At 36.9% G+C, this 72,089-nt stretch overlaps 2 protein-coding genes across 3 annotated transcripts in view; one reads left to right on the top strand and one right to left on the bottom strand.

Moving 5' to 3' along the window:
• CHCHD7 (coiled-coil-helix-coiled-coil-helix domain containing 7) overlaps positions 1-5,647 on the bottom strand; it is an 8,696-nt gene extending 3,049 nt beyond the window's left edge. The window contains exons 1-4 of the mRNA XM_036737631.1: positions 5,569-5,647; positions 4,839-5,029; positions 1,998-2,070; positions 556-654 (exon numbers count right to left, since the gene is read on the bottom strand). Coding sequence (XP_036593526.1) covers positions 556-654; positions 1,998-2,051 — 153 coding nt within the window. The 5' untranslated portion in view covers positions 2,052-2,070; positions 4,839-5,029; positions 5,569-5,647. The remainder of the gene's footprint in view (positions 1-555; positions 655-1,997; positions 2,071-4,838; positions 5,030-5,568) is intronic.
• A 58,932-nt stretch (positions 5,648-64,579) lies between these two features.
• On the top strand, positions 64,580-69,890 carry PLAG1 (PLAG1 zinc finger). Of its 2 annotated transcripts, none has more exons than XM_036750144.1 (2): positions 64,580-64,637; positions 68,032-69,890. In XM_036750144.1, exon 2 carries the CDS (start codon positions 68,036-68,038, stop codon positions 69,293-69,295), a length of 1,260 nt encoding a protein of 419 aa, XP_036606039.1. In that variant the 5' UTR covers positions 64,580-64,637; positions 68,032-68,035; the 3' UTR covers positions 69,296-69,890. The 2 variants fall into 2 exon arrangements, with proteins under 2 accessions (XP_036606039.1, XP_036606034.1); XM_036750139.1 differs by lacking the exon at positions 64,580-64,637 and adding an exon at positions 67,183-67,487.
• Positions 69,891-72,089: the final 2,199 nt, after the last annotated feature.

Genomic DNA, 72,089 nt, shown 5'->3' with positions numbered 1-72,089 from the left:
ATCCAAATTTCAAAGGTCAAGTTTAAAACAAAAACAAAAACAACAACAAAAAAAAAACAAGCCAGGAAAAAATGCACCCCTTAAGAATAAAAAAAATTTGTCAAATGAAGTTGGCAGTTATCAGTGGTGGGATGGGAGGAGGAAGTAGAGGTCTTTCCCTTCAGTTCTAAACATGGGAAAAGCTAAAGAACAAAGGAAGCCTCTAAGAGAAACTAGCTATTTTAGAGGTACTTCTAGATTAAGGAAGTCTTTCATAAAAATATGTCTATTAGTAGGAAACTATATTGTACCTTTGTGCAACACAACAAAGCTATTAAATTTCAATAGGGAAAATAAGTTAACCTATCATGATTCTATGCCAGATATGGAAATGGCAAAGTTGAAAATAGTTGTTAAGCATCTGCAAACTTTTGGGGCTCTCTTTGCTCTGAAAGTCACAATTAACAGTAGATTTGGGTTGTTATTTCCCTACATCTTTCAAATTGGTGTTGGGGCCATAGCTAATCTAATGCTTAAGTGACCATTTCAAATATAATTTGGTTTAATTCTACTTACCCAAAATTTCCTGCAGTTTTTGTACTTCAAGAAGCAAGTGGTACACATTTCCCTGTCATAATTATTTTCATCCATACATCTGGTAGAAGCATCTGATTCCTTTAACATGTAAAATATGCAATATTTAATGATGGAAAGATAAAACTAGTTCATTTTGGAAGCCATTTCGGAACACTCACGGACAAAATTTCACTTTAACATTTTCCAATTCAACGTGTCTGAGAAAAAAATTTGGCCTCACACTTTCTTTCTCCCCCATACAGTCTTGACACTCTGTAAGGGTTAGGAAATTCTAACCCAGGCAGACCTAAGAGATAAAACCAGGATACAGATGATCCTTGAGCCATATTAACTTCAAGAAAGCCTAGATTACACCTAATTCATCAGTGTCTTAAAGGCTATTTCCATCAGACTAGTAAATGCCATATGCTAAGCAAGCAATTTTTGAAAAAGATATTAAATTCCACTTCAAATATAAGCCAGGAAAAAAAGAGCTATGTGAATTTAAAGGAGTATACCTAACACTTGGGAACTAAGTTTAAGTAGTCTCAACTGAACCAGAAGTAGACTGGATAACTCAAAACATCAAAGTGAAAATGTGTGAATTTCAGTTAGTCAACTGTAAAACTATATAAGTAGCAAGATTATCTGCTTTCATAAGCGTAAGAAAACACGTTCCTTCCAAACAGGCTCTTTTAATTATAACAAAGCTATTAGGAACTATTTTAACACATGAAAGGATCTAAGTTTACATGCAATCAATTTTTAAAAGTGAATATACATACATACATACATACATACAAGAGAATGCATACAGGATTGAGTGATACAGTTTTCATTGGCATAAATTTCAGATGACTGCATTACTCAGGGAGGGCAAAGCCTCAAGTAAGTGTTTCTGGTCATACCCAACAAATGCCAATAAAAACTTTGTAATACAGCATTACATTTTGTTTATATCTTTTAGAAAATACTTCAGTTTTATGAGATTAGTTCTATTATAATAGGTCTCTCTATTGTTAGGTTGCCTCTAGGACAGCACACAATTGGGAAACAGAAACAGAACCTAAATTCCAAGGTCAGTTTTTAAAATGCCACACCTTCCAACTTTCCATATAAGTAATAAAAACTACAGTTGGTCTAAGATTTTTCTCTGACATTATATATGCTTGTCTAGGTGTCAAGTGACAACAAAATATTTTGATGTACAAATGTGTATACATCATAAAAAAGTGTAAGAACAAAAGTGGGTGCTCAATAAATATTTTGATAGGCTAAATTGTGAATATTTAAAATATTCTATGAAATAAGGATACGATGGTTGAGAATTTTTTAAAAGTTTATTCAATAATTACAAAAATACAGAAATTCTAAATCACAAAATTGGGGTTTATTCTTCCAACTCAAAATCTAAGAAAGTTAAACAAAAAAAGCCATCCTACCGACAAACAAGGATTTACATCAGGGTCTCTAAGTCTCTTCGTAACAATAGGCATCTTAATCTTCTTACTGCAGCTAAAAGTTAGAAAGAAAGATTATTCATATAGGTTTTTTAAAAGCCTATTGGCACAATTGCCTGAAACATTTAAAATTATATTATTCTGAAAAACTTCACGGTTACTGTGACCTTCAATTAAGTTTTACAATTAGAAACAAGTACTTTACATGTTTTGCCCCACACTCATAGTAGCTAACAGTCATTTAAATTTTGTCCAAATCTACTTTTAGAAGTAGCAAGATTGCTCAAGTGTGTGCATGTTTATCTTTACACCACATAGTTACATATAACTATATATTCTATATCTAACTATAATTTTACATACATAGTAAACCTATACCTATATATAGATACATAACTGATTAGTTCATATTAAGCAATTAGGGTAGCTCTGTCTTTTAATGAAGTATGAACTAGATAAAACCCAATTAAGGTCAATTCAAGTGTGTGTAAATTGGGGGGAGGGGAAGAAAAGGTGGTAAGAAGATCAAAGAATGATACAGAATGTTAGAGCTGCTATATGACCTTAGTGATGTAGGCTAATTCCCTCACCTTATAGTTTTAGAAGTTAGAAGTATGGAAATAAAAAAGGGATGTAAGCTAATCACTATCTTCAAAAATACTGTGTCACATAATTCCTACTTCATCACAAATCATACTCATTAATTGATGCTGTCCTTAGATAAAAGGCTTCCATTCCAGGGAATGATATTGAGGTATATTTGCCAACATGTGTGTGTGTGTGTATACATATACATACACAGACACAGACACACACACACACACACAGTACTTTAAAGTTGAAAAGTACTTTATGCATGTTCTCATTTGAGCCTCACAATAGCCCTAGGAGATAGGTATTCAGTTACCATTCTGTTTTATAGTTGAGAACACTGAGGTTTAAAGAAATTAAAATAACTTGCCCATGGTTGCATATATCTGTTAAGTATTAAAGGCAGAATTTGAAACCAGGTCATCTTGACTTCTAAGTCCAACACTATATATATATATAAAAATATATATATATATATCCACTATACTTGCCCTACTCTGGTACAATAACTCAGGCCTGCTTCAGAAAGAGTCATTACAAAAGGAGAAGGTACTGCGGATACCTTCACTAATGCTGCCTCTGACACATAATGTCTGTGATGCTGGGCAAAGCACTTAATCTCTCAGTGTTCTAGGCAACCGCCGAGCTTTAATTTGCAGAGAAGTTGGTAACTTGCATTGATAGTTTTGTTTTTCAATGAAGTTACAGGTCCAGTCCTTTTCCCTATAGGTATACTAGGCAGTGAGCTTCTAAACCACCCCAAAGTAGCAGTTTCCATTGGAATTAATTTTCTCCCATGATTAGATTCTTATGAAATATTTTTTCAGAAGACTTTCATAAAATTTGAGCATATTCTACCGCTGATTTCTATTCTTATTTATCAAATACTACCTAAAGGAGATGGAGAGAAATTCACTAAAGGTGGCAGCACAACCTACTAAATTGAGATGATTATGAAGCTAATTGTGAATTTAAAAATTATAGTTGTAACTGTTATGATTCCACTTTCACATCCCAAAAGAGAAATACTTGCCTTTGTTTTGACAAATAGTACAACAAAGCTTTTTTTTTGGGGGGGGGGGCGCAAGTAGGGGGGAAGAAGAGAAAATTGATTCTGGACGATGGTATATCAAGATTGTATGAGATCAAGGGGGTACCCAGACTAAGTTTCTTATGTGAGCACAGGAGATGTCTGAAGAATTATTTGACATGTGATCATCTTTCAAGGATTAAGAAAAAAGTTTAGTCCCTCCAGCTTTAGTGAGTGTCAACGGGGCTATTCAATAAAAGTAGAGTAATTCATTTTAAACATTTAGAAAATGCAGGTGAGGATGCTCTAAAGGTGTGAAAAATGCCACTTGAACAAGATTAAAATGTAATTGGGAAATATTTAATAAAATAAATAAAAATATAATAAAAGGTATATAACACTAAAACTAAGACAATATGTGGCCTGCAGGGGTGCTTGTGTATGACTCCATGGCTCTGGTTCTTGTTGAGTTTGACACCACTGCTCTAGACGGCAGTCCTAAGCAGAAGTCAACAGTCATTCAAGTTGCTAACAATCAACAACTCTCAGTTTTTTCTTTCTAAGCATATTTTTACATCACCCTATTTTTCCTTGTACAAGGACAGTCAATGTTCTATGAAATGATTTTTTTCCTAGTCACTCAAAACATTGGTGCTTATCTTTAGGAAATAAATACCTTATTTTCAGTTTACTATTTAATCGGACACCTACTGTGTAAGAACTCAAGTGATTAATATGACTTCAAAGTAGGCAACTTCTTCAAAGAAGGATTTAATGGTTTATTAATAAGATTGTGAGACAGGACTGGTTTATTAATAACAAGACCCTTTCCCCTTCAATATTTATACTTTGTGACCCTATTACCAAAAATGCTAAAGTTTCTCAAGGTTACTATATCTCAAACACAAATTATCTTCCAATAAAAATCAGTCAAGTTCAAATCAAAGTCCATTTAGACTAAGGAAGTACTTAAGTGAAAGACAGAGTTAACGTGACAAAGGTCTGGAGGTATGTGGTCCACTTTCTGAAGGTGAAAGGAAGCTTTCTGCAGTGGTCTGGATGGTGTCTGTTCCTTGCACACTGAAGGGTCAGCAAGGACACTCTGGTAAGGGGACAGTGAGGAGGGGGGAGCAGCAGACAGCCTGCTGGGAGCTTTCCCTCTCCTCCCTCCCATCCCCTTGAGGAAAAACTCAGGAACCTACCCAGGCAGCTCTCAAATTATTATTCCTTGGTACTACTCCCCCAATAGCTGCTGTCTTCAGGGCTCCTGATTTGCTCTGGAATGGGAAGGGGCCGGCATATCAGGCGTACACGTTTGCACCCATCACCGGCCTGACCGCAGCCAGGGTTCGGGTTCCCCCGAGGACAGACGGCTCCAGCCACTAACCGAAGCCTGAAAGACAAAATCAAGGCATTCCACACCTGGGTCACGCGAGGGGGGCTGCAGCTTCAGGTTAGGCAGGGGTAGGGAGAGAAACTGGGGCGGGGGGGGTGTAGGGGGTGACCTCTGATCCCTGGGGAAGGCTAGGCTCATCTCACCCCTGGGGGCCAGCAAAGCTCCCCTCTCTACCCTCCCCCCTTAAGAAGGGCTGAGGGAGAGGGCGCTGAATGGAGAATAGTGGAAACAAGGAGTTGGGGTCTCCAAAGATAGCACTTGAAGGGGGAGGGTAAAGAAGGGGAAGGGGGTTTGTCTCCACACCTCCCCGGTGAGGAGGAGAGGTCACCTTCCCCGTCCCTGCACAAATGGTGAAGCTGCTTCCTCGAGCAAGAAGAAAGAGACTGAGCCATAACTAGGCCTAGAACACACCGTTCCGGCCCGAGGAGACCGCGAGGATCCCGGCTCAAGATGCAGGACCGAGGGGCAAGGCTGGGGTAAAGGACCAAGTACAACTTCGCTCCAGTTAGCCCGGAGGAAGAAGGGAACCCACTCACCTCTCACCGCAGCTACCCAAGCAGCCAGGCCGTCTCCTGCTCCAAACACGTCAATAGCTCACGCAGCAGCGCCTTATGTAGCACGCAGCCTAACTCGCTGCCCCTTCTCCCCCCGGTGGCCTCTTTGTCCAATCGGCTCTCACTCTCATTTGACTGACAACCTGGCCGACCACTCCAAGACTTCCATCCAGTCATCCCCTCCCCACCCCCAGCTCGCGAGGAGGCGGGAGCGAGGGGGTAGAAGGGAGGGGGGAGAAGCCCGCGAGGTATCCGCCTCCCTTTCTATTTCCCCCTCCCCCACGCTCCCCCTCAACCCTAGCTCTGCGCCCACCCCTTAACACCAGCTTCATGACTGACGTCAGTATTCACCAATCGCCTGGCCAGAGCTGGGTCCGAGGCCGGCAGCGGTGCCCAATGGCCAGGCCCGGCGGTGGAGGGTGGTGGTGATGGGGTGGAGGGGAGGAGGGAGGATGAAGAGGAGGGGGGGGGAGATGAGGGCGGGCGCGAAGGGGGGAGGCCGGAGAGGGGCGGGCCATCAGGGAGGCGGCGGCCCGAGCGGGCCGGGGGAGGCGGTGGCGGCGGCGGCGGTGGCGGCGGCGGCAGCGGCGGCGGCGGCGGTGGGCGCGACGTCGGCTGCGGCTGCGGCTGCTGCAAGTTGGGCTGCAGGGGCAGCGCATACACTACAATGGCTGCTGGAAAGAGGCGAAAGGAAACAATTTCCAGGCCCGCCGCGTCCAGCCCGAAATATGAGAAAAAAATTATTAGAAATTCGGCGGGCGGTGTAAAGGCGGCGGACGGGCCGGAGGGAGGATGTTAAAGCCCCGCGGTGAGTTCTCCCGGGGTCCGGGGCGGGCGGAGAGGCGTTTAGCGGGGGAAATATCAGGGTTATTTAAATTATGGGACGAGCTGAGGGGGCAGAGGAGCAGCAGCAGCAGCCGCCGCCGGAGCAGGAGCAGCCGCCGCAGCAGCAGCAGCAGGAGGAGCAGGAGGAGGAGGAGGAGGAGGAGGAAAAGTTTGTGCTCCTCGCAGCCCCTGCTCGGGACCCCAGAGAGAGCAAAATAAAATGAAAAAAATAAAATAAAATAAAATCATTGGAAAGGGCAGCGAAGAGCCCCAGCTCCCGCTCCTGCCGGGGCCGGAGGCGACGCGTCCCGGGGACCAAAAGGTGAAGTCGGTGGGAAAAAAAAAAAAGAAACTTTTTTTTCCCCCTTTTCTGAAGGGTTTGGAAAGTTTGAAAAGTTTTTTTTTCTTCGCCTCCTCCTCCTCCTCTCCTCCTCCTCCTCTCCTCCTCCTCCTCCTCCTCTTCTCTGGTGCTGTGAATATTGTGACAGCAGCAGCGGCAGCAGCGAGAGCGGAAGACATTAGAGACCCGAAAAATCAGGGAAAAATTAATATAAATTCAGTTTTGAGAGTAAACACTCCGCATTTTCCACCAAAACATCCCCGGGGAAAGTCGCTTCCCTAGGGCCCCGGCGGAAACCCGCAGTCGGCAATATTTGGGGGGCACTTTGAGTGACTTGGGGTAACTTTGCCCCTTTTTCACCAGAGGTTTTTCTTTCCAGAGAAATGAATTTGTTTTTCCCCTTTCCCCAGGTAGGAGAGTTGGGGTTGGGGTGTTTTATTTGCTTGGGGGGAGGTGTGAGCCCTGGAAGGGGGGTTGCATTGGGGGGGTAGGGGGAGGGGGGGTGTTAAATGAAAGCAGGAGATCTGCAGAGAGCAGGGACAGCTTGTTGTCAGTATCATAAACAACCAAAATGGAGGGAGAACTCAGGCATATAACCAAATAAAAATTTTTAAAAAATCACAAAAAATGCCTAAAAACCCGGGATGCTCCCCCTTTTCTCCCTAAAGGTAAAAGTATCCACCGCGTTTCCCCTCAGGTCCATTTTGACTTTGCAGGGACCAAGGAGTTAATATTTATTTATTTTTTTAAAACTTTCGAAGGGCAAAAGCCTTTTATAACTCACAACCGACAATGAGAAAACGTGAAAATCCGATGCAAGAGAAGGAGGGAGAGGGAGGGGGGAGGTGGTAGTGCAGAAACTGCTAAACTTATTGGTAATGTGGACTGATCTGAGATAAGATAAATGCTGCATTTGCTATTTTATAACTCCCTTTTCGTGATCTTTGCGTGAGTTTTGGGAGTAAAAGAAGGGATGTCTTTATAATGTCACTTTCTTCGTACAGTGGGTACGTTGTGATTAAAAGAATAAACCTTTCCGGCTGTAAATTGTATTTTCGTTGCCTTTACGTTTCAGGTTTTGTTAGTGGCTCCCTCCTTTATTTAAACTGAACTCTATAGTAGTCAGGGGTAGAGGTGATGTTGCACAGGGAGGACAGAGAGTAAGCTAAGTGCACCTTTTGGGGAGGGCTGAGGAGTTTTACGGTTTCTCTTTTCCTGACACCTTTGTTTCACCTGTTCCTCTTAAGTAAAGAATGTAAGCTGAAATTTTCTCGTTTTATGTATATAAAAGGATGATGCCTCTTGCATCACATTGAAGTTAATGGGAAAGTGCTGCTGATGTTGGTTCCACGTGGGATCAGGGACAGAACAGGGCATGTTAAAGAGACAGCTTCTCTTTTCTTATAGTTTATCATCACCTATGCAGAAGCTGTCTCTGTACCTAAGAAGCCAAAGGTGCTTGGGGGGGAGTAGTATTGGGGGGGGGGCTTAAGTGGGGGGAGACTTTTCTTTATATTACAGAAGTCCATTCATCTTTGGGAGAGATGGAATGGGATGGAGTAAAAAACTTCATGAGAGGGATAAATGTGTAGATTTGTTTGCATCCAAGCATTCCTTTTGTGTAACAAGTCCTCACAGGAACTTTTTGTGTTAGATTACTTTGCTTTGGAAACTGATTTTGGAAGGAATTCTGGAGAAATGGAAATACTTTTGAGGTGTATAGTAGAATAGCATAGCACAGTTTAAAGTTATGAATCTCATGCAATGAGATCTAAGTGCTCTGTTGGTCACTGATGGGATTTTATAGCCATTTTATAAAAACTTTAAAATATATAATAGTCACTTTGGCTTATGGCGCATTGTGGGCTTCTTGTTGAAAATTGTAAACAAGTTTGGGTTTTGGTGGGGGTGTGGGGGTGGGACTTAAACATTTGAGCAATGGCCATTCCTGTGAAAGTATGTATGAATTGTGGATAGGTTTACATACATATTCACTCTAGAAAGGTTGTACCATACATAACTCTCCTATGGTTCTGAGCCTTTAAAATGTTTTTTAAAATCACAAGAACAATCAGATTGCATCTTTTGATATAATTTATTTGTCTTATTAACTGCTGAATGTTTACCTATGGTGGGCTATATCATCTGCCCTCAAGGGTTTGTTTTCCATTTGTTTAAAAATCTGTAATGTGTTAGTGATGATCTGTTTGAAAGTATGTACAATCTATAAGAAATTACTTGCACTGCATTTTCCACAGGTGTATGCAGGCTTCTGAAAGAAATCCTAGTTTTTCTTTTATATTTAATTCTTAATGAAAGCAACTTAAATACTAAGTGGTTCTTTTCCTAGATAAGAGAGCTGAGTTTTTAGGCTTCCTCTGCGAATCACCTTTCCTGCTGTATAAACATGATGCTTTTTGTAGTCTATTGTATGTTAACCTGTGTTCACAACTGATCTCTTATCTTTGCCACTTCTCTAAAATGTCTATAACTACACTACACAAAATTAAGTTGAGTATCAACTTGTGGTTTCTGATTTTGGAAGCAGTTAGAATTTTTTTTAAAAACTCACTTTAAAAAATTAAATCACATTAGCTACTCTTAAGTAAATACTAAAAAAGGAATTAATCTACTAATACGAAAAATTGAAGTTGAATTTTAATAAATGTCTCTACTTTCAGAGATCTAAGAATGTTATCATTAAAGCCTTAGTGGACCTCAATTTTCATATACCTTTTCTTCAGTAAAAGACAAAGTCACCATTGCCTCAGAATAGGCAGAAATGCATTATATGTTTAAAAGAAAGGAAACAGTAGTTGAATAAACCAGAAAGTGACACCAAGAAATCAGTTTTCTCTAAAAGTGAATGAAAAGCATTTCCTACAACGCAAGTTAAGTCATTGAGCTGTTCAGGTTACTTGGAAACTTCATGTTGTCATTAGTTTTTTGTCAATTTAAATAAAAGCAACCCCTGCTCCCTAAATAGTGTGTTTGAATGTATATTTCACACAACTAGCTACTGTCTGAATTAGAAAATACTACCAGTGTGTACTAGTATGGAATTAGTAATTCCTAGGGGAGTTCTATTTTGATAGAGCACAACACAGTATCTAATTTGAATTTGCTTTTTTTTTTAAGCTTTTTTTGTGTACCAGAAATATTACCTGTTGAACATCCCTCTCCCCCAGTTGTTACTAAAGTCTGCTGATTTTCTATAGCTACCTGCTCAGATATTCTGAGGATGTTGTAGAAATCAAACCTTCCCCCCCACACACACCCCAATTAGGGTTGAAAGTGCTTCTACTGACTGAGATCTTATTTAAAATGTATCTGATCTCACTAATTCAAAGTTAGTGAGAGTTCTAGGAAGAATTTAGTTCTTCTATTTAAAAAGAAAGAGATTCAGGAGTTATTATTGATAACATTCTCAGAATAGATCTTCTCAGTGTGTTTTAAGCTCTGTAGACATATTTCAGCCAATTAAGAAAGTGAATTTATTTTTATTGATATTCAGTCTTAACTTTAGTTAAAAATTAAGACTATTGATTTTGATATTTATTATCAAAGTCTACCTTTTGAGCATTTCATGGAATCTTGATTGCTACAGTAGATATTTTGCTTCATTAAGTTTTCTGCAAAAGATGAGTTTCCTTTTTAAGGATTAAACTGTTTCTTGCTTAATTAAACTTAATGTTTTATCTTTTATCAGCCACTTTAAAAGACCTGACTTTATCACATAGGTAAGCTACCTTTGAAGTCCTAGCTATGCAGTCAAAGTGATAGTGCCAGCTTGGAGGGTTTAATATGTTTTTATTTAGATCTTTTTCATTCAGTAAATGAAGCTGTCTTAAAATGTGTAGGCTAATAAAGTGGTTGATTTCACTTCTGTGGCTTCCTTTACATTGCCTAGGCTTTTATAGTGTTTCTAATAGGTCTCTACATGTATTGAATCTGGTGAAATCTAAAACTTTTCTCTTTGCAACTGATAATATCTTAGATCCTTAAGTTAAGTTCTTTGAGTTAAAGAAGAGTTTCAGGAGAAGTCTAGAACAAATGAATCTGTTCATCAAAGTGTAAGATAGAGGAAAGGTAAAAGGCATCAGGGCTATAAATCCTCCCTTTTGAAACATTTTTATGTTTTAAGTATCTTTGATAAAATATTTGAACACTTCATCAGAATAACATTTGATATTCAGATCTGTACAAAAGTGAACATTTAGATTCCTTAAAATTTTAATGCAAACAGAAATTAGCAGAGTAGGCACCATATTTAACCAATTAGTAAATGTTTAGGTAGCCTTAGAAAAGTATTTACAAATAAGTTAAATGTGATGGCAAGGTACATCTGTATTGATGAGCTGTAAGCTAAGTATGATTTTACAGTTTTCATGTGGGGTTTCTTTTATGCTTTGGACTAAGAAACCATGTTGTTGGTAAAAATTTTACCTTACAAAAATCTATCATCACACACAAGCATTTTCAAATGCTTGTCACAGATTCTTCAAACCTGAATACAGTGTATCAATATTTTAGATTTATGACAGACTAGCATCAAGTTCATTTGTAAATTAAACGTGCAATCAAAGGAAGTAAATTTTTGAATTGATTTGAATTTAAACTAAAATTGTCATATTATAATAATTTTCCATACAATTATTGTTGTTTAGTTATCAGTGATTGAGGCCATGAAAAGCATGCATATATGAAGACTTAGTAAAATTTGTTATAGTCCCATATTTGAAATTTTCCTTTTAAATGGATTGGCCTGCTGCCCAGTATTTTGCATTTTTACTTAATGTGTACACCTGTCACTGCTTCTTCTTTACAGGGTAATATTGGCAACAATATGGTGGTATGGAACCACCAAGAGCACTTTGGTGTTTTGTTTTCTACTTCTCTGTGTAGTGTTGAATTTGTTGTTGAGTTGGGAGGGGGGCTCTTTCACTTTTTTTTAGCTTATGATGCATTATGAAACATTCTTAGGAGAGAGAAGGAATGTTGTGTCACTTAAAAAAATTGAAGTGGTGTGATACTATTCACAGAGGATGGGGCTCTTCTCAGAATACATTTAAATTGTTAGTATTTAAATAGTCCCTGGATATCTTGTAAACAGAGTTACTGCAGGATCATGGTATTAAAACTAACCACAGTGTGTGTTGGGAATTTGAGATGACTACCTAAGAAATGTGTGTGCATACTTGCACATTGAGTGAGCGAACTTATGCAATTATATCTTGGGTTAACAGGATAAGCAGTTTTGTCTGAAACATTTCCCTGTACCTTGTATTACCTTTTCTAAGTTAATATTTTTCTTAATCTAGAAAAACAAGTATTTCTAAAAATTAGAGAGTGTCCAAAAGCAAATAGAAATTTTTTTATTCCATTTTTAAGACCAAAATTTTAACGAATAAAAATGTATGCATGCATGACCATAACTGAGGGCAAAAATACACAAAATAGATGAGAAGCTCATGGGTAGATAAGCATTTTGAAATAAAATAATAATTATGGTGAGTTTAAAATTTGATCTATGCAAATGCAGGACCAACAACCACATAGCCAAATGTTTAGATATACGAAAAATAGGTGGCCAAGAGAAGGGGGAACTTAAATGTCTTTTGTCATAGATACCATGAAGTCTGCTTTTTAAACATGACCTTCCAAGTACCATTCTTAAGGAAGGCTATTTTTTCCCTAATCGCATTAAAAGAAGTTACATTTTGAGAATTATTTGTAGTGATTATTTGGGTTCAATTTCTTTTAAAAATAAAACAGTGTATTTTATGTTATTTTAAATGTAGGATTATTTGAAGTTGTGGTTGGCTGAAGTGTACTAAGATCCTTCTAGTTTTATTATTTTCATCATCAGGAACGATTGACAATAGTAAATTTTTTTAAATTTACCTACAATTCATCTGATAGTTCAAAATTTGCTTTTTGATTAATGAAACCAGGACAAAGCTCTTTAACCATAAACAACTTGTCTTATGGACTCTATGGGACAAATTTGACCATTTCTTACAGACCTAATATAATCTGAAAGATGTGATGGTGCCTATCATTTCCAGAGTGCATTCTCTGTACACAGGGGTATGCTGTGGATTAAAAGAATTACATCTTAAGCATTAAGTTATTTCTTACTTAAAGAAGAATGTAGTTTTGTTAGTGCTTAGTATTAGAAATTTTTTTTATTTTACTAGAAAATATTTTGAGAGGTAGAGGCATTTTAATTAAAGGGGGATGGAATCTAACAAATAAATGTTTGCTTTTAATCATTGTCAATCAAAATTCTGTGGTTAATTTCCTCAATTCTTCTGAGGGGTGCATATTTTAATCACAGATATTTTACATGATATTACTTGAGTTATATATTGATTATTTAGGATTGACTAATAGTCAATCTCCAAATATAGGTATAGGTATTGAATGACTGAAGGAAGGAGCTGCCATATAAAGTTGACATCCTTTGGTATATAGCTAGTCAATCAGTGTCTGTAAAAAAGGTACAGTCATTTGTTTTGATTAAAATTTAGGAAGATTCTAAAATAAAAAGTTAGAAAAAAGGGAATTAACTACCCTTGCTTAAATATCAAATGTAGATGTTAATAAAAATTCCTTTAGTTCACTGGAAGATAATTTAAACAATGTTTTTTTCATTGTTCTTAGGAAATTTTCAGTAAACTGAACCATTGAACTTTGAGTAGCTCAAATGTGGCTGATGAAAATAGGTGACAGTTAATAGAAATCTATTGGATTTTCTCAGTTACTTGACTTTTTTTCTTTAGTGTCTTAATACTGGGATTATGGAGAGAGAACAATTGCTTCTGAATACATTCTAATAGAAAGATATAAGTAATGAATTAGGTTATAATCAGCTTTAGAAAAAGAAATAAAAATATTTTGTGGAATGCGACTGTGCCTTTTATATACACCACTTTAGTATAGTTTGTTAACAAGTATTTCTTTACAAATAAATTGAGAAATTATTTCTATGGAAGTAAAGTACTTTGATCTGGGAAAAGTTCTCCTTAATTTAAATAATACCATCTTTTCATGATGTAAGCTTGTGAATAAAGATGACTATGAACAGTGCTTCTGATCATAATCAACATTGTCAGGTTGAATTTGATTATCCTAAATTTTTAGAATATGGTGTTTCCTAGAACTTTAAAAAAATTTATTTTTATGCATTCTTCAACTTTGTTCATTTAGAAAATTTTTTTCTCAGTTTATCCATAATTTTTAGGTTTTCTCAGACATTAATAATATTTAAGAGAAAAAAACAATTCTGGAAATTTATAGGGGTTCTTATTAGATTAGAATGAGGCTATAGAATAAAATAGGAAAGTAAATTGCACCAGTGTGCTGGGAGCTGTCCCAGAAGTTATGAGTTGGAAGAGGGTGAAAAGGTCTGAAGAAGAAGCAGCTTGCCAGTGGTAAATGCAAGAACTTATCTCACTGTGATGCCCAAAGTGTTTTATTTTTTTCTCCAGAATTTGTTTTTGAGATCTTCAGAGTTATCTGTGTATATACATAAAAATAATTTACAGGTCAAATTTAGCTTAATTAAATTTATTTCATTATACTTTAGGAAAATTTTGCTTTTCTATAATAACAGCAACCTAGTATAGGTGAATATGAATTAAATAATTTAAAATAAATTGGTTTTTGGTCTAATTTATAATATATTTTTAACAAGTAGTAGATTTAATTGTAAGTAGGAAATGAGTTTTAAAATTTCAGCTGGACAGTATGATCAGAGAAAAATACATTAAATGAATTATTTTTCTTTGAATCTATTTTTGTTGTTATTCCCTGAAGTTTATAAAAATGGTTAATATTTAGAAAGAAGGAAGGCCTTCAAGTAGCAAATACTATAAGGTAATTGATGACAACATATTTTAAAGATTAGATAATATGTAAACATAGTTTTAAATAGCATGATAAAATTTGTCAGGGTTTAAAATATTCTGATTTTTTTGCTGTCTATTAAAAGAAGTGAGAAATAGGTGGGAATTGTTTCTTGATAGAAAAATGTTGTGTAACCTGTTACCTTATTTAAAATACATTTTCACTTACAACCATCCACATAACCATTTCCAGGATATTTTAAAAAGCATGTATCTATTTCAGAAATGTCACAGGTAATGTTTTCTTTAATAAGCTTTCCTAATTAGTAACAGCATAGTCTGTGAGCATAATATAGATAGCAAAAGCCAGGCAACTTTTTTAAAAATTGCATTTGTTTTTAAGAATAACTGTTTTCCTTTAATAAAACTACTCTTCCCGAGTGTCATGTTATAGAAGAAGTTATTAACTTGAGGTTTACAATGAAACAAAGTATTTTTAAATGATAATTTTTATTGTTATCCTAACACATGGTAAGAATGACATTACTTTTAAAATATGGTATAGGAATCAGGTAAGTACCTGGTGAGGTCCTTGAATTTTATTAAGCAGGTGTAGAAGGAAAGAAGGGAGGGTGGAAGGCAGATTTTTTAGTTTATTCATGAATCAGTCCTCAGAGATGCTAATTGAGTTTCTAACTAAATGTGTTATTACTAAATTGCAATTTTACACATTCTTTAGATGGTTTATCTAAAAGCCAGAATTATGTGAGAATGTAAAGGAACTATTTAATTGGCACCAAGTACCCTTGGGCTCTTAAGAAGTTCTTGCATATTCAGTTTTATATCTATGTACAGTCATTTGTGTGTATAGCTGTGCTTTGGCTATGCTTGTATGTATTTCATTCTCAGTGCTGCCACCCTGTGTATGGCAATACCTATCTATGGTAATACTGTGTTGCGCTGATTTTTCAGTGCTCTATTATCAAACTGTACTACTCCAGATTGTTGCTTGAAGAGATCAGTATTTAAAGAAAATTGAAAAGGTGTTTAGATTTCCTTTTCTTTTGTGTTTGCTGCTGTATTATTCAAGGTGAAAAGGCACAGAGTTAAAATGTCTAACATTTAGAAGCCAAAAAATGGAGTTCAGGAGCACTTTTTAAAGATAGTTCTCAGATATGTCTCTCATTCCAGAAATCAGGTTGCCTTTACACTGTCTTAAGGTCAGCTTTGAAGTTTGTAAAAAAGTAAAACAAAATTTCTTGTCCTCTAAATGCGTGAACTATTATGTTTTGATTTCTTTTTTTTTTTTACTGAAGTTTTGTTTATAAGAGTAAATTTTCCCCAAGTTAAAAAAAGTTCGTTGTTTCTGTTTCAGTGAATCTAAATGTATTGGTTAATTTAATGTGATAGCCTTTTACTAATATCTGTTCGTCAAAACTACCTGTTTAACTTAATATTCCAATATTTCTTGGAGTATGAGATAATTCCTTATCATATGATGATTATTTGTATAGTACAGTCCAGTAATTGTACAGTAATTTTCTAAGTACTTTTCACAAATACCTTTTGATCCTCATAACAAGCCCGTAAGATCAAGACAGAAGTAATGTGAGAGGGACAGTAACAGTCTTGGATTTTAGAATTCTGACACTGAGCTTGATTTTCTCTGTGTTTAAATTGGGATAGTTCTGTTGGCTTGATTTATAAGAAATGAAATTCGTAGGAAATAAATTCAAAATTTGCTAATAAAATAAAAATGTTAATCAGTTTAATAAACTTAGTTTTTATTTTCATATCTCATTAGAATTTTCAGAAGTAAAGATAGTTAAATGTTCAAGTTATAGAGAATGCTATATATTTAGTAATTTTTTTTAAGTCCTAATTAAGGAATTGTAACCTTATTGCAATGCAGTATTTGGTTAAGAACATTTTAGAGGAAAGGAATTGAAAACAATTGTTTTATTTAATTTTTAAGTTGAAAATAGTTTTCTAATGTAATTTTCCTAATTTAACTTAAGAAAAACAAAAGTAAAATACTATGAATTTAGAACAGGGGAGTGACTACTTTCTAAATTCTTAATCTAATTCTTAATTCATGAAAAAATGTGGTAATGTACATTAAAATTAAGGTTTTAAATATTTGCTGCCAAGTAAATCTGACTAATCCTAAGTGCCAGACATTTAAGTTAGAATTGCTTTTGATACTCTTGCCTCCCACAAGGGTTGAAGGAGCACAATACTTGATTGGGTATTGTCTGATTTATGAATTCAAACTTAGGGAGCTCTGAATTTTAGAGGATTTATCATATATAAAGATAGATCTGCATAGATTTGGGTAATTTGGAACACCTTCCCCTTCCTCCTTCTATGGATAACTTGGTTTGTATAGAAAATACTGTATTTCATTATTTAATCAGCCTTGATCGGTATTGAAGCATTATAACTTATGAGTACTTGCAAGGCATATTCAGCATTACTTACAATGTTTTATATAAGGTGGTTGTGAGAAATAACTAAGTAAGAGGGTTGTTTACAGAGGCAAAGACTCATAAGGTCACAGGATGAATTGTTGACATGGAAGTTACTAGCTGTGCAACTTCAGATAAGTCATTTAATCTCTTAGGCCTCAGTTTCTGTATCTTCAAATGATATGATGGCATTTATTAGGTCTCTTGTTGTAACAGTCGTTGATTCTATGATTATAATTCTAACTTCCCAAGTTTCTAGTGTGTTGCTAACTATTGGGCTACACAATGCTTCTATTTCAGAATTAGTGGAATTATTAGTTTTATATTAAAAAGTAACAGTACTCTTTTGTGGAAACATGATTTGTTGCTAGTTATCAGTTTATTATTAAAAGTTGTTCTGTTTACCAAATTTCAGCCTTATTGATCTATATGATATTCTTTTTTGCAGTTAACTTTTTAATCTTAAATGCTATAAAATATTGCCACCATTTTGATTGGGCACTTTTTTTTCCAACAGATTTTTTTTGCAAAGTTTAACATAAATCATACACTTTGAGGAGGAAAAAAAATCCCATGAAAGCATTTTGTTACTAATAATTTTATGTGTTAGTATAAGGAATAAAATAAGAATCAAACTTCTCCCTGCATCAAGGAAAGGGAACAAGCATTTATTAAGTGCTTACTTAATAAATGACACAATGCTAAGCACTTTACAAATATTTCACTTGATTCTCACAATAACCCTGGGAGCTAGCTAGGTGTTATTGTGGTCCTCATTTTACAGTTGAGGCAGCTGAGGCACACAGGTTAGGTGATTTGACCAAGGCCACATAGTAAATGTCTGGGATCAGATTTGAACTCAGTTATTCTTGATTCCAGGCCAGCATTCTATCTACTTTGCCCACCTAATTAAATCAAAAATCATCCTCTAAGTATGGGCACTTTTCAATTTATGAAGAGGTTGTGTTCCAAAAGATTGGAATATGGAAATACATTTTACCATAGAAATGATATTATGAAGAAGGGCTAGATTATCAGACTAGCCCTCAAGACATATTTTATTTATTTTTTTTGTTCGTTTGTTTTCTGGCAGGGCAATTGTGGTTAAGTGACTTTCCCAAGGTCACACAGCTAGTACATGTGTCAACTGTCTGAGGCCGGATTTGAACTCAGGTCCTCCTGACTCCAGGGCCAGTGCTCTACTCACTGCGCCACCTAGCTGCCCCCAAAACACAGTTTAACTGTGGGAACCTGCAGCCTTCTAGGGTCCTCAAGTGTGGCCCTTTGACGGAATCCAAACTTCATAGGACAAATCCCCTTAATAAGAGGATTTATTCTGTAAAATTGGACTCAACCAAAAGGCCATACCCAACGACCTAGAAGGCCACATGTGGTCTCGAGGCCCCTGGTTTAACCTATAAAGTGTGCCATAGACCCCTAATTAATACCTACAACTATTTTTCCATGGAAAAAAATGTATTCAGTTACTACAAGAACATAAGACAATAATAAACCCTCCCCAAGTTCCTGCTGCAGTCCGCAGAGTTGTTCAGCTGTGCCCAACTCTTCATGACCCCATTTGGGATTTTCTTGGCAGATATCACTGGAATGGTTTGCCATTTCTTTCTTCAGCTCATTTTACAGATGAAGAACTGAGGCAAACAAAAGGGTTATGTGACTTGTCCAGGGTCACACGGCTGTAAGTGTCTAAGGCCAGATTTGAACTCATGAAGATGAGTCTTCCTGATTCTAAGCCCAGTGCTCTATCTGCTGTGCCACTTAGCTGCCCTATCAGCAAGGAGAAATTTCCTTATTTTTTTTCTTTCTCCCTTTTCCGTTGTCCTTATTGAGTTTCTGTGTTGTAAGGGATTGAGGGAGTGAGGACAGTGGGGCATAGTGGGGGTGGGGATTAATTATGATAGTTCATAATGGATGAAGGGAATGGGAGCTCTGGTATTTTCTTCCCCCGCTGCCCCCATTCTTCTTCTCCCTCACTTTCATTGACTGGCCCTCAAGGGGAAGGACAGAGTCCCTTTGCTTCATGCATTTGCAACCGAGATGAGTAGTTTTGTGCACAAATAATCATAATGTGAGATAGATATGGTATCATTGAAAAAGCACCAAAAATACTGTCGGAATTCAGAAGAGTAATGGATTACTGAGAAAAAGTCAATTGTTTTGACTTTTTGCCAGTGTAGTATAGTGGAAAGAGTGCTGGATTAGTAATCAAAAAGCCTGGGTTTGAATCCTGTCTGTCACTCCTTGTGTTATTTGAGGCAAGTAGGCACTAAACCACTGGGTCTCAATTTCTTTGCCTGTAAAATGAGGTGGTTGGATAGATGACCAGCCTCCAGAGTTCCTTCCAGCTTTAGATCTATAAATCTTGTAGAGCAGGGGTTCTTAACCTTCTTTTGTGTCATTGATCCCTTTGGCAGTCTGATGATGCCTGTGGCTCCCTTCTCAGAATAATTAATGTTTTTAAATGCATAAAACACAATAAATAAGATTAAGAGGAAACCAATTATATTGAAATATAGTCATCAAAATGCTTTAAAAAATTTATGGACTCCAGGCTAGGAACCCCTGCTCTTTCCCAATATACTGCTTGTCAAAACAATATGATTTCCTTATTGGAGTTGCTTATCAAGGACCAGAAAGTTAAAGGTAGAAACCCAGGAAAAGAAATGATGAGAGAGAAAAGAGAAGAGTAAACATAATGAGGCTATAGCTTCTGTCTCCTACTTAAAAGTTCTTCGTTCCAAATACTTCCCCAGAACATCTCAACCACTCATGGACAGCTCCTCCAGGAGAGCTGGTTTTCCCCCTGCCCCACTGGGATCTCTGCTCCTCCTTCCTTATTGGAAACCCTTGTTTCCTGCTGCTTTGAAACTCCCTTAACACTTTAGAGTTCACATGGTCTTCTTTGCCCTAATAAATACTTAAGAATGAACAGTGCTTTTTATGTAGACAATTGGAGACTAGTAAGATGGAAGGGATTTTAGAGGTGATAGTCTAATCCTCTTATTTTATAGTTGAAAAAACTGAGCCATCTGAGCTCTTTGACTTACCCAAAGGCCCACAGCTAATTAATGGAAGGCAAGGATTAGAATCTTGCCTTCTGGTCCTCAGCCCATTGTGCTTTCTCCTGTATTACAACACATCCAACCAAGGTGTCATGGAGAGAACAGTGGGCTTAGGATCAGAAAACTTACATTCAGGTGTCCCCTCTACCACTTACTAGTTGTATGACTGCAGGTGAGCCACTTAACTATGATGAACTTATTTCTTCATTTATAAAATGGGAATAATAAATCTTATCACTCATGGGAGTCTTTGAAGGATTAAAATTGAAGGTCTGCTAAAGGATAATATCAAGCAGAATGGACAGCTTGAGTAGGGTGCAACACATTACCAATTAAGACTTAAGAAAAGCTGCATAAAGTATCCCATCTGGGAGCTGTATGACCAGAAGAGAAGAGGGGCTAGTCATTTAATGAGAGCAAGGAATAACTGATGGACATTACATGTGTATTCACTTAAAGTTAAGTGAACTAAAGCATGGCTCTCAGCACTTGAGTATGGACTGACTCTGTGTGGATATTTATGAAAGGGTGTAATTGAGCCATTCAGGTTGAGAGATAGGTTGCAGTGAAGGCTCAAAGTATTATCTACCACAGAGTTGTGAGAAAATGTTTTGTAAACCAAAAAGTACTGTATAAATACAGCTATCTTCTTTCCAAGGATCAACATCACATAAAAATAGGCCATACCTACCAGCATAGTCTTCTTAGTCCAATCTACACCTGTCTCTTCTCCACATGGCATCACACCTTATCCTTAGTACACTAAGAAATTACTCCCCAGTTTTGGTGCAATACGAGCCTACTATTGTATTTGTTTGGATTTTATTTCAATGTACCTAATTTATTCTCGAGAAATAATTTATACCTTGAATAAACATCATACATCACATGTCTTTTAATAGACGTATATAAACCACAAAACCTACAAAATTTAGAGCTTTAATAGAATATAATATGTAAATTGGCTGGTGACCTTTTTTGTCAAGAGCCTATTTTCCAAATAGATAACATGCATACCTTAACGCGCAAGTGTTTACTTTAAGGTCATAAACTAGTATGTAATTTGATCCTAATTTCATCCTCCTTGCCATTAACCGACATTTATTAAGCACCTACAGGGTATGTGGCATTATATTTGACTGTGGGTTTACAGTATCATAGCTAAATATAGTCTCTGTCTCTAAAGAGCTTATAATCTCCTCGAAAGACACATCTGGCAAATATAGATAAGATGCACTAAGTAAATATTGAACAAGCAGCATTGCTAATATACATAATATCCAATTGCGCCTCATTTCTCTAGCATCATTAAGCAGGGAGATGTTTCACCAAGTGAATTTTCCATATAACTGGTGTTTAGTCTTTCAGGTGCCAAAATTCTAACTGTTTTGCATGGAAATTTTTTTTAAGTATTTACTTATCTTTTTAGAAGGTGAGCGTATTTAAACTTTTCTTGAAGATGCAGGATGAAAATTATTGAACTTTGGTATTATGCAGGAATAATTGAGATATATTGGCCTTCTGCCACAAATGGATCCATATTACTTTTAAATCTTCTAAGTTTTTCTTTATGCTTATTATCATTTTTCTGTCTTTTCTTTGGCTATTAGCTGCCATTTCTGTAGTGATGTAGAAAGTAATGGAAGAGGAAAGCCTTGTTGGTGCCTATAGTTTTTCTAGTTTCATGCTGAAAGATAGCATGATACAGTGGAAGAGAACCTAGATTTAGCGTCATAAAAATGGGTTTGGATCATGGCTCTACCACTTATCGTGTGACATCCAGCAAATCATTTACTCTCTTGGCCTTGATTTCCTCATGTGTAAAATGATGGAGTTTTGGACTACATGTTTTCTGCAGTCACATATGAGTCATATGGCTAGATGATCTCTAAGGTACCTTTTAGCCCTGAATTTTTGAACCTATAATGAGTAAAATGTATTTTAAAAAAATAAAATAATTTATGCCAGACTAATTTCGTTTCCTTTCTTCACAGTTAATAAGTTTGTAGTTGCTACTGTAGTTTGCCTAGATTTTTACAAAGCATGTGGGGAAAGTCTTGCTATTTTTTGGGAAAAAATGGAGAGATGTAAGCTATTCCATAACATAATTAGACTGATTTTTGAGCTTATTGAATAGTCTAGCCCAAAGAGTAGTCTTTAGTGATTCATTGTCTATTGGAATGAGATGGATTCGTGTTTTACTCAGTACAGTTTAATATTTTTATCACTGATATTGATAAAGTCTTAGGTGATAGTATTTATCAGGTTTGCAGGTAGCACAGAGCCATGAGCTATAACTAACACAACGAATGACAAAGTTGGAATACCAAAAGATCCTGACAGGCTAGGTCACTGGACAAAATTTAATAAGATTTGTATGAATTATTGAAGAGTGAAGAAAGTAGACATAGAAGAACAATATTATGTTGTTGCAATCATGTAAATGAAAATCACACACAGATACACATAAACTAAGATTAGCTGGTATGACTAGCCTTCTTTAAGTAGAGAGGGAGGGAACTGTGGGTATGGAATGTTGCCTATATTATCAGATACAGTTATTCCGTAAAACATTTTTGGCTTGCATTTTTATTCTTATTAAGATAATTGTATTGATACCTTTTGTCTTTATAGTCTAGTGGGGGGGAAGCAATTCAACAAAAACATCTTCACATTTGATGATATATACAAAGTAGCCCCCTGCTCTTCTGCCATGAGTAGGAGAGAGAGAGTTTTCATTATCTCTTCTCTGAGACCTCAACTGGCTTTTCAGTTACTGAAGTCAGCTTTTTTAGTGATCTTTTCATTCATGTTATATTCAGTGTATATAATGTTTTGTTTCTGCCTGCTTCTTTCTGCATCAGTTCGTAAAAGTCTTCCCAGTTTTCTCTGAATTCCTCCTTTTTTTAACTGTATAATATTCCAGTACATATATATATATATATATATGTATGTATATACTATGTCTTTTTCCTCCCAGCTGTTTCACCCTGGGCAAACATCTGTCTTGTTTACCATTTTTTGTTACTAGAAAAATGTTGGTATGAACATTTTGATATATAAGTGGTCTTTCCTCATCTCTTTGATTAATTGAAACTTGACTTTCCCCTAAAGATACCATATTCCTTATCACTCTATTCAAAGTTGAGCAGCTTTTCTTATATTTTATATATTTATATATTATATATATAGATATAATTATATCTAGATAGATAGATAAAAGCAGCACTTTTTCTTATATCTTTCCCTTACTCAAGGGTTTGAAGAAAGAGATAGCATTCTTCTTGCTTGATGCTGGCATTCCACACCCTTGTGATGCTGTCACTCAGAAATCCCCCTTCTTTTTAAGTTCTTGCTGGTGAATATACCATCAACAATAAATAAATAAAAAAATACTTATTAAGTGCCTACTACAAACCAAACACAGTATAAGCTGCCAAAGAAAGAAAGAAAGAGAGTTCTTGCCCTGAAGGAACTTACATTCTATCATGGGAGACAAACACATATATTTAAAATAAATACACAAATACAAGATAATTTGGGAGTCCTTATTACCTCTTTACATCTTAGCACAGCTCCATCTCTGGTTCTGATGACTTAGCAGATCTATTGATTGTCACTATTTTTATTCTACCCAGGAATCTACCCCTATTTACTTTATTTGTGTTAAATCTAAAACTAGTATAGTAGTTCCATACTGGGTAAGGAGGTTTCTTAGAGAGGGATAGAGGAATTGGGGTGAAGGAGATATATAGGGACCCAATAAATATACAGAACAGGATCTGTTGGGGAGTGAGAGGATGCCGCATCCCTCAGTCCCCTTCCCTGCCACAGATACCCAGAGTTCATTGCCAGTACAGTTTATGAGTTAACCTGTAAAGTGCTTTGCAAACTTTAAAGCACTCCATAAACGCAAGTTCTGTATGTGTGGAAGTAGTGAGGTAGAGACATTTCTCCAGTCTTCTTTTTTTGAGGGAGAGGAACTAAGGGAGAGGGAGTATGTGCCTCCAAAGGAGCATATATAAATGTGATCCAAAGTGGGTAAAGATAAGGCTGTGGTAAGTAGAGAAAGGGGTCTGTAAATGGGAGGGAAAGGAGAGGAAGGAAAACACAGAAAGAACTTTGTAGCATAGCTCCAGACAGATGGTGAGATCTTGGTCGGTGTAAGGGTCTCACATCACACTGAAATATATGAAGGTGGGTGATAACAGAGTAAAAAGACTGCATCTTCCCATACCAGACTCTCTCCAAAACAGAAAAACCTATTTTTGCAGGTGAGCAGAAGGAGAATGAATAAAGACCATCAGGCAACAGATTGGAAGAGGCAATGTGCCTTCTATAAGGGAGGGTGTTCAATGGGGATGGGGGCAAAGAAAGGGCATTTAATACTCTATGAAGCCCTTGATTTGAAAGTCTCTTGTACCATGGTCAAGAAGGTAGGGTCTGTTTACTCAGATTCTCTGAACATCAAGCAGGAAGAGTGGATACCAATGGTGCCATATTTTTCTTAGCTTAGCAACAGGAGGCTGGCATCTTTGGAGATCAGCATTCAACCCTTCTGGGGCTGGTTGCCTACCAGCTGCCCATAGTAATGACCACACAGGGAAGAGTTTCACCCAAAATGCCTTGGTAATACAGCCCTGACAGAATGGGTAATGATACTTTGACAGTGTCTTGGAATTCTGAATCTCCTCAAAGCATCTGGGCACTCTTTCTCACCTTACTCAATGATTTTGCCACCCAATTTAGTCATCCTGTCTGATTTCCAGTTTTCATCCTCCGTGACTTTATATTTATGTTTTGAACCTTTCTAACACCTCTGACTTTTACAGGACCTTTGCCTCAACTCTCATGAACATCTTTTACTTGTAATATGAATAGCTAATATTTACATAGCACTTGAATGTTTACAAAGTATTTCATATACATTATCTAATTCGATTATTAATTAACCCTGTAAGAGAAGTAGTATAGGTATTATTTTCTCCACTTTTTAGGAGGTTTAGAGAGGTTAAGTGACTTGCCTACAATGCATACAGCCTATGTCATAGGAACGATTCAGACACAGATGTCCTCCAAATCTGAGGCTCTTTCTCAACTCCGCAATTACTTCACTGCTTCCTCTAGCCCAGGGCTTCCTCAGCTTTTTCCACTTGTGACCTCTTCAGTGCTTCTTAAACTGTTGTGAACCCCGCTAGCCCAACTGGGAATTCATACCTTGGAGCTCACCATTACTTAAAATTGGTCCATCTCTAAGACAGTCTCTGATTGCCTTCCCATCCCCATCCCTTGCTTCTCAAAAAACATACCCTTTTCACTCTTCCTAACATGGCCTCGGTTCTTTCCTGACATTCCAGTTCATCTCTCTTGAGTTCCCTTTTCTTTGAGCAAAGAATTTGGATGTCTTCTTGTTGTTAATGTTGTAAAAGAGATTATTCTTCAGGTATGTGTTAGACAAGATCAGGTTCCTTCTAACTCTGCGATTCCCTCTCTAACCAACCTTGACTTAGTGGTCAGCCATCTTGATCCTGAAATCTTCTTTTGCTCCTGACTCCCTTTCCTCCTTGTTGTTCCACTATTCAGTCAGTCAGTATCTGTTAAGTACCTGCCACATGCTACGCACTGTGCTGAGCCCTTACAAAGAAAGTAAAAGACAGCCCTTGCTCATGGAGAGCTCACAACTTCAGGAGAGAGACAAGATGCAAATAACTGGAAATAAACAATAGAGAGAAGGCACCAGCATTAAGGGGACCAGGAATGGTTTTCTGTAGAAGGTGGGATATTAGTTAGAAATTGAAGGAAGCCAGGGAATCCAAGAGGTTGAGATGAAAAGGGAGAGTATTCCATGCATGGGAGACAGCCAGTGAAAAATACCTGGAGTCAAGAGAGAGTATCTTGTTCCAGCAATAGCAAGGAGGCCAGTGTCATTAGATCAAAGAGCATGGGGGAGCAGGGGAGAAAGGGGAATAAGGTGTAAGAAGAATGTAGAGTCTGGGCCAGGTTTTGAAGGGGTTTGAATGCCAAACAGATTTCTATTTAATCCTGTAGATGATAAGAAGCCCCTAAGATTGATTGAGCCAAGGAGTGGCATGTTCAAACCTGTGCTTTAGGAAGATCACTTTCACAGCTCAGTGGAGGATGCCTTGGAGAGGGGACAAACTTCTGGTAGGCAAACCAACTGTAGTCCAGGTATGAGGTGATGAGGGCCTACACTGGGCTGGGTAGTATTCTGCAAATCCCCATCCACCTTCTTAGTTCTTTCCTCAGAGTTGCAAAATGGTTAAAGTCACAAAATTATTCTGATTCAGGTCACTATAATTTTATGCTAAGCTCACTACTACACAGTAGTTCTTATGTTCATTCCCTTATTTATTCTACCCTATCACTGGATTATAAACAGATTGAAAGCAGATACTGTGTCTTCATTAACTTTCTATCTACACTGAATAAGTTTTCAGATATTTGCGAAATTATTGTTAAGTGCTATGGTAGTGGCAGAAATTAAACATCGAGTCCAAGGAAGAGATGATATATAGTTGGTAGACGAAAGAGTTTAGTACAATGGGAGAAAGGGAATTCACCTCTCTACCTAAGAGAGAAGGAGTTGGAGGAAGGTGCAAAAGGGAAGGAGGGAGTTTAATCAAGCATTAAGCTAGAGGATAGGATTGAAAGCTGAAAGTTGTATCTTAGAAACTTGGAATTTGAGAACTAGATATTGGTCATATGCAACCCGCTGATTTGTCAGGTGAATAATCTGAGACCCAAAAGATGATTGCTCATAGACAATTAATGATAGCAAAGTCTCAAGCCTAAGTCTTTTGTTAGCTCAGTGCTCCTTCCATAAAACCACAGAGGAAGAGGAGGAAGAACTTGCCAAAGCAGAGGAGCAAAACACACCCCTCATCCCACAAAGGAAGAGGCGGCTTATGTTTTATTTCACTTTTTTTTCCCATGGAAAATGGCTATTGAGATCTTTCTTTAATTAAGAAGTAAAAATGAGAAAGGAATTGAGAGGAAGGAGATGGAAGACATAAAAGTTTACAAATTATGTCTTTTTTAAATTCTTGAAATTCAGGGCTGTAGTTATTACTTACATTTTTGGAGAATTTTGTTCCTTAATAAAATCTTGAGTTGCCATGTTTTGCTTTAGGTGATAGAAAAAAATCTACTTGGGAATGTCCTATAGATAGTAGAAGGAAAACTTCCTTTACCTTTCTTTTGGATATATGTAGTCATAGCAATACCACTAAGTGTGTGGTAGTTTTAAGGTCATACCGATCACTGATTTTCTATAGGCAGATAGCCAGTTCTGGGTGTTTTATGGAAGCTTTGCAATGATATGGCAGAATTTCCTGCTCCACACCTCCTTCCTCTTTCCTCATTCTCTTGCCCAAACAGAACTAGTTGGCCTTGGAATGCACAATGTGTAGTAAGAGCAATATCCACTCATGCCTGCAAGGAAAGCAGGAGAAGAGAATCAGTGTCATTTAAGAGATTTATTGCGGTTACGTAGCCCTCTCAAATCTCACATACCACCCTATTTGGATCTTTCCTATGCACTTAACTGTAACAGCAATTATGATATAGCTGTATAATTTGTCTTAATCCATATGGATTGTAAAACTATTAGGGGGCAGAGACTATGTCTTATTTCATTTTTGTATTCCCTGTACCTAGTCCAGTGTATCATGTGCAGTAGGTACTTGTTATTTGAACTGAATTGAACATAAGAATTTAAGAGAACCAACAAAAATAGAGTTTGGTTCCTAATAACATAAGTAGTTCACTAATTGACTACAAATAAAACTGTAATGTAGATAAAATAGATGCTTTCCACATCCACCATTTTAAACTGTATTGTCCTATCTCCTTCCCTTTATGTTGCCCTCAACTCAACCCCCTCACTGTCTCTCACTCTAAAGCTTCCTACTCCATACATTGTGCTGTCTGGAATACCTGTTCCATGGGCAGAAAACCTGCTTTTATTTTAATCTTTTCCTTTTCCCCTGCTTCCATTTTCTGGCTCTCACTGAGATTTGGCTCATTCCTGATGACACAGCCGCTCTGAAGGCTTTGTCTATCACACTGGCTTTATTTTCACTTGTTTTCCCCCCACTCACTGGTTGAGATGAAGGACTTAGAATAACCTTTATCACTTCTAGGTTCTCCTACTACCATCATGATTCAGTAATCTTTTCTCCTTTGAGCTCATTCAGTGCATATCTATCATTCAATGAAGATTCTGGTAGCCGTTGTTTGCCAACCTCCGGGACACTCCCCTTCTTTCCTCAGTAAATTCAGTGCCTGGCTCAGTCTTTCTTTCTTCCCCAACTCCTGCCCTCATGCAGCATACATATTGATAACTTGCTCACACCCGTTAACCTCCCGGTTGCTCAACTTCTCCATGTCCTATGAACTACTCCTGAACCCCATCTCAGCTCCATATGGCCATACCTTTGGTCTTGCCATAACCCATAAATGCCCCAGTTCTATGTTCATGAACTCTGAAATTCCTTTATCCATCACAGTCTGTTGTCATTCTACCTGTTCCTCTGTTCTGCAACTCCAAATCCTCTTCTTTGTCTACATGGTGATCTCTAATCCCTTCGCCCTTAACTTTTTTTCCTCAGGTCATCACTCAGCACTAGCTACACTCTTCTCTCTTCCCCATTTTGACCCCTTTGTGAATCAGTTCAACTCTATCTATACGTTCTCTTGTCTTGAGTACCTTGTTACTTATATCTTATCACAGATCTAGTGCCACCAAGCCTTAGTCTTGGATCACTCTCAGCCTCACTACGTTTGCTCCTACAAAAGTGCTGCTGAGGAAAGCTGGAGAAAATGATGAAACTGCACTGACTGGGTCCGCTAAAAATTTCTTATATAACGTTATCTGAGCCCTTACCATTGGCAAGGCAGTTCTTTTACACCTCCCTAATTAACTTGCCATGTTGCTCACCACAGAGGCTTGTCTAAACCTTTTGATCCCTCCTCAAACCCCTCATGTCTCCTCTTCCCCCTACTCTCAACTGAGAATCTTGCTTCATATTTTAATGGAAAAAATTGAGGCCATTCTCAGAGGGCTCTCTCTTGTCCCTTCTTATCTCACATCACCCAGATGCCTTCTTTCTATATCTTTCATCCATGTTTCACATAATGAGGTCCACCTTCTCCTTGCCAAAGCCACCCCTCTATATTTACAGAGGCAGCTAGGTAGCTAAGTGGATAGAACATCGGGCCTGGAGTCAGGAAGACTAGAGTTCGTATCTGGCCTCAAATACTATGTCTATGACCCTGGACAAGTCACTTAACCTCCGTTTGACTTAATCTACTGGAGAAGGAAATAACAAACCACTCCAGTATCTTTGCCAAGAAAATCCTATGGACATTAATGGCATGATGTGGTCCATGGGGTCACAAAGAGTTGGATACAGCTGAACAACAACTACATTTACAAGTGGTTCCATCCCATCTTGTCTTCTTTAGCAGATTACTTCCTTTCATTTATCTTCACTCTATCTCCTGGCTGTTTCTCTTCTGCCTGCAAACATATCCAATTCCCTACACGCATACCCCAGTTCCTCAAAAAACTCTCATTTGATCTATTCATCCCCACTAGTTACAGTCCCATTTCTCTCCACCTTTTTGTGATAAAACCTTTTGAGAAGGCTCTCTATAATAGATGCCTCCACTTCTTTTCTTCTCACTCTCTTCTCTGTAAACTGGCTTCTAACCAAGTAATTCAACCAAAATTGCTCTCTCCAAAGTTACTAACAATCTCTAATTGCCTTTTCTCAATCCTCATCCTTCTTGGCCTCTCTCTAACCCTTGATAGTGCTGTTTACCTTCTTCTTGGTACTCTCTTCTCTCTAGGTCTTTATGACAGTAGTATATCTTCTGGTTCCCTTCCTACCTGTCTGATTGTTCCTTCTCAGTCTCTTTTGCTGCTTCTTCATCCAGGTCACATCCACTAACCATGGTATCTCACAAGGCTAAGTCATGGGCCTTCTTCTCATTTCCCTTTATACTGTTTCACTTAGTGATATCATCAGATCCCATAGATCCATTTATGTCTGTATTGATGATTCTTAAATGTACTTGTCCATCCTTAACCTCTGTTATCTCCAGTAGCCTATTGAACATTTCAAACTGGACGTCACAGAGACATCTTAAGCTTAACATGCCCGAAACTAATCTCATTACCTTTATTGAAAGCCTCCCCTCTTCCTAACTTCCCTCTCACTGTTAAGGGCACCACGATCCTCCTAGTAACCCAGGCTAGCAACCTAGGTGTCATTCTTGACTTTTCACTCTCTCACCCCCTAACATCCATTCTATTTTACCTTCATAACATCTCCCTTTCTCTCCTCTGATACTGCTACCACCCTGGTACAGGCCTTTATCACCTCATACCTGTACTATTACAACGGCCTTCTGGTTGATCTGCCTGCCCTAAGTCTTCCCCAACTCCAGTCTATTCTCCACTGACAGTGTTCTTCCTATAGACAGGTCTGACCATGTCACTGCACCACCCACCCTCAGTCAACTCCAATGGCTTCCTCTCACTTCCAGGCATTCAAAATCCTTTATAATTTGTTCTCTCCCCCATCTTTCCAGTCTTCTTACACCTTATACTACCCTTCTTCTCCTTCAACACACATACTCTTTAGTCCAGTAACACTGGCCTCCTTGCTCATTCCTTGAGCAAGACACTCCATCTCTTGATTCTGGCATTTTCACTGACTGTTCCCCATCAAAAGATTGTTTTTATGATGCTAATAAACTGAATTCAGAGTCCCTTTTGTGACTTAGCAGATCCTCATGATACTCCCTCATTTGATGTGTGCTGAAGGAAAGCAAACAAAAAGTTCTGGAGTTTTTAGTGAACTGAACAACAAAAGTAGCTTTTACAATATTAGTCTAATTTAAGAGAAATATAGTGTCCAAAACACATTAGGTAGTAATCTCCCTGTATTCTAGCTCTGTAAGATGAGATCTGGTGTATTTTGTTTAGTTCTGGGTGCTACAATTTAGGAAGTCATTGACAAGCTAGAGAATATATAGAAGAGAGTGAGCTGGATGCTGAGAGGCCTTAAGGTTGTGTCATTTGAAGGAACTAAAGATGTTTAGCCAGGAGAAGGAAAGACATGAAGGCAGGGGAGGAAGAGGAGGAGGAACATCTTAGCTGCCAAAGGATTTTATTTTATTTTTATTAAAAAAAAACTTATATCACCTTCATTTCTAAGTAAATACCCTCACTTCCACTTCACAGCAAGTCATCCCTTATAACAAAGATTTTAAGTAGGGGAAAATTTCAGCAAACTCAACACATAAATTGTGTCTGATAGTATATAAAATGTTATACATTTCTATTCTAAGACCATCTCTACAAAGCTAGACAGAGATACATTTTCTCAACTCATCACTGATGGCAAGTTTGGTCATTATAGTTACATAAAATTCAGATTTATTATTTTGTTATCATCATCATAGGCACATATTGTTTTCCTATTTCTGCTGATATAGTTGGCATCAGTTCATGTATTTTTCCATGTCTCTCTGAATTCTTCATAATTATCATTTCTTATGATACAGTATTATTCCAATATATTCATGTCCAATAATTTGTTAAGCCATTTCCCAATGACTAGCATCTACTTTGTTTTCATTTCTTTACTACCTCAAAAGGTGCCTTTACATTTTGATGTGTGTATATTCCTAGAAGTGGAATCCCTGAGGTAAAGAGTATAGATTAGTAGTCACTTTTATTAGCATAATTCCAAATTACTTTCTAGAATGGTTAGACCAGGGTTGGGGACCCTGAGGCCTTGAGGCCATATGTGGCCTTCTAGGTGCTTGGGTGCAGCCTTTTGATTGAGTCCAAATTTTACAGAACAAATCCTTTTATTAAGGGTATTTGTTCTGTGAAGTTTGGATTCAGTCAAAGGGCTCCATATGAGGACCTGGAGGGCTGGCCACATGTAGCCTCAAGGCCTCAGGTTCCCCACCCCTGGGTTAGACCATTTCATAGATCTGCTGACAATAATAATGTGTCTGTTTTCCCTTAGTCCTTCCATTATTGACCATTTCCATCTTATGTCATCATGGCCAGTGGGCTGGATGCAATGTGAAACCTCAGAACTTTTTGATTTGCATTTCCTATATTTGTGATTTAGAACCCTTTTTTTTACATGACTGGTTATAGTTTGTAATTATTCTTTCAAAAACTTTTCTTATTCTTTGACCACTAATGTTTGTGTTAATGCCCTGCATTTCCTGGTTATAGACCTTTATCAGACATACTTGATGCAAAGATTTTTTTTTTCCTTAACCCTCAGCGCCTCTTCTTTCCTCAAGTATTTTTTAAAATACTGCTACGTGGAAGAGAAAATTAGGTTTGTTCTCCTTGGCCCCACAGGAGCTAGGAGCAGTGGGCAGAAGTTGCAAAGGGTTACATTAAAACTCAACATGGTAAAAACAATTAGAACTATCCAAAAATGGAAGCGTTAGAATGGCACTCGGCTTAATTTATCTGAGTAGATATTTATATATGTACATATATAGGTTGATACACAAGGTAATGGGAGTCGGTACTAGCAACTCAGGCATCAGGAATGATTTCAATTATGAGGTAACACTTAAACTGAGTACTAAAGTAAACTAGAAGAAGGGAAGAGAGTAAGTAAGCATTTATGTAGCATCTACTATGCACCAGGCACTGTGCTGTGCTAAGCGCTTTTACAAATGTCTCATTTTGATTCTTACCACAGGTCAGCAAGTTAGGTGCTGTTATTATCCACATTTTAAAGTTGAGGAAACTGAAGCAAACAGGTTTTTTTTGGGGGGGGGGGTGGGGCAGGAAGGGTGTTGGGTTTCTAGTTTCTTTTTTTTAAATGTCGGTAGGTAGATGGGATGGGAAGAAGTACATTTCAAGGGTAGGAGATGGCCAGTGCAAAAGCAGAAATGGAATGTCAGGTCTGAAAAAGTAAGAAGGTGAGATTGACTAGACCTTGGAGTATAACTAGCATGGAAGAGTAGTTTGGGCCAACCGCTGAAATGCTTTAAAAAGCAGAGGTGTTTGTGTTTGTTCTTAGAAATAATAGGAATCCACAAAGCAGATTAAATGGTAATTGGGAAATGTTTAACAATGAATAAAAACAATGCATAGAGAATGTTAATTTGTGGTTTTCTAAGTCCATATGTAGTGGCCTGCCGGGCTCTGTTTCTATTTGAGTTTGACGCTACTAAAGAAGTAATGCTGTGGTGTAAGACTTGGGATAGAGAGAACCAAGGCTATCAAAATAGCTTATGTGAGAAATGATGAGGTTTTGAAATAAGTAGTAGGTGGGAGTAGAGAGAAGAGAATATAGACATGCAATAGATGTTGTAAAGATAGACACTGCAGTAGTTGGCAATAAAGTAAATATGTGAAGTGAGTGACAGTAAGGCATTGTGGTTATAAACCTAGGAGAATGGAAGGATGGTGGATCCCAGGACAGAAATTGAGAAATTTGGAAATGGGACATGGGATTCAAGGATAAATGTAATGAATTGTTTTTGATATGTTGAGTCTGAGATGCCTTCAGGACATCCTATTTAAAATGTCCAGTAGGCAGTTGATGATGCAGAGCTGGAGCTCAAGAGAAAAAAAAATTAAAGCTGTCTATATATATAAATCTGGGAGTCATCCATGTAAAAATGAAAATTAAACTCAGAGCTGATGAAGTCGTGTAGAAGAGAGAAGAGAAGGAATCATAGGATACCTTTTGCATTTGCATTTTACATTTGCATTTGAGGTTGTGATAGGGGTGATGAGCTAAACATACTGAGGAATGGTCAGTCAGGGAGGAGGGAGGAGAACTACAAGAGAGATCACTGTCACCAAAATTCATAGTAAGAAAAGTATCTAGGAGAGGGTGAAGAGCATTGTCTAATCCAGGAAGGCCAGAAAGGATGAGTTTTGAGGAATGGCCATCAGATCTGGCATTTAGAAGGTCATTGGTTTCTGTTAAATGAGGTGTCAGAAGTCAGATTGTGAAGTGAAACCTGGATGACCACTTGCTGGGTATGTTGTAGGATAGGACTCTTGTTGAGTTACAATTTACAACTAGATGACCTTTGAAATCTTCAAGTCTGTGAAACTAATTTAAATATGAACAAAATCTTATGTTTTTATAAGATTTTATAGTTTTAAAATTATATGAGATCAGACTAGGACTCCACTGAAGTTTAGTCTAGGGCATTGTCATGGTGTAGCCTAACCTTTGGATCTCTAGAAGAAATTCTGGGATGTCACACCTCGCTGGAAAGGTGTAAAGTATAGACCAATGATAGACTGCCTTTAATTGTTGGAGGGTCAATCTCATCCCTGGAAGGTTGGCCACCAGAAAATGTATTTTTTCAGCCACAGGCTTATAAGGAGTTAAAAATCTCTGTTGGTCGAGGCCGTACGCACTGTAATAAAATCATAGATCCTTGGAATTGTGAAGTACTAACAGTTTTTAAATGTTATCTATCTCATTTGGGCCTCATGACAACTTTGTCAGGTAAGCAGGTCAAGAATTGGGATACTCACCTAAGGGAGAAAAACATAATTTAGAAGTTAACCCTACTGCCAGAGCCCCACCAAAACGGGAAAACCTCAATTCAGAATATTGGTTAGGAAGTAGTGCCGAAGACCAGCCAGATCTTTTGAAAGTAGGTTATATAGAACTTAGAATGTAAGGGAGAGAGAAGAGACAAATTTATATTAAAAGGTAATTGAATTTACCTTACTTGAAAAAAAACACTAAGTTTCTAGAGGTCCAGTTATATCAGTAAACATTTATTAAATACCTAGTATATGCCAGATACTGTGCTTAATATTGGAGATATAAAGGCAAAAAGTCTCTGCCGTCAAGGAGCTCATGGTCTAATGGGGGAGACAACATGCAAACAACTCAATGTAAATGAGATACATACAAAATAAATTGGAGATAGCCTTAGAGGGAAGGCGCTAACATGAGGAAGACTGGGAAAACTTCTTTTGGAAGGTGAGACTTTACCTGGGAATTGAAGGAAGCTAGGAGGCAGAGATAAGGATGGAGAAAATTTTAGGCATTCAGAACAACCCATGGAAATGCACAGAGTTAGAAAACAGAGTGTCTTATAGTAGGAGCAGCAAGGAGGGCAATGCCACTGGATTGCAAAGCAAGTGGAAAAGAGTGAGGTATGAGAAGACTAGCAAGGTAGGAAGGAGTCATGTTATAAAGAACTGTACAAGCCAAACAAGATTTTACATTTGATCCTGATGGTAACAGCCACTGGAGTTTATTGAATGGGGAAATGGGGAGGAAGGGCAGGGTGACATGGTTGGACCTTTGCTTTAGGAATATCAGTTTGGCAGCTGAGGGAAAGTGTACTGGAGTATGGGGAGAGACTTGAAGCAGAGAGACAAAACAGAATGCTATTGCAATAGTCTGGGCCCAAAATAATGAAACTCCACAACAGGATGATGGCAGGGTCAGAGGAGAGAACTTAGCACAAAGGGGTCTTAATAAGGTAGAACTGACAAGACTTGGCAACAGATTGGAAAAGGGAGGTGAAAGAGGATGATACCTGGTTTAGAGCCTGGGTGAGCTAGAAGTATGATAGTGCCTTTGGCAGTAATTGGGAAGTTAAGAAGAGGACAGAGTTTTGAAAATCTTAAGGTTAAGTTGTCTTATAAAAGTGAATGTTGAAACTATCTTTACATGTAAGTGGAAAAAATAAAATACTATTAAGTGAAGGGAAAACAGAGGTTTGCCTTGCCACAGAGAGGACCCAGTTGAGGTTATGTAACAAATTTGTAGCTGACCCAGTCGGTTTTGTGATTTTCTCCATCTTGATTCAACAGCAAGTCCGGGGGTAGGAGCAAAGATAGCAGATAGGGAGAAAGGAAGAGAACAAGCACTTATCAAGCACCTACTATATGCCAGTTGCTATGCTAAAATCATCTTAAGGCGATCCTTCCAACAACCCTGTGAGGTAGGAGCTGCTATTATCCGTAGGATAATGAGAGTACTCTAAGGCTGAGGCTTACCAGGGCAAGACTGGCAAGAAGATACAGGAGGAAGGAGCTTGAGTGAAGAGGACAGTGTACAGCTGAACCAGTTCACCAAGGGTCAAGGTGGGAAAAGAGGGAAAGTGTAGCCTCTACAGGGCTGATGACTTGGGAAAGAACTGAGGGGTGAAAGAGCTGGAGGTCAAATTGAGGATGAAGAACAGGGTTGGGGGTCACAACATAGAGAGAATACTGGGATGACAACAGATAGTGATCAAATAAGGAATTTCAGAGCTCATAAACTTTGAAGTCAATCATTTGTGTGTGATGGCAAGATGGGTATGACCATCTCTGTGTGTAGCTAAAGTGTGGTAGACTAGGTTAAGGGAAATTAGTATATTGAAGAATTGTGAGGTTAAGTTGTTTGAGAAATTATCATTATGTATGTTGAAGTCCCCTAATATAAGGGCAGGAGTTGGGGAGAAAAGAGACTGAACCAGGCACTAAAATCGTTGAGGAAGGAAGGAGAGTTTCCTGGAGGTTGGTAAACAACAGCTACCAGAATCTTGATGGGGTAGTAGATATGCACTGAGTGAACCTCAGAATTCACTCAGGTTACTGAGTAATTGTGGTAGAAAGAGAGAGCCTAGAAGTGTCAGTGGTGAGCAAGGACAAATCCAACTCTCCCACCTCAGCTAGTGAGTGGCGGAAGTAAAAGTACAACCAGTGCTGAAAAGGGTGGCCAGGCTATGGCATCAGGAGGGCGTGCAAAAAGATGGAAGGAGTGAGAAAAGAAAAGGTGACAGCTAGTTTTGTTACTTATGGAGCAGGCGTTCCAGAGTGCTGTGGAAAGGATGAGCGGTTTTACAGTGTCATGTTGGGGTTGGATTGAGGGGAATTGGAATTAGGAAACAGTTGGTGGGGGTAGCATTTGAGGGGAGGAGGGAGAGATAGAGAATGGGGTTTGAGCAATAACAGCTTGGGGTTCAGAATCACTGAGATGGGGAAGATATGAGGAGTTGCAAATTTGTTAATCCTTAAGGAATGAGTTTGTTGTTCTGTCATGTCAAACTCTTTGTGACCCTTGATAATGGAGTGGTTTGCCATTTCCTTCTTCAGCTCATTTTACAAATGAGGAAATTGAGGCAAACAGCATGAAGTGACTTACAGTCACATAGCTAGTAAGTATCTGAGGCTGGATTTGAACTTAGGTGTTCTTGACTCCAGACCTGGCACTCTATCCAGTGTGCCACCTAGCTGCCCCTCCAGGTAGATAGCATATTATCATCCTTAGTCTTTAGGCCTCCAGTGAAAAGTTTGTGTAAGAGAGAAGGATGGTTAGGGTTCAGGTGAAGTCACTGTTGGAAGTGGAATTGTAGGAAGCCCCAAGAGATGCTAGGAAGGAGCCCCGTGAATGGGTGTTCTAGAAATGCCAGGAGCTAGACCTTCCCCTTCTTATCCAGAAGACCCAGAATAATTACTTTGAACTTTTATTTGGTGAGGATAACTAGCATTTACATAGCACTTTAAGGTTTGAAAAGTGCTTTACAAATACTCTCGTTTTGATCCTCACAGCAACCCTGAGTTGTAGGTGCTATTATTATCCTCATTTTACAATTGAGGAAACTGAAACAAATAGAAATACTTAACCTCTTGTTAAGGCTTGTCCAGGGTGGCACAGCTAGTAAGTCTCTGAGATGAGAATTACTCTTCCTAAATTATTCAAGTAAGTTTGGAATAGATTTTTTAAAACTATTCCATGCTGCTATTCACTTAATAATTATAACCCACATGTATATGCTATTTTAAAGTTTACCATGTTTATAGCTTTGAGAGGTAAAGAGGAAACCTTTGCCCTGCACAGTTCTTGGCACAAAGGCACTTGATAAATGCTTGTTGATTGGTTGATTCAGAAGGAAGCACTTAGAGACGAAGTGACATGCTGCCAAGAATCTTCTGAAAGGAGTCTCCTCCATATCCAACACTTTTCTGTTACACCAATTTCTGCCTTCTAATTTTGTTATTAAATTTAATTTGTATATAATAAGAAAGAATTTTTAATTGTATTTTCTATCTTTAGATTCATGCAAAAATATGATTTTTGAAAGTAGGAAATGAATTGTAACATACCAGCAATGTAACATTTTTTAAGTAGTATCTTACGAACTAAAATTACTCTTGTGGATTAAACAACATGCTAGTTCTCTAGACCGTTTAGAAATTAATTAATTTACTGTTAGGATTAGGCTTCAAAGAAAGAAAAATCAAAGAAAGAAAAATAAGAAGGAACATATCTCAGTTTATAATAAACCTGAAGTCAGTATTAAACTATATTTTGCAAGTTACTTTAACTACTTTAGACTTTTTCTGATATTTGAGAGATACACACAGATAAAATACGCATGCACATGGATAACCACTTTCCTTTTCCAGACACAGAAATACTCCTTTTTTAAAGAAACTTTTGAAGGATGTGAACAGCTTTGGCCCTGTAGGGGTGGGTTTTTAAGTATACTCAACAGTCACTCTTTCCACACACTTTACAAGTAATCCCTTCTTTTTTGTTTAATAGGTAAACAATTCACGACTTTCTTTATTCCTTTTTGTCTTTTGTTGCTACTCATCAAACAACTTAATCATATTTTGAGCTCTGCTTGAGAAGTGTGTAATAAAAGGAGCAGAAGAATAAGGGAAGGAAATTAGATATTTTTGTGATAGGGCACTATTTAGAAAACAAACTTGTGATGAGTACACGATAAGAATGGTAGTGTAAGAGGTGCCTAAGATATTTGAATTAACATATATGAAAAGGTAGAGTGTAAAGTCCCACAAGGGACTTTTAAAGGGAACTAGAGAAAAGGATAAAAGAAGGAAATATGATCAGGTTAATTTTTTGCTTATTAAGATATTCCATGTTTACTTTTTTTTAACCCTCCCAGGAACTTAGGAAATGGGGTGTGGCATATGATGGTATCTGGGTTCCATTTACATTCCAACATAATAGCTATAGGAACAACCAAGTTGTTTTGTTAAAACAATATTGCCAAAACCTAATTTAAAAATAAAATATTAGACGGCTTTTATATGGTAGTTTAGTAAATGGGAAGAAGCCCTTTAAACCCAGTAAGGCAGAGAGGTATCATGGACACACATTTAATATCCCTTTTCTTTCTAGGTCCTGAATCATTTAGGGCTTTGATCTCATGTGGATTTTAAGTGGAGGAATAAGAAGATTTGAAGGATAATTGCAACTTGATGTCAAGATAAAAACTCATTTCAGTTCTCATTTTCCCACCTACAGTGCCAGCTCCCTCAAATTCTTTTTAAAGGGTTCCTTGGACAGAGACCAGAGTGCTTTTTATATAAGGTTACTTTTATTAGCTCATCAAAGCACTGTTGGGAGAAGTAGCTTCATGTAGAACTCCGAGTTGTAATGAGATTTTATTTGTATATAAGTTTGCCACAGAGGATTTGTGAAAAGTCGATAGCATGAATTGCACAGAAAGAGAAATAGTGGCTTATGGCTTAGTTGGGCTTTGTGAAAGGAGCCACTTTTCAAAAATCATGGATCCATTGATTCGTGTTTGTTAATCTAGTGTGCTTTCATTAGAGATGATTATCTGGGAAAGGTGAGTTGTGGACAAAAGAATAGCTGGTACTGTTTTTGTGCATCCACCTCCCTTCCCTCCCCCATAAACATCCCACTTCCCTCTCTTGGTCACTGTGAAGTAAAATACCAGGCATGGACACAAGGTGGCACAGCAACTACACACAGCTGCTTCCTGGTATCCCAGGGAAAAAACAAAACAATGATTGGAAGCCAGGAATCTCTTGATTCCAAGTGAATCCCCGTGAAACGCAGGAGAGTTGGCAGTTCTCTTTTTATAGTAAATTCCAATTATCCACATATAGATAATTGAACAGATTTGAGGAGTTACTGCTGTTTTATGACATCATATTCCAGTTGGGCAACAGGATATTGACAGTATTTCTGTTGTCTTGATTGTGACTCTGCAGAGCTCCAGGCAAATGGGTTGCAGGGAATCAAACAGGAGAGTTTCCTGCTGCCTTACATTAGTGACTTCTGAAGGTACCTTTCTCCTCTCTTTTTTGTTATAATAGATGAAACTGATAGATTTTTTTCCATTGCTCTGCACTGTGGGAATACTATTCCCCAATTTGAGTACTCAGTGTCAGTTTGTATATCTTTTCATATAGATCCCATTATCAAACTCCATGTTTATTGTTGAAATTTTAATATTTCTTTTTTTTAAATAATGTTAGTAGCATTTTTAAAGATTAGTATGTGTAGTGGTTTTCCTGAAAATACCAGAAAAATGTTGCTCCTAAGATCTGCTCCTTGAAAACATTGTTGACTGTCTCTTAGATTGGTGTTCATTTAAAGTCTTTTCTTTTTCCCACTTTTAAAGAAGAGGGACAGGGTTCAGGAGCAGGAAGCCTGGGGTAATCAAATTCTGTACCTTAGATTTTAGGACCAGGCTCCTGTTTTTGCTATAACTGGTTAAGAGCTATCCAAGTTAATGCTAATGTTGCTTGAAGCATGTATTATGTGTGTACAATTTGCAAGTGTCCTAGAGTTTGAACTTCAAAAAAGTTCTGCTTAAAAACTATTTCGGAAATGGTAAAATTTTAGACTATAATAATTTCTTATTAGCCCTCACTGGCTTCCATTTCAAAGTATAGAGAACAAGAATATATATGTGTGTGCATGTATATGTATATACATATATATACACACACACATGAAAATGGAAAGACATGACACATGGCATAATTTTTCATTGGGAACAAAAATATATGTCTAAATGTTTTGTTTTGGCCACGGGGAGGAATCCTAATTTTGTCTGCAATATCACTAAATTTTAGCCCATGCAGATTTGGGTCATTGTGCTCTAGGAGTGGGGTCCTAGGAAATAAGTGAATAAGATTCAGTGCCATCACTCCTCTTTTTTCCTCCCACCTTTCTTTTTTTTCTTTCATTCAGAAGGCAGTGAGAATACACAAAGGAGGTGGTTTGGAAGGATAGAATTGCTTTTACTGTTAAGGCGAGCAGTATAGTGACAGTACATTTACCTTCCTAATTCTAGGTTATGAAGCAGCAAAGGGCCAGAGGGTTCACATTGCTTTCTGACAATGACTCAAGTCCAAAACCTAAATTCACATAAAAATTATTTATTGATGGCTTTTGCCTCTTTTTCTCATCCCTTTTAAAATCCAACTTTTGTTTATTTAGTTTAATGAACTTAAAATAAGCCAAGTAATTATGGTAATTAAATATATAGTTTTTCTTTAAGGATTTTACTGTGGTCAGTGGACTTATTCCAGAATTTATTCAGTTTCTCTAGTTTATTAGGTTGCATTCATAGTGGAACATTTAGATAGGAAGTATAATATGCTAATACATAAAGTAACAGGTGAATTAACCTGGTTTCCTCTGCGTTTTAATAGTTGAGAATATGTCTTAGAGCCATGTATATGCATCTTTAATAAGACTTGAATGGGCCTTGTAAATTAATAATATTGGTGTCCGTTTTTTTTCTTTTGGGAGATGGCAGTGAGTGAGTTGGAGGAGAAAACATGCAAATAGATATATAGAGGATAAATTGGAGATAATTTCAGAGGGAAAGCATTAGCATTAAGGGAAATTAGAAAAGGTTTCTTGCAGAACGTGGGATTTTAGCTGAACTTGGAAGTAGGCCAAGAGGCAGAGATAAGAGAAGGGAGAACACTCCAGGCATGGGCAGCAGCCAGTGAAAAAGCTTGGATCTAGGAGGAACAAGCAAGACGATCATTATTATTGCACCATTACGGTGCATGGAGAGAAATAAAGTATAAGAAAATTGGAAAAATAGGAAGAGGCAAGGTAGCCATTCCTATTGGTAAATGCACCTGCCAAAAGCAAAGGAAAGCTTGTTGGACAGATAGAATGTGGTGAAATTAATTTTTTAGAACATAAATGGTATTAGCTGCCTTTCAATTAATTGTTAAAGCTAGATTTTCAAATTTACTTTTTTATTCCTTAATTTAAAAAAAATTGCATATTAGTAATACCCAGTTCACTTTGGAGATATGTTACAATCTTTTACATGGAATCTGGAATAATTATTATAGACCTATAAATTCTGTATTACAATGTTTTAGGCTAGATTCTACTGGGTATGCTTACGTCATGTGGCTCCTTTGTTAAAAGGTGATTTGCAAATGAGGCTTCAAAATCATGTTTCTCAAGCTACAATTCACTTGGGAACTTTCTCTGTCCACATGACTTTAACTCTTACAACTTTCCATATCTCTGGTACCAAATAGTCTCCTAAGATTCAGTTCCAGTCTTCTGTTGCCTGCCACATATCTCCACATGAAACTCAAACTTAGTGTTTCTAAAAATGAGTATCATTTCAGTCTGTCTTCTGAATTTCCAATTTCTGTCATTCTCCCATTCACCCAAACACCCATTCAAAACATCAAGGTGATCCTTGACACATCTGGCAAGTCACCATAATAACATGGCACCTTGCTTCAATCTCTTTCATCTTGCACTTTGTTTTCTGTCCTATGCTGCTAACCTAGTTTAGGCCCAGTGTGAAACTTCTGAGCATTGCAGATTTTACCTGATGGTTTGCATATTCTTTCCAGGAGAATATAAGTTCCTTGAGGGTAAGGACTTGGTTCCCTTTTTCACCCCTCTATCTCCAGCATTTCGCACAGTGCCTAGACTGTAGGCAGCTAGTAAGTGATTGTGGAATAGTTTTTTTTTTTAAAAGGTTTGGTTTTGAATGTAGACACAAACAGTATAATTTCTTTCTCCTAAATTTTAGCTGTGGCTAGTTATAGTTTCAGAAAGAGGGTAACATTTATAGTATAAGTGGTTAAGCATTGTAATTGTGATTTTTTTTTTGTTGGCCTAATATTTAACATCACTGTCAATTGCCAGTGACTCCATCTTCCAGATTAAGACATTATCCACATCCGAAAAGTATGCCTCGCTTCTGGATCACATGCCCAACAAGATGGAGGACTAGACTTTTTCTCAGATACTCATGACTTTTGAAACCTCTCCTTAATGGAAACTGTGCTCCAGAGAAGAAGTAATTCTATCTATCTCCATGGTGTAGGACAGTAGTCGAACCAAATAGAAATAGATCCCTGTAGGCTACATATTGACTTAGAAAACCATTCTACCATTGGATCAGAGAGTGGAGGAGCAGAGGGAACTGGGGTGGGATGCAGTATGTGTGAGGAAAGGTGGGGAAGGTGGCTTTTTTGTGCCATTCCAGCAAACCTGAGGGGAAGAGCCCCTCAGCATCAAGTTGGTGCCAGTTCTCTCTCTACTACCCTCTTCCCCCAAAAAGTAATGTGGGACAATAACCTAGGCTGATTAACCATGAATCGCCAAGCCCATGGGAGGAGGCTGAGACACTTTAAGATCTAACTCTCAGTAAAACCACCATCAGGAGGGAGGCATTCAGAATGTTAACAGTAGGGAGAAAATAGAGGGGGAAAGAATGAAATTACCAAAGATCTCAAGTGGCAGAAAATTGAATGACCTTGAGCATAACCAGATAAACCAACAGGGAAGACCTTAACAGAATAAGGAAATATAGCTTCTAGATACAGTAAAGGGGTTCAGGTATTTGTGAGTAAATACTAAAAAACAAAGGAAAATGATTGAACAGCGATAGGAGAGAGGACTTCATAAATTTTGAGGAGAACTTGCTGTTCCTGAGTTGTTTAAGATAGAGTTTAAAATTATGAGAGCAGAATTTAAGGCATGGACAGCAGAAATAATTGACAGAGTGGAAAAACCTTAATCCTTGGTGGCAACTCTCACCAAGGAAGCAAAAAAGAAGGCAAATTGGAAATAAAAATACACAGAAGTAAAGAACAAGTTAGAAGAAGAGAAGCAAAAAGCAATAAAATCAAAGAAAACATACTGTAAGTACAAACAAAATATAGTGCTCTTGAAGACAGGAAGCATAAATAGCATAAGGATTATAGGTCTTACAGTAGAACATGACAAGTTACAAAACCTGAATGCCATAATAGAAGGAAACTTCCCAGAAAACAAAGAACTAATGGAAAGAATCCATGTATTACCTCCAGAAAAAAAAACAAAAACCCAAGGATGAAAACTCCAAGACACATAGTGGTTAAATTTAACAGTTCATTTGAGAAACAACCAATTCTGCAGGCAATCAAAAGAGGAACCTTCAAATACAAAGGAAGGGAAATTCTAATAACACAAAACAATTTCACATTCACTAGAAAAAAATAAAAAAGGAATGGAAAAATGTATTTGAAAGAGTGCTGGACCTCCAAATGCAATACATAGTGACCTATTTTGTGGAAGGCTCTGTACATCTGAGTTTAAACATAAATGAAAAGGATGGATGTTCAATAATAAAGAGGCAATTAAGCTTTCTCATTAAAAAAAAAAAAGACCTGAAGAGATGACTTCTTTCTTGAATACCCCAGATGACAGAAATGCAGGAGGGGTGAACAATGTAGTAACCAAAGGCTACAACAGAGAGACAGTTGAGAAAACATTGACATTTCTTTCTAAATGTAAACAGGGAGATGGAGTGAAGGCAGAAGTCAGATGAACATGGTAATGGAGAGGCAGACCTGGGGGATTATGGACTGAGTTTTGCAGTACTTTACCTACATATGAATCAATGTTTTTTTGTTATATTAGATCACCAAATGGGAGGATCCACAGAGGGGAACAGGAAGGAGAATAGAAGAGAGTGCATGATATGTCCAGGTCTAGTCGAGCACTAGAAGTAAGGAGAGCATGACTGCATCTTTCATGAAGTAGAGAACTTGCAGGGTTGAGGGTGGCAGTGGATGAGGTAAGGGAAGGAACTGGAAAGTGTAGGGGGAGAAGGGGAGGCCTCTGATGCATGTACCTGTGGGTAAATAGAGATGTTCTCTGACGGTAGATGGAGATTTTACACTGGGTGTTTGTCTTTGAGGATTTGATTCTTGGAAAGACCACTCATCCGGTGCCTGGATTGGAGGAGCCTGAGCTCCTAGAAACAATTAGAACTTGGGAGAGTGGGAGAACATGGAACTTGGGAAGAGATTTTGAAGTATATTGATAAGGATAAGTGACCTGAGGAGGGCAGAAGTCATTGATGGGCTGCATATTAAGGGATGGGAGTGGGGGATCCATTTATGGGGCATGGTCCTCACTATCACTTGCAGGAGTGAGGCACAATGGAAAACGGGATAAAGGGCAAGCTCCCCAAGGCAGTGACAGAAACTGCTCAGACTAGCTGCTGTGAAAGTTTTGGATTCTATGAGGAATTCAGAGACTAGAGAGGGACTACTAGATAAACATAGAGGCCATGAACCAGAGAATGAGGGTCTAGAGTGGACAGGAGAATGGAGAGTGAAGAGAGTGAGGAAGGGAAATCCTCTCTGGAAAGGGGCAAAGGAAGTGAAATTTTAAAAACTAATCAACAGGATAAGTTAAAGGGGAAGTGAAGTAGGGGGATCCTACTTGACTGAGATGAAAAAGAAGAGGGGAAGAATTAAATAGCCAGATAAAAGCAGGCAAGGAAAAGGAAATCATAAAACAAAACTCAAAAGGGAAAAGGGTTACAAGTGGGGAGAGCCCAGGGGCAAGAGAAAGAGAGCTGGTGGGAATAGAACAACCTCAAAAAAAAATGAATAAAGTAACAAAAGAGATGCACTGCATTTATAATGGAAGATGGGGAAAAATTACAAACTTTAAAAGAGCAGTATTAGATACAAATGGAGGAAAATATAAAGCTAATTCTCATAGCTTTAAATGTGAGTGAATTAAATAATCCGATAAAATGGAAAAGAATGACAGATTGGATAACTCAAGAAAACCCCATGATCTGATGCTTACCAGAAACACATTTAAAAAACAAAGACACACACAGAATGGCTAGGGGGCAGAAATTATTGTGTGTATCAAGTGAATCCAGAAAGTAGGAGTTGCAATCCTGCTATCCAACAAAACAAAAACAAACATTTGAAAACTAAAAGGGGGTAAACAAAGAAACTATATTATGCTGAAAGGAACTATAGACAGAAAATCAATATCGGTATTAAATTTATATGTTCCAAATGCCTTAGCATCTAAATTCAGAAACTTAACAGTAACTGGGCTATAAAAATACATAGTAACATAATGATGACAAGGTATTTCAGTGTCCCTCAGTTTTGGATAAGTTCAACAGAAAGATAAACAAAAAGAAAAATATAGAACTGAACAAATTGTTGGAGAGACTAGAGTTAAAAGATTTATGGCATATTCTAAATTGTACTGCAAAAGAATATACATATTTCTCAGCACCATGTGACACCTTTATAAAAACACCCCGTTTTAGGGCCCTGAGATACTGCAAACAAATGTGAAAAGGCAGAAATAGTAAATACATCCTTTACAGCCATTGGCTCAGGGACCACATACAAAGGACACTTAATAACAAAAATACTAAAAAAGGAGACAATGAAATAATAAATAATGAGTGACCCAGAAAACAAATCATGGAAACAGTAATTATGTGAAAAAATAATAATAATGAAATAGCATACCAAAATTCCTGGGATACAACTAAAGTAGTCCTCAGGGGAGAAGTCATATCCCTTCAAACATACGTTAATAAAAAGAAATTTTAAAGATTAATGAACTGAATATGCATTTTTAAAAATTAGAAAACCAACAAACTAAAATTGCACAAAACAGGAGATATAAACATTAAAGGAGAAATCATTAAACTGGAAACAAAAAACCCTATAAAATGAGAAATAAAATTAAAAGCTGGGTCTTTGAAATAATAAAATGGACAGATCTTTAGCGATTTAATCTGATTAAAAAGAAGAGGGCAGAAAATTGAGTTAATAAAATAACAAATGAGCAAGGTGAAGTCACAAAACCAGAACAAATAAAAAGAATTATCAGAACCTAGTTTACACATTTATATGCTAATAAAGCTGAGAACACCAAAGAAATAGAAGAATGTCTTAAAAAATGAAAAATACTGAAACTGTTCAAATGCCACCAGATAGAGATTTTAAATAACCCATTATCAGAAAATGAAATTAGAAGTAGGTGAAAAGAAACTACTCAAAGGAAAAAGAAAAAAAAAGCACTTCTGATCCTGATGGATCACAGGAGAATTCCATGAAACATTTAAAGAATAGTTAGTACATATGCTCACAAATTATTCCCCAAAATGAGAAAGAACCCTATTAAAATCTTTATATGAGACAAATCTGGTCTTACTACCTAAACCAGAGAAGGCTAAAAGACAAAAAGGACATAAATAGGCCAATATCATTAATGAATGTTGAGTCAATTTTTTTTAAGAAATCCTGTCATGCTAACATTGATTTATTCAAGAAATCATTCATGATGACCAATTTGGATTTATATCAGGGAAACAAGGATGGTTCAATATTAGGAAAACAATATAATTAAATTAAAAACCAAAATATCCCAAACCACATGATTATCTCACTAGAGCCAGAAGAAGCCTTTACAAAATATAGCAAAAATACAAATTATGTGGCTAGAGAGAGAGACTTTTTAAATTTAAAAAAGCATCTATCTAAAATCAGAAGCAGGCATCATATGCAATGGGAATATACTAGAACCTTTTCCAATACATAGAGGAATAAAAAAAGGATTCCCACTCTCCTCACTATTTTTTGATATAGTTTTGGAACTACTAACAATAGCAATAAGATGAGAGAAAGAAAAATTTAAATCATAAAGAGGAAATACAACTATCCCTATTTCCTGGGGACATGAAAATCGTAGGAAATCAACAAAGTACTAATCAAGATAATATCTCTAGCCGACTTGCAGGCTACAAAATATACTCTTAAAAAATCAACTGCATTTTTACATAATAATGAAAAATCCAAAGAACAATAAACAAAATATCTGGGGATCAATTGTATTAATTGTATAGATTTAATTTCAAAGTGCTCCTTAAAGAAAAAAAGAATGACGAATAGCTGGGGGAATATTCAGTGCTCATGACTGAGTCATGCCAGTGTGATGAAAATGACAATACTACCAAAATTAATTTGTACTTCTAACGGTTTCACCAGTCTAATTACCAAGGGAATATTTTACAGATCTTGATAAAATAATGACTAAATTCATTTGGAAAAACAGGAGCTATAGAATATTAAGGGAAATGACAAAAGGGAAGTAGGGATGAAGGGGAAGTTTCAGACCTTAAGATATAAAACAGCAGTCATCAGAACCATCTGATATTGGTTTAAAAAAAAAAGGTTAGATTAGCCAGTCCCTGCTTTCAAGGAGCTTAGTCTAATGAAAGAGACAGTATGCAAGCAACTGTGTACAAGCAAGATAGATCCAGGATATATTGGAGATAATCTCAGAGGGAAGGCACTGATGTTAAGGGGGGAAGGGGACTGAAAAATGTTCTTGTAGAAGATGAAGATTTAGCTGAGAGTTTAGGAAGCTGGGAAAGCTAGGAGGCTGAGGTGAGGGGGGAGGGGATTCTAAGCATGGGGGCCAGCCAGAAACAATGCACAGAAAAGGCAGCCAGAAGTCATAGATGGTACAGTATGTGAAGGACAGTAAAATGCAAGAAGACTGAAAAGGTAGGAAGGGGACAGGTTATGAAAGACTTTAAAAACTAGTGGATTTTATATTTGATCCTGGAGATTGTTGTTATTGTTTGTTCTTTATTTTCAAAGAGGACCAGTGACATCATGGAGTGATGTCTTAACTTTTGAGTGAGTTGGATTTAAATGAGTCAGAGTTGCACAAAGTTATCAGCCTCGCTGTCTCTTCCTGAGTCATCAAAGTCCCGTGGCAAGACAAAAGTCAAGACAACTGGTGATGATCCTGGTGGTAACAAGGAGTCACTGGAATTTTAATAGTGGATTGAGATGATCAGTCTCGCTTTGAGGAGGATCATAAGCTGAGTAGAGGATGGCCTGGAGTGGGGAATGACTTTCTGGACCAGAGAGAGAAAGAGAGACTGAAAGAGAGAGAGAGAGAGAGAGAGAGAGAGAGTGAGAGTGTGTGTGTGTGTGCGTGTGTGTGTTTGTTTGTTTGTTTTGAAGCCTCGTAGGCCTGTTTTAGAATGTACCAATCTATAAGTATAGGTGGAGCTGTTACTTCAGCAGCACTTCCATGAAATAGAAGAGGTTATAACTGCTTTGAAACAGTCTAGACAGCTAATAATGTGTCCTGCCTTGGACACTTATTAGCTATGTGACCCTGGACAAATTACTTAATCTGTCTGTGCCTGTTTCCTCAGGTGACTTTCCTTTGATTATTTCCAGTTTGCCCTGTATATATCTTGTTTGTTAGTTAATAAACTTTGATCGCAGAATTTATGCATACCTTATCAGATTTATAAATTCATCTTTGCTCATTACTAGCATTCTAATATATACAGATAATAATTTGCCATGGAATCTGGGACATTTGCTTTTTTAAATAAAGGAATAGATCAAAATGAGTGACATGAGGGACAATTAAGTGGCGCAGTGAGTAGAGCACCAGTCCTGGAGTCATGAAGACCTGAGTTCAAATCTGGCCTCAGACACTTGACACACTTACTAGCTGTGTGACCTTGGGCAAGTCACTTAACCCCAATTGCCCTGCCCTCCCCCCTCCAAAAAAAAATAAAAATAAAACAGCAAAATGAGTAACACTATTTTAAGCATAGGGATCATTTATTTTCCCCAGCTGATATTTTCTGTAACCTTTTCCCATTTCTTACTGTATAGGAATTTGTACTTCTAAATTAATCTATAAGTTTTTTCTGTTCATATTAAAACAAATCCCCTACTAATAGTCTATGGGTGTCTTTTTTATTTTTGTTGTTTGGAGGTTTTTTTGTATGTGGTTTCCTGAGAATTTTTTTTTGCCTTAGCTTCTGGCACACAGGTATGTTGTTTGTATATGTTTGCATTCTCTTCAAGACTAGCTTGCTGCTCAGACTACTTTAATCCACGTCTTGTACTTTACCTACATAAAATACATCTTTTCTCCTGGCTGTTAAAAACATGTATATGCAAGTCTTAGTTCAGCATTGATTTTATTTTGTTAAACCAGCAGGAAGAGTTTTGAGTTGTGTAATCTGCTACTTAACCTAAAGTTTTCTGACAGTTTCCTTTATAAGAATTAATTTTAAGTATCCATGTTGATACAGAGAAGCACTGTTACAGATAATCCCAAATGGGAATAATTGGAAAATGATTTATTTATATTTGGAATGGTTTTTTTTTCCTTTTTCTCTCTTCTTTAGGATGTGTTTCAGATATTCTAGGAATTTACAACGTCTGGGAAAAAAAATGAAAGCTGTTGCTCTAGCTAAGGACAAACCACTGAGATGTCTAGCTTCCTATCCTTTATTCCACCACAATATCATTCAACATTTCTCTTTTCTTTTTCGCTTTAACTAACTGAAATACTTTCTCAGGTTGATACAAAAAAGCCTATGTCCTATTTCTGAAAATAATGCTGGTTCACACCTTCCTTGGGCAAGTAGAGGATTGTTTTGCAATAAATGAAGTTACTTCATTTCCAGAGGCTTCTAGTAACTAAAGATGCCATTTAACTGTTCTTGTCTGAGTTTATTTATTATGAACTTGACAAACATGAACACTTTCATATACAAAGGACAGAAAAAGAAACATGTTAAACCATGGGTCTCTATTATGTATACTTTGTTTAATTATCTCTAAAATTTAACATGGAAGGAAAGGCCATGTTGGCACTTGATCCCTTGATCGTGCCATCACCCACGAGTGTTACATTTTCATGTTCATGAACTCTGAAATTATTTTATCTAATCATCCTTTTTCATTCTGTATTTCCCTGTGCCATAGGATCTCTAATGCTGTTCTTCATCCTCACTGCCATTCCAGAAGTGCTCCCTCATTTCTCTCTCATCTCAAGTCACTCAGATGCCTTCCCTTGCTGTCCTTTACCATTGCCCCATGTGAATAGGCAGCTCTTTTTGCAAAGACAGTCACCCTCTACACCCATCCTTTCCTAGTAAATTGTCTCTCTATCATCCTTACGCTCACTAAGCTTCAAACTCTCCCTATCTACTAGTTGCTTCCTTACTCCCTACAAATGTGCCCATCTTGCCTCATCCTTAAAAAAACCTGTCATTTGATTCATCCATCCCATTCCCTTTCATGGGTAAACCCATTGAGAAGTCTGTCTATAATCAGTGCCTTCACTTCTTTTTTTCTCACTCTTAACCAGCTGGAGTCTGGCTCCCCATTTCATCATTGCTCTCTTGAAAGTTATCAGTGATCTCTTAATTGCTTCTAATGGCATATTATCAATCCTTATTCTTTTGGCCTCTCTGCAGCCTTTGACCCTTCTCCTTCTTGATATATTCTCTCTTCTCTCTAGGTTTTTTAGAACCCTGCTCTTTCCAGGTTCTTTTCTTACCTGTCTGGCAACTCCTCAGCTCCTTTCCCTGGAACTTCATGCAGGCCACACCTACTAACTTTGAGTGTTCCTCAAGTCTCTGTCCCAGTCCCTTTTCTCCTTATATATTATTTCATTTGATTGTTACATCAGCTGATGTGGATTCAATTATTGTCTATGTGTTAATGATTCTAAGATCTACTTATCCAGCTCTGACCTCCAGCCTCATATTTCTGACTGCCTTAATAAGCTATCTAATGACATCTTGAACTAGATATTCTGTAGACATCTTAAACTTAAGATTTCCAAATCTGAAATCATTATCTTCCCCTCAAAACAAACAAACAAAAATCCTCCTTTTTTCCCCAATTTCTCTATTTCATCCTTCCAGTCATCTAGGCTCTCAACCCAGGTGTTATCCTCAATTCCTCAGTCTTTCTTCACCCTGCCTTCAATATCCAATCTATTGTCAAATCCTATAAATTCTACTTTCACAATATCTCTGATGTACAACCCCCCCACCCTCCGTTCTGTCCTCTGATACTGCCTTGACTTTGGTGCAGGGTCATATCACCTCATACCTGGATTATTAGAATAGCCTTCTGGTTGACCTCCCTGCCTTAAGTTTCTCTTCATTCCAGTCTACCCTCCACTCAGCTATCAAAATCATCTTTATAAATCATAAGACTGAGCACATCACCCCTATTTCAATCAATTCCATTCACTCCCTAATAGGTTCAGGTCAAATATAAAAATCCACTTGTAAAGCCCTTCACATAATCTGGCCCCTTTCTCTCTTTATACTAAATTGTCTTACACCTTACTTCATTCCATGTTTTCTGTGATCTATACGCCTCCTTGCTGTTCTTCAACAATATACTCCATCTCCTCATTCTCCGCATATTTACTGGATGTTCTGAATTCCTGGAACCTTCTTCCTCCCCATTTCTGCCTCCTGGTTTCTCCATCTTTCCTGCAGTCTCAGCTAACATTATGCCTTTTACCAGAAGCTTTTCCTGATCTTAATGCTAGTGCCTTTCTTTTGAGATTATCCCTGATTTATCCTGTGTGTATATTGTACGTAGTTATTTACATGTTGTCTGACCTTTTTAAAAGTGAGCTCTTTGAGAGCAGAGCCTATTTTTTGCCTTTCTTTGTATCCCTCACACATAATAGGCACTTAATAAACTCTTCTTTACTGTTACCAACATTGCCTTTTCTGAATGGTGTACCTTTCTGAACTTCCTTTTGCTTTTTTCTATGCATGTTAATAAAATTTATTAATTTTCTTTTCTTTTTATATCATCACTACCCCCATTCAACTCTCCTATACAAAAATAAATGCCCTCCTTTATAACAAATCAAACAAAACAAGTTAACACATTGGTAATATCTGAAATTGTATCTCTTTCTGCATCTATAGTCCAGCGCCTCTCTGCCAAGACATGGGAGGCATAGGTCATTAATAGTCTTCTAGCCTTGTAGTGGTTCACTATTTAAAGTTCTTAAGTCTTTCAGATTTTTCCTTTACAGTGTACCAGTTATATAAATCGTCCTGGTTCTACTCACTTCATTCTACATCAGTTCGTACAAGTCTTCTCAGGTTTCTCTAAATCCATTCTTTTCATCATTTCTTACAACACAATAATATTATTTGTTCAGCTCTTCCCCACCTGAAGGACACCAGTTTGTTTCCAGTTTCTTGCTACAATAAAAAGTATAGCAATAAATATTTTTGGACATATAAGCTCTTTCTGCCTTTTGAACCCCTAAGAGAATGTATGCCTATTCATAGTACTGCTGGGTCAAAGGGCGAGTACAGTTTGGTGACTTGCCAGAAGGACTAGATCAATCTCTAAATCCAGCAACAGTGAATTAATGGCCCTCTCCTTTCCAATCCCTCCAGCATTGTCTTCTTTGCCAGTCTAATAGTTTTAAGGTCAAATCTCAGAGTTTTTAAAATTTGTATTTCTTGTATTAGTGATTTAAAGGATTTTTTTGTTACAATTAGTGATAGTTGACATTTCTTTGGAAAATTTTCACTTCATACCTTTTGATCATTTATCATTTTATCATTTTGGGGGCAATATGTCTTATTCTTAAATGTTTGTATATTTCTGCTACATATATTGATAGAGATAAGGAGTAAACTTGTGATTTCACTAGTATAGGAAATACCCTGGTGGAGAAATTCCTTCTGTTACTTACAGTCTTAGGAATTGCTTAGAGTACCAAGAGGTTAAGTGATTTGCCCAGAGTCACATAAGTCTGTGTTGGAGACTGCTTGAATCTGGGCCTTCCTGTCTAGGTGAAGTTCCTCTCTATTCCCTACGCCATATTGCCTTTCATACATAGTCTTTCCAAAAAGCCATTCCTATTCTTAACCTTCAACTTTTGCTCATACTGTTCCCTTTACTTGAATATTCACTAACCTTCTCTACATAGATCCTATACATTCCTCAAGAGCAGAGTCCATGTATTCGAAGCCAAAAGAATGGAGTTTGAGTCTCCACTCTACCAACCACTTAAGTTTTGACAAGTCATGTAAGTTATCTGAGCCTGAATTTCCTACATCTATAAAATGGAAATAAAAAAGCTTTACAACTCACCTTTTTTCCTTTATAAAGCCTTCTCTGGTCTTTCTAATCTATAGTGATTTCTTCTTTTAAAAAAAAATTCTGCAATACTCCTTTGTGTCTTTTTTGTTGTTGTTTGCAAAGACCTGTGATTTCATCAGTGAAGGAAATTCCCTCTACATGTGTAGTCTACTTTAATTTATAATCTTAGTTGTCTGGGGCACAGCAAGATTAAATAACTTTCCGATGATCATATAGGTAGTATATGTCAGAGACCAGGTTTGACCCCAGGTGTTCGTGACTCCAAAATTAATTTCCCATCTCCTATATATCATATTGCTTTTCCATTCATTGGACAGCACATATATTGCTTCTTTGTGTTATTTTTTGTTTTCTTATTTTGCTATTTATTAATCTAGTTTAATTCAGTTTAACATCTTCTCATGTACATTCACATTGTATTTTGCATCTCCTACAGCAGCTAGTATGCTGCCATGTACTTAGTAGGTGGGAATTAATAATACTTGTTGAATTAATGAATTTGTCAGTGAACTACTTAAGCAGGATCAGGTAATGGTAATAGTATATAGACTTTGGAATTGCAAACAGCTTTGTCTCCCCTACTCCCCCGTGGAGAATATTTGCCTTTTGGTATTCCTTTATCTTTTTGGCAGTATCATAATTTAATTCTTGAATATCTTTATGGATAGAGGCAAATTGAAGTTTGTCCAAATCGTTGAATGATCCAAATTGCATTTTATACTTTTCCGATATCTTATTTCACTATAGAGCTGGGTTTGGACATTTAGGAGAACCCAAGCCTTTTAAATTTTTGCTCCTCCCTGAAACTTATACCTTATTATGAATATGTAGTTCTAGTTTCCAGCAGGCTGCTAGGATAGTATAAAGCAGCTGAGTCAGAGTCAAGAAAACACAAGTTCAAATCTAGCTTCAGGCACTTACTTAACCCTTTGACCCTGGGGGAGTTATATAATCTCTATCTATCTCAGTTTCTTCCCTTGTAAAATGAGAAAAATAAAAGCACCAACCTCCCAGTATTGTTGTGAAGGAGATATTTGTAAAGTGGTAAGCATATAGCAGGTGCTTGATAAATAAATACTTGTTACTTTCCCTTCAAGTTGATAGGAAAATACTGTTCTAAATAGGATTTTGATCTCTCAGCCATTAAAAAAATTCCCAATGACTACCTCTTCCATAACAAATAAATATAGTTAAATAAAACAAAGTGACATGACCATGTCTGGCACCCTGTAACACAGTGTGTACCTATAGCCTACCACCTCTGTTGCCATAGGGAAACGTAGTAAATTATTTGTCCTCCGAAGTTACATTTAGTCACTGAATTAATTAGAACTCTGATGTCTTTTAGGGTTTTTTCTTTACATTATTGTGGTAAATGTGAATATTGTGTTCCTGGTTCCATTTACTTCCCTCATCACCTGTTTATATTTTCACAGGTTTCTCTGAATACTTCACATTCTTCATTTCTCATGATACAATAATATTCCGTCATTCAGTCATTTCTTAGAATGAGGAAAATGGCCAAGTTTTGTGCTATTCTCCAGATTGCTTACAAAGTAAATAAGATGGAATGCTAAAATGGGGATGGGGCATCGGGTTATAGACAGGAATAATTAACTAGCATACATTGGGATTTAAAAATCAAGATTTATCAAAGATAAGCCAAAATTTCCATAATGTTAATCATAATATTAGTGGTACAAAACCAAAAAAAATCACTAAAATTCATTTTACAAAAAACAAAATATGGGGCCCAAAGCTGAAACTGCCTTACTCAGGAAGTAACCAGCATGATCACCATGATTTCAGAGTGTTTGCTTTAATGATGGTGTAGAATGAATGGGATGAGGGGAGTCTCCTTATCTAGTGTCTGGGAATTTGTTTCCTTGTGGGAATGGGTTGTGAGGAAGAGGACAGACATGGGAGAAGTGAGGTTGGTGTAAAGGCTGGATCTGGGAGCCAAACAGGGAAGCTATTGATTGTACTGCATCTGAAAATTACTAGTGACAAAGAATATATCCCTAATAGAAATGGGGGAACTACTTGTTTTCCCCTAGATGTGATGGGTGGGTAAGGTTCTAGATCCCAGAACTTTAATTGAAAAGTATTCTGTCAGACAATTCCCAGAGTTAATCTAGAAACCACTGTCATGTATTTCAGCTTTTTTCCCCTGGAGAAACGGGGAGGGTTCTTTGTTTTTGGGGAGGGTGAGAGCAAATTGTCTGTTCTGACCCAGGTTATCCTCATAAGACTAAATTTGATTAACATTTAGAGTTGTCCACACAAAGAGATGTAGTATAATTGTAGAGATAATGAGATCTCTGATTTTGGAATCAGAAGAGACTGGGATTCTAATCTTGCCTTTAACATTGACTAGTTTTGTGAATTTGGGAAAATCACTTAAGTTCTCTGAGGTAAGCTTATGTGCTTCCTTATCCGCAAGATGAGTTTTGATCATCATCCTTTGATCAGCATCACAGATCTACCTTGCTTCCCACTACCTGAAACTGCATCTCCAGACCAGACCATCCAGTGAACAATATTTTTTAAGTGGCTGTTATATGCCACACATGGTGCTAAGTGATGGATATACAAAGAAAGACAAAACACAGTTCCCAAGCTCAAGGAGCTTACAGTCTAATGGAGGAGACAACATATAACTGTTTACAAACAAGATAGATACGGGATAAATTGGAAATAATCTCAGAGGGAAGGCACTGACATTAAGGAGGAGGTCTGGGAAAGTTGTCTTGCAGAAGATGAGAATTTAGCTGAGAGTTAAGGAAACTAGAAAAGCCATGAGGCAAAATGAAGGAGGGAGGGAGTTTCAGCCAGTGAAAATGCAGTCAGGAGATAGTGTCTTATTCTGGAAACAGAAAGGAGGTCAGAATCATGGATGGGAGAGTATGGAGGGGAGTGAGTTGTAAGAAGACCGGAAAGAGAGCAAGGAGCCTGGTTATGATAGACTTTAAAAACCAGAGGGTTGTGTATTTGATCCTCAGGGTTTATTGAATGGGAGGTGGGGATGACAACTGGGCTTTAGGATGATCAGTTTGACAGCTGGGGAGAGTATGAAAACAAGCATGTACTAAAGCAGTATTAGGAAGACTTATCTTCCTGAATTCAAATCTGGCCTCAGACACTAGCTATGTGACCCTGGGCAAGTCACTTAACCCTGTTTGCCTTCGTTCCTAATCTGTAAAATGAGCTAGAGAAGGAAATGGCAAACTTGTCCACTTTCTGCCAAGCAAACCCCGAATGGGGTCATGAAGAGTTGGACAGGACTGAAATGACCAAACAACAAAGGGTTAAGCATTAACTGTCTGCTAGGAAATGTCCAACTGCCGGACTGGAGTGGGGAGAAGCTTGAGACAGGTCTCCAGTTCATTGAAATGAGTGATGACAAGATCAAAGGTGTGACTATCTCTGTGTGTAGCTGAAGGGAAACAGAGGGAGGTCAGCGGAAATGAGGACTGAGAGATTAGGGTATTTGAGAGAGTATCAGAATGTATGATGAAGTCCCCTAGTATGAAGTCAAGAGTTGAGCAGGAGACAAAGGCTGAGAAAGGAACTGAATTCATTGAAGAAAATGATAGATAGTTGATAGATAACAGCCACTGGAATCTTGATTTGGGTGGTAAATCTGATTTGACTGAACCTCAGAGGAAAAGAGGTTACTGAGCAATGGTGGGAGAAGGAGAACCTGGAAGTGGCAAGGGGAATTCCATCTCCCCTACCGTGAGTTAATCAGGTAGTAAGAATGAAATGTTGGACAAGGAAGAAACTAAGACTTGGTGAGTGCAAAAAGATGAAAAAAGTCCTCGCGTCCTTCTTGACGCCAAACTCATCCTCCTAAAAGCTTGCAGCCTCCCTGTCCAAGGAATCACCATGACAGACAGAAATATTTACCACTTCTACTATGATAAGAAGCAAAACATCTTCCTTGGCTGGGAATTGAACTCATGCCAAGACAGCAAGAGTACCAGACCCTAACTACTAGACCACCAAGGAGTTCAGCCCACCACCATGACATGTTGAAATTCAGAATTGGTATATTAGATTTGTATATTCTTAACTTGGTGAGATTCTTTGTTACCATCCTAAAGAATTTAGGACAACTATATCCTGATTTAAGGCATCCTCAAGAGATAGATAACTTAATTTTTGTACCTAGTCCCCAGTTAAAACAAAAGGGGCAGTAGGGAATGCAATTAAGATACAGTTTACCCAATATAACTTGTAAGATCATAAAAGCATAGACCTAGAGTCTGAAGTCTTCAGAGGCCATCTAGACGTATAGATGAGGAATCTGAGACCCATATAAGAAGTAGGCTTTGAATCCAAAGTCTTCTGACTAAAGTGCATGCTCAGTCCAACACCAAACTGCCTTACCTTTAGGATTTGTTAAATTCCTGAGATATTTTTAAACACTATCCAACAGAAAATATCAAGTAGCAGGACCCAAATAGATTAAATCCAATTATAAGAAATTTCAAGAAGATTGTTCTTTCTTATCTTGTGGAATTTTTTGAGTATTTCTCAAGATAAATTAAAAATGTCCCTCAGTCAACATGTATTTATTAAACTCTTACCACATAAAAGACACTGCGTAATTCTTTGCCATGTCACCTATTTTTGTAAATAAAGAGTTGGGATCCACTAAGCAAATAGTGGGGATTTTTCTTTCAAAGAAATAATGTTTATGTTAAATGTTGCTGCCTCCATAATTAGTCAGTCTCTGCTTCCCCTGCCCAGACCCTCTCTTTTTGTAATTGTTGTGTTGTACATGGCATGTCAGCACAGTATAGTGGGAGAACAAAGTTGAGAAGGACTTCAGTATAGAAGAGCACCTGTTCTTCGTTGGAGAAAGGAATTTTCATACCTGAAATTCCCTACCATGATGAAAAAACCATAGATCCAAAACAAAAAAGAATTCTATGCCTAAAGAAAAAAAGTGTGGGTGCTTTTCTTCCGTTATGTCAAGTAATTCACATGAATAAGGAAAGACTGGTACAACCAGGAGAACGTTGTTTATAGATCAAGTATTCATAGTTGTGAATCCCATTGTAACAAGAGCAATAGAGTGGTATCTAATAGACTTAATAAACAATAGACCTTTTTAAAAAACCCTTAAGCCTTCAGAGTAAGGTAAGGGGGTTCAAAGAGGTTACGGCTTTTATGTAGCCATCTATAAATCACCAATGAAACAACAACAACAACAACAAAAACCCGGAATCTTGGCCTCCCAAACTTTCTCTTACGTGCTGCATTCACTAAATCACATTGTTTCTGTAGGTTACGTTAATTCCGACTTTTAAATGTAAATAAATACTCTAGTATGGACATTTTCCATTATGGATATTTAACGTAGTTGTATGCAGTTGGAAGCTAAAAAGGCTTTTGTATTTTTACATAAACATATATTTCTTTTCCCCATCTCTACTCAGTAACTTTGTAGGGTTAGGGAAATAATTGAAAGGTAAAAATAGTTTTTATACTGAACGATATTTTATTTGTATTCTACATATAGTTATATTTTTTAAACCAAGCTTTAAGCGGGTAGGCATTTTAAAAACACAGAGCCTAGAGAAATTCAGTGTTACGTGGGGTAAGGAGGCAACAGGGTTCCCCACTATGGACCTGACCTTGGTATAGAGAGACAGGGGATGTGGAGAAGAATTCCTAAACAGGAAGATCTCAATATCAGAGGTGATTATCTTAGGAATATGTTAGGAAATGTGCTGGTAATACAATTTAGATTTTTCCTAAAAGGAAAAAAAAATTGAGGGATATTGAGATTTTTTTTGAAACTGCAAAACACATGTAATTATTAAAAAAAAAACTTGTTAGTGCACTATAGCTTTATCATAATCTGTTGTATCTACAAGCTGAGTAGCTTCTTCCGTACCCTTCAAATCTGTATGCTGCCTGTTAATAAACATGCAAATTGAAGTGTACTACAAGCCTGGTAAGTTTTCTCTTCCAATCCATCTTATTTATGTTACATTATTTAGGTATAGGGAAGATTTTATATTGGTATATACAGTTATAAATGTCTGAAATGAATGTTTTTTTTAATTTTATTAAGGTTTTTTTTGTGTGATTGACATGATTATGAGACTTAAACTGAGACTGGCAGTAGCACTCTTTTAGACAAGTACATTTTATTTTGTTAAACTTTTAAGGAACTATGGATGCAGGTAAGTCTCGTTGGAATTTATAAATCAATTACTGAACCCCTTAGAACTGGGAAACTAAAAAAAATAACTGAATTACACCATACATTATTTTTTTCATGTAAAAGGAATAATTGTTAGTTAATCCTGTATGTGATACATTACTTATTTTATTGTCTAATTTACTGTTCAAAGTGTAGTTTTTAAAAATCTAAAATGAAGATTCTGTGTATTGTGTGTGTACATCGAGTTTCCCCCAATTTTTGTAACTGCATATGACTAACTTCCATTATTAACTTGCACAGTGGAAATGAGCCTGTATTTTGGTGCCTGCAAACATTGGAAGCATATTCTGAAGTGTTGGCTCCTCATAGTAGCAATTTGAAATGGTATGGCACATACACTTTCACTATTGCAATCTTTTGCTTTTTTTTTAAATGAAAACAAAGAACCTTCTATTAGTTTTAAAAAACAGTGAACTTTGATAAATGAAGGAAAGTGGGTAGAGGTTATGGTCCAATTCTCTGGGGAAGCGAGGTGGCATAGTGGATAGAGTGCTGGGCCTAGAGTCAGGAAGATTCATCTTCCTGAGTTAAAATCTAGCTTCAAACACTTACTAGCTGTGTGACTCTGGGCAAGTTACTTAGCCCTGTGTGCCTCCATTTCCTCATCTGCAAAGTGAGCTGGAGAAAGAAATGGCAAACTCCTGTAGTATCTTTGCTAAGAAAACCCCAATGGAGTCATAAAGAATTAGCCACGACTGAACAACAACAATGGTCCTTTCCCTGAATGGTATTTCCGTGTAGAAATTCTATAAAATATCCCACAAAACAGAGTACAGTTGTTCCACCTTAAAATTGTAATTCATTGTATGTAAACACGGTCCACACTTTTCATATTTATCTTACCAGGATAAAGAATTAGGTCTAACTAGTTTTTTTGTTTCCTCTAGTTTACTATGTAATTAGATGCCCTACAAGGCAATTAGTAACTCAAAAAGACTTTAATGTTTAGAATGAATGTCATAATTCTTAAGTTATCTTTTTCTGTTCACTGTAGTTTAGGACATAAACTTTGTTAGCAGGATTGTATTCTCTTGACTTTAATAAAAGCCATACAAAATTACTATGTAAAGTTTCGGGTATGTAGCTAGGTTGAGACACAGCATGGTGGAATGGAGAGAAAAGGACTCTAAGCCAGGAAGACTTGGGTTCAGGTCCCACCTCTGTCCCATACTGTCCGTGTCATCATGCTGGACAAGCTTCTTAACTTCTCAGTGTTCCCAGGCAACTCTCTAAGACTATAATTCACCAAGGAAGTGGTGAATGTGAGCTCCTTGAAGACAGGGACAAACAATGATTTTGCATTTATCTGTATCCTTGGGGCTCAGCACAGTGCCTGGCACATAGGAAGCATGTAATAAACATTTCTTGACTGACTGACCTGCCTTGGTAGAAAGAGTTCCTCACAGGTCCAGTCTCTATGCTAGATAACGTAATCTAACAATAGCTCACATTTATATAGTACTTTAAGTTATAAAGTGCTTTACCATTGGAAAATAGGTAATGTATATTTGATATGAATAGTTTCACATACTTTAAATGTCTCTTGCAATTGAGAGAGTTTTATTAATTGGGGAGGGACACAATCTCACAGCCGAAGTTCTACCTTCTATATAAAGCTTTTCCCAATCCCCCCAGTTATGAGCACTCACTCCTTTTTGAAGTTTTATTTTCTCTATCCTTTTTATTTACTTGTGTATATGGTATATACCTCCCACTCCCCATCCCCACCCCCAGTGGAATATAAGTTCCTTTAGGGCAAAGACTTTAATTTTTTTCTTAACTGTGGCTAGCATTGTGCCTGGCACAGAATTGGAATTTAATAGATGTTACTTACATTGAATTGAAAAGATTGAATTAATTTCTTTATCATTGACTTTGGTTTCAGATTTCATAATCTTCCTAATTTTACCAGCTGGTGTATGTAGACTTAAAATTATAAATATGAGAATATATTCTTGATACTCTCTTGTTTAAAGAAGATTTGAGTATCCTAAATTCCTTGTGGATGCTACCTGTCAACTCAAAGGGAGAGGAAAAGGGACTTGGCAACTATTTTAGCCTTGCAAATAAATTCACAAAGTTTACTGGCCCATAAAATTTTCTGTGTTACACTAACCTCTTCACTGGAGCTATATAAGTTACATAATAAACAACATTTGTTTTATGTATTTACTCATCTGCTAAAAACTCACTATTTATCCTGGGCAAGTAAGTATTTGCAAGGTTGAATTTAATCATCCTAAAAGTTTGATTTGCAATAATCTGGTACCTTATTTATGCATGTTCTTTGCTTTGCAAAAGAATGCAGACTTATTTCTTTAACTTTTAAAAGTTAGGCTGAACCTTCCATTTGAAGTATGATATATACATTTCTTTTTTCTAATGTGCTCTTAGTAATGCCTTTTATATAATGCTTTAATAATGTCTTTTTGTTAAATAATATTGCCTTATAGATTTTAGAATTAGCCATTTTGTGGAAATTTGAATGGGGGGAGGTATTTTGGTTTGTGTTCAGCAGTTTTACTAAAGGATTTTTGTCATTATAGCTTGTTATCATTTAATTTTTATTGACCTCATTTTACTTTCCAATATTGATTTCCGAATAATATGTATCAGATATTCACTGCTTGTTTACCTGTGCCTGTGCCACATACTGCATCAGATTTTCCAAATTTTTTTTCTATTCCTATCATATCTCATAAATAAATTTTACTAATACAGATTTACCTTTTTTTACATTTTTTTCCAAGCTTGTTTGTAGTCTATTGAAATGCATATTGCATTAACAGGTTGCTTGGGGGCCACTATAAGATTACTTAACAACAGTGTTATATAAAAATTTAAATTGTGGTTTGTCTTTTTTCCCATTTAACCAACATGTTTAACTTAATGAAATAATAAATCCAAAGAACAGATGTGATTGTTCCTATCTGTCTTTAATATAAACACCATTCTGAGAAATAAAGAGGGAGATATTGGATATTAAGAAACTAATGCTGAGAGAATTTGACATTCTCACAGTTGGATTTAGTTTTAATTTCCTCACCTTCATTTCATTGCTTTTATAGGCTCAATAGATTGAAAACTATAGAAATAGAAACAGATGACCAGAGAGATGACATGACTTGTCCAGTGTCACATGGATAATAGTACAGCTAGAATTTGAATCCAGCTTCTGTGGCTCCAAATCTGCTATTTTCTACTGTATCCAACTCCTCAACCAATAGACTAGTGTTACTTAAAGTAGTATCCTTCTGAGTTTTCAGTGCTCTCAGACCCCCAAGTTTTTCATTCCATCTGTTAGTCCATTTCTTAAACATTTCTGAAAATTTCTTCTACACAGATTTTCATGCTCTTTTCTATGCCATTTATTGTTGATTCTATAGAATATTGATTAAGAATAGTGTAGTATAATGCGTAAAGACCTGGCTTAAGAACCAGGAAGACCAAATTTCAAGATTTACTTGCCTCTAACACATAATGCCTATGTGTTATTTTGTCAACTTCAAAAGGGTCTGGACAACTCAGAGATTATAAACTGCAGAGAAGGTGATCTTCATTAGTGAAGAGAATATTCTCATCCAAGGAGTTCCATATAATAGTGAAATCACAGCTCCAGTTCCTCTCCCTTTAGAAGATTAATTAACTTTAAATTTAAAATACTAGGAAATCCACTAGTAGTAACTATTCCGAATCCGGCAAGATTAATTTTCATTCTTGGGTTACAAATTGTCTTTCAATTTAATTTTTAACAATATTTCTTAATAGTATTTTTAGTAGCCAAGTGGAATTTTTAAAAGAGGCAGCAAATATTTGAGAATGGGAAATTTTATTTAAATAGCATTATGAATTAACATTTATCAAAATAATTCCTCATATTCTTCTCTCATTTTGTTATAAATTCACGTAGAATTGAGTATATCCACTTATATTAGTGCATGAATAATCAATAGTGTATGAAATCTAAGCATGTGCTTATTACTAAATCACATTTTTCTTACCTTTTACCTTTATTCATAAAAATGCTGATTCCATTAGTGTATAGTCCATTCTTTTTTTTTATTTTATAGATCAGCCAAAATGGGAAGTACTGGATTCTGCTCTCCTCCAAGAAGAGTCAGTGGGACTGGTTAAGATCAGTAACTGAGGATTTTACCAGCTATCATCAGGTGTGCATTGAGCAAAACCATTGTAATTCTCTTTTATGTATGTATGTAAGATATAGCTTAATGTCATCAGCTTAATGTATGTATTTATTGTTTAATATATGCAGTTATTATTAGATGTTGAACCTTGTATTTATCCTGAAGTTATGAAAGCACCAAAAAAATTATACTTTGAATTTTGGTATTCTGTTAAGTACAGATAGGCATTATTATTCATAAAATATTTTCAGCTGGTCTTAGAAAACTGTAATATTTGAGCATCAGTGTTGAAATCATTCTTCATTGCTCAGTATGTACATCCAAGAGTAAAATTTCTGACTCTTTTAAGGAGTAACACTTAAAACCAAAAGATGTACCATTGTCTAAAAGCACCAAGTATATATTTGTACATATTTTCACAAACACACCTTTAATTTTTTTCAGCATATTTCATTAACTTAAAATTTATTCTAATTAGTCCAAACCAAAGTTATATTTGTTATGGTGAGGTCACATAATATGACAAATACAGCCAGTTTCTAAAAACCTTTGACTATTATATGTAGCACCTTAGGGAAATGGCATGTATCATGAATTGTTGACTTTTAAGTTGAAAAAAATTAGTGCCATTTGTTTTATAGGTACACAAAAGTATTATGTTATTGATAGGAAATAATCAGACTAATATGTCCCTGAGATTCTAACTTGGCAGAAATACCTTGCAACATTCTACAAAGGTATAACTAGCATTCATTTAGGAATTCCTGAGGAATTCATAGGAACTCTTACTGGAATAGGAGACATTAAAGGAAAGGAATTTTTGAAAATCTTTAGGGCTAAGAAAATCTTGAGAAAGAACAGAAACATGGCATGTCAGTAATTAGCCATGTCAGTAGCAATGATTACTGACTATATATGCATATTCAAGGAAAGATGCTACAAAGCACTGGCTCAGTTATCTGGATAATAATGGATTATTCAGTTTAAATTTTTGGTGTACAATTGCTTGGTGTCCTGCCCTTTTATTTGTGTTGTCACAGTCTAGATGGTAAAATATAGTAAGGCCAGGTCACTATGACATTATTTTTACTGCTCAGAGCTTTTGTGTCCTGAGAAAAAAACATGACTACAGATTGGGCCTCAGTTTCCTTAACTGTAAAATGAGGGGATTAGATTAGATGTCCCGTGAAGTCCTTTTGAGCTATGTATCTATGAGCCAGATGATGCCAGTAGTTTGTAAGCAAGAATATTGTCCCGTAACAACAGTGTCATAAAGGATTTTTTTTCTGTGTTTAGTACCTTGAAAATAGCAAATTGAATCCAAAATAGGCAACAATGCGTACATTCAGCTGTGTTCAGTTTTTTCTTCAGAAATTGGCCTTTTTTAATAGATATGCCAGGTTCAGTTATTTCTATTTCTGTGTGTACTCTAGTGAATTGAAGAAACATTGTCTTTTGGACACTGTAGGACAACAATTCATAATTACATATTTACTAAGTATTTGATATTGGCAAGCCATTGACTTTTTCAGTATTAGTTTTTCCAAGCTGTATAGTACTTTCTATCTTCCATTTAAGAATTTCTTGAAAATTAATGTTTATGAAGATCTGGTGTTTTTTTTTTAAACCACATACTTTACAATGCATTATATACATCTTCCCAGTATAGGTTATAAATTCAGTTACTCTGACCCACAGACATTTTTGCCAGCTTGAATCACCTCATATAGTGAGTAGTTCAGTTTTACTGTTTTTTAGGTGTTCTTGCGCAGACATTGTGCCCCAAGCAAGGTCTTTGATCCTTCCAAAATAATGACAAGGAGCCATGATCCTGACCTAATTTAAATTTCACAAGATTTTACCATTTCAAGATGCAGACTTGTTACGAAGATAAGACATTTCCAGTCTTGAACTCAGAAAGCCTATTGGGTGTGATAATACTGGTAAGAGGAGTAAATTGTTCATTTCGGGGGAGTACATTAACTCTTTCAGGCCTTCAGTGTCCTTTAAATAGCCTCTTCCAGTGTGCCAAATGATACATGAGAGATTTCACCTAGCCTTACCTTTTTTTTTAATTATAGAGTCGTCTTGAAATAGTATTAAGTAGCACAGAGGGAAATGCAGGCATGAAATTTTTTACTGAAATATTTGTTTTTATTCAGATGTATGTACTCCTAATCCCTTGTTTAGAAAAATGAAGCTGACATAATACAGCTCTTCATATTAATTTTGTGTGGATATCTCGTATGATTTCCCTGGAACACTAGTATTATCCCAAAATGTAAAGTTTGTTAGGTGGAGTTTCAGGGTACACGTGGAACTGTTCATCCTGAGCAATGCATTTATATATAATTTTAACAAATATGAAGAAATCTACAGATATTACATTAGACCAGCTGAATCCAGTTTTGTGGGTTTTTTTTTTTAATTCAGAAGCATCACATAGCAAGTAAACTTTAAAAAAAAATAAATTAAGTTTAGTTACAAACTAGTTGTTTCTTATTTTTTTTTCCAGTCCCCTTTTGCTTTCTTTTACGACCACATGAAACTTGAGAAGCCATCTAAAGCTAAATCATTTAGTGGAGTTGGGCAGTTCCCAAGTGTCCAACAAGAAGGCCTGGTTTAGGCTGCGATGGCCACTGTCATTCCTGGTGATTTGTCAGAAGTAAGAGATACCCAGAAAGTCCCTTCAGGGAAACGTAAGCGTGGTGAAACCAAACCAAGAAAAAACTTTCCTTGCCAACTGTGTGACAAGGCCTTTAACAGTGTTGAGAAATTAAAGGTTCATTCATACTCTCACACAGGAGAGAGGCCCTACAAGTGCACGCAACAAGACTGCACCAAGGCCTTTGTTTCTAAGTACAAATTACTAAGGTATTAAACTCTCTTTATCTTTCAGATTATATTTTCTATAATGTTGGCCATTTTAGGCCCTTGTAAAAGTATTTATATGTGTACACATTCTTCAGCTGATTTGCAGAGAGGAAATGTTAAGTAAATTAGATTTTGGATTGTTTTTAGAATTCCAAATTGCATTACTTTATATGTTAATGTCTTTGGGTTTTTTTAATAAAAAGCTTAATAAGAATAGAATTTCCATTTGTACAAGGAATTGCTACAAGAAAAGTGTATGGACTGAGAATTTTTGGTTATGGACATTTACGTGAGTATGTTCAGTCTTACCTATTTGCCCTTGTTATGCTGGCTAAAAGCCAGTAAAAACTAAAATGACAACTTAAATGGCTCAAATTTTGCTATAAGTTAGGCATGTTCAGTTATCCTTGTAGTATCATATTGTAAGCTAAAAAGGTTCTATTGGGAAGAAACTTTAGCATAGGATTTTAGCTTCCTTTTAAAAAGTGAGCACATGTAATTTTTGATCAAAATAATTACTTACAGAATATATCTGTGTTTAAAGGCATATGGCTACTCATTCTCCTGAGAAAACCCACAAGTGTAATTATTGTGAGAAAATGTTTCACCGAAAAGATCATCTAAAGAATCACCTACATACACACAACCCCAACAAAGAGGCGTTTAAGTGTGAAGAATGTGGCAAGAACTATAATACCAAGCTTGGGTTTAAACGTCACTTGGCCTTGCATGCTGCAACAAGTGGTGACCTTACCTGTAAGGTATGTTTGCAGACTTTTGAAAGCACAGGGGTGCTTTTGGAGCACCTCAAAACTCACGCAGGCAAGTCTTCTGGTGGGGTGAAAGAAAAAAAGCACCAGTGTGAACATTGTGATCGCCGTTTCTATACCCGCAAGGACGTCCGTAGACATATGGTCGTGCACACTGGAAGAAAGGACTTCCTTTGTCAATACTGTGCACAAAGATTTGGACGGAAAGATCATCTAACTCGTCATATGAAAAAGAGTCACAATCAAGAACTTTTGAAGGTCAAAACAGAACCAATGGACCTTCTAGATCCCTTTACCTGCAACGTTTCTGTGCCTATAAAAGACGAGCTGCTTCCAGTGATGTCTTTACCTTCCAGTGAACTAACATCAAAGCCATTTACAAACACTTTGCAGTTGAACCTTTATAATACACAAATTCAGTCCATGCAGAGTTCTGGACCAGCACACCAAATGGTCACCACATCATTACCTTTGGGAATGACATGCCCAATTGATATGGAATCTGTTCACCCTTCCCACCATCTATCTTTGAAATATCCACTCAGTTCTACCTCATATGCAATTTCTATGCCTGAAAAAGAACAGCCATTAAAAGGGGAAATTGAGAGTTACTTAATGGAATTACAAAGTGGTATGCCTTCCTCATCCCAGGATTCTCAAGCGTCTTCATCTAAACTAGGCTTGGAGCCTCAAGTAGGACCCCTAGATGATGGATCTGGGGAACTGTCCTTATCCAAAAGCTCCATTTCCATTAGTGAACCTCTAAATACATCATCTTTGGATTTTTCCCAGTTGTTCAATTTCATACCTGTAAATGGCCCACCCTATAACCCTTCTGTATCGGTGGGGAATCTTGGACTGAGCTATTCCCAAGAGGAGACACATTCTTCTTTGGCTCAGCTTCCACCACAGACCCAGGATCCTCAAGATCCTGCAAACAGTATAGGCCTCGGTTCTCTGCACTCCCTGTCAGCAGCCTTCACAAGCAGTCTAAGCACAACCACCACCCTACCACGCTTTCACCAAGCTTTCCAATAGAACACAGAAAGCTGTCTTACTAAAAAATTTATTTGTAGAAATGCCTTAGGTGACCATTTTTAATGTAGTGCCTACATTAAGACATTATAAAATCTCTGCTTACTTTGTATAATACCAATTTCATTAAGCCAGTAAGAAATTGAAACTAACTTTTTTAATGAGCTCTGAAACCGTTTGTGTTCAATTATGTTTACCTTGGTTAAGTCTCAAAGTGTTTTGTCGTCTTTTCACTGCCAATTGACGTGCTTTACAAAATAATTGATATAGGAAAGCCATTACTATTAAACTTCAGTATATCCCCTGTTAAAAATTTTCAGACATTAATCCTTTCATTTTTATCCAGTAATAATGGCTCTACCCATTAATGTTTGGCTCAGTAAAAAAGATTTGCAACTGAACGTTAATTTACAAAATTTTGAGAGATACCTGGAGACTTCCTAAATTGTTAAGTAGCTTTGATTTGATACATAATTTAAATGTTTCTTGTGAATTAAGAATCCAAATTTTTGTGGCAAAAAAAGTTTTTATTTGCTATCACAATTTCAGGTCAGTATGTTTTGAAGACTTGCTATTGTCTGGCTAAAATATTTGTGGTCTTTATTTTAAAACATTAAGAATATTTTAAAACAGTCACTTAAACACAAAGCAACAGTATTCTCGAGAAATAATGCTCTTTTAGGCAATAAATATTTTCAACCTGACATGAAATAATACTATTTCATGGTGTACTGGTAGGAAGAATGTAATGATTGACCTTGTAAAAAAGTATTCAGTAACAAATTAGTACCACAGATTATCCTGTCATTTTCAACTTTCAACTTAATTCTAAACTTGCTATCTTTCATCTTAGTGGTATTAAAATTAAAGCATATCGGAGTCTTCAGAGTCTGTTCAAATCCGTAGACCTCATCAATCTTTTCCACTTTTCACAGCCAAAGTGTGGGTCAAGTCCAGCCAGAAACTTTACATTGATTGTCAACTAGCCAACAATCAGAGAGCCAGTATAGATTTGCAAATGTCAGGTATGTTTGTAGTGGAGTGGATCTTCTCAGCTTGTATGGTGTGGTTCTCCTGAGCAATAAGACATTAATCACACCTGCTAACCCTGGGAACTTGGTTAGGGACAATCTCCCCTGTTGCCAAGGTTTAAAACAGGACTCTTAGGAGTAAAGTAAAAGCATATTGCTTACACCACTTTTTACTTAATACACTCTAATTCTTCCCCAGTCTTAAGAGCCTAAAGCAAAAAAAAAAAAAAAAAACCAACAAAAAAAAATCTCAACCCCCACCCCTATCCCACAGTAAAAGCATATTTTCTACATAGTGCTCATTTTTTTTTCTTGCCATTTTTTTAGTAAGGAATTTAAAGTTAAGTGCATGGCAAGTATCTTCGAGGCATTATACAAAGTTTTAAATGGCTAAACATATATACAGTAAAACCCCACTTTTACACTTCTCCAGGAAATGAGGTGGGGGGAATACTTTTAAAAATAGGCAGAAAGTGACAAGACAAATTAAAGTTGAACAAGCTGAATCCTAGTCGATATAGTATCAGTAACCATAGAACATTTTGAAATCACCAAGTCAAGTGCCTTGCCACCTTATAGGTGCTTAATAAGTATTTTAATTGAATCCAATGGTCTTTACTCATTCTGAGTAAATACCTTCTCAAAGGATAAAATAGTAAAGCTCTTTCCTCATTGTCAGCTGCAAATTAAGCCAGGAGACCGTTTCTATAGGTAGCCGTATAAGGTTTATGGGATTTTGTCAGAGGAACTGTGGATCTCTTTTAAAAAAAAAAAAATTCGTGCCAAGCACTCATTGGACTAGCACGTGCTAGAACCTCTATTTTACAAGACTAGTTTCACTCAAATGATGGGGCTGTTTCCCCAAGAATTTCTGAGAAATTTGTGCAAATTACTGAATCTAATACAGTAGCAACATAGCATATTTAAAAAGTTGGGGCAGGGAGAAGAGGTGTAAATGGTGAGGAAATGTAAATTGTAATAATGTAAATAGGGGGTTTCACTGTATATATAGCACTTCACAAAAACAAAATTGTTCCCATTTAAGGAGCTATGGCTCCTACTACTTTATCCTGCTCCTGTTTTTGTTTATCCTGGGAGCAATATACAGGTGTAGCTTTTTTATACTTATATTTAAATTTTATTACTAAAAATAACTTTTTTATAAAAAAAAAATTTGTTCCAAAGGCATTAAGATGAGATGTGTTAATAAGGAAAAACCTTTTTTGACATTCTCAAACTGTCGCTAAGCATTTGGTTTAAGCGACTGTTTGCTCTGAAAGTGGACGCTTAGCTCTGCTTCCTGACTGCTTCCTTTAGTTTCTATGAAACAGATAGCTAATCTAAAACTGTAGTTGAATGATTCGTGTTCAATATTGCTTTTCTCACCATATTAAGAAGGAAAAAATGGTGACAGAGCACAAATAAATAGAAAATATATATTTTTAAATAGCAACTATAAATTAAATAGCAAATGTGGAATCACTGCTTTATTCTAGCATTTGTTTTTAAACAGTAGGAGTGGATTAATGAATTAAGACATTGGCCTTTGTGGGCTGTATTTTTTTTTTCCTAATATAAAGGGAGTACCAGGATTAATTAACTATAGACTTTTTTGGAAGTGGGGTATGGCAATATGTTGATTATTAACCCTAATTCTCCCTATATTTTGAAGACCTGTAATTCAAATACATGGAAGAACATCTATTGGGGCACCAGTGCGTACTCACCAGTTTTGCCTGTTGCAATCCCACAGGCTTGGAAATTAT

The sequence above is a fragment of the Trichosurus vulpecula genome, chromosome 1 (assembly GCF_011100635.1).
Source record: "Trichosurus vulpecula isolate mTriVul1 chromosome 1, mTriVul1.pri, whole genome shotgun sequence".
Lineage (NCBI taxonomy): Eukaryota > Metazoa > Chordata > Mammalia > Diprotodontia > Phalangeridae > Trichosurus > Trichosurus vulpecula.
The sequence above is the reverse complement of the archived record's forward strand: the minus strand, read 5'-3'. Positions and strand labels throughout refer to the sequence as shown.

What these genes read in the sequence shown, in the direction of transcription:
- PLAG1 (XM_036750139.1), top strand. Translation starts at nt 67,246, where the DNA reads ATGGCCACTGTCATTCCTGGTGATTTGTCAGAAGTAAGAGATACCCAG. An exon ending in TCTAAGTACAAATTACTAAG is followed by an intron (nt 67,488 to 68,031) that starts GTATTAAACTCT and finishes CTGTGTTTAAAG; the next exon opens with GCATATGGCTACTCATTCTC.